The following is a 72,089-nucleotide window of genomic DNA, read 5'->3' on the forward strand; positions in this document are numbered from 1 at the left end:
AAAGTTATCTTTATCTCATTGCTGCCCTCTAGTGTTTGTCACATTGTTTGCAGCCCAGATCTGGTAGTGTCAAATTGTCGGCCTGCAGGCCAGATGCATCATAGCTGCACCCACCCTGTTGCCGGCAATGGCAAAAAAGTCACAATATGTCACATGACCTTGCGAGTTTGACACCCTGCCCTAATCTGAAGGACTCCAAGTGGAAGAAGAGTGCCAGAGGTTCTCTTAGGTGCAACCACATTTACCCAGAATGAATATAGGAAGGACAGCGGCATAAAAGATGACAACATCCCCGCCATGCTTTTTATCCGATTCACACGTTGTGCTAACCATGGCTAATGAACCAGGTACAGGTTGTCCTCAACTTACAACAATGCACTTAGTGACTGTTCGAAGTTACAACGGGAGCGAAAAAAGTGACTTTTGACCATTTTTCACACTTACAATCGTAGCAGCACCCCAATGGTCACATGATCAAAATTCAGACTCATGGCAACTAACCCACGCTTATGACAGTTGCCGTATCCCAGACTCATGGGATTCCCCTTTTGCCACCTTCTGACAAGCAACAGTCAAGGAGGCAGGCAGATTCATTTTAAACAACAGCCTTACCCAGGGGTCAGCAACCTGAAACAGTGAAAGAGCCACTCAGAACCGGTTCTCACAAAAGGAAAAACTGGGAGCCGCCAAAAATGTGTGCACATGCGCGTACATGCGCACATGCGCAGAACAGGGTTTCACTGAAGAGTGGAGCCAAGGCAAGATATGCACCTACCCTGCATATTTGAATTGATTGAACTTTTTCAGTCCCACTTTTTTGGGGGGGGGCACTGCACATGGCAGAGGACTGGGAGCCGCAGGCGTCTCCGGAGCCGTGGGTTGCAGACCTGTGGCCTTACCACTTGAACAACTGCAGCCGTTTGCTGAACAAGTGTGGCAAGAAAAGTCATAAAATAAGGTGAAGCTCCCTTAACGACTGTCTCGCTTAGCGACAGAAAGGTCGGGCTCAGTTGCGGTCATCAGTGGAAGGCCACCTGTGCACTCTACTCTAAGGGATGGGGTGGCTCAGTGGGTTAGGACACTGAGCTTGTCGATCAGGTCGACAGTTTGGCAGGTCGAATCCTGAGTGCCGCGTAGCAGAGTGAGCGCCTGTTACTCGTCCCAGCTTCTGCCAACCTAGCAGTTCGAAAGCACCTAAAAATGCAAGTAGAAAAATAGGGACCACTCCGGTGGGAAGGTAACAGCCTTCCGTGCGCCTTTGGCATCTAGTCATGCCAGCCACATGACCACGGAGACGTCCTTGGACAAGCGCTGGTGAGCAAGCGAGCAACGTCCACCGTGGTGGAAGCCCTTTCTATATACTAACTCTCCCCCCCCCCCCATGAAAACTTCAAATTTAGAACCCGGATCGCCTCCCCCCCCCCACAGCCTCGCCTTTAAAAAAACACAGGAGCAACATTGATATGACAAGGAAAGGACGCGCCTCCCCATAACGCGAGGCGGGTGCGGCGATTGGGCCTGGTTCCGCCTCGCCTCTTCCCGCCCTGAGGGCTGGCTGATGCAACGTGGCCACGCTTGCAAATAGCCCGCAAGCCAGGATTTGGGCTCCTCGTGCCACGGTAGAGCCGATACGTCGGGATGCAAAAGAACGGTAAGGAGGGCAGAATCAGGGCAAGGTGGGCAGAAGATCCGCGGGGCACGAGGGAGAAGAAGCGCCGGATCCCGTCGCTGGGATTCGAAAGCAGCGAAGGGCTGCAAAGATTAAAAGCGCTTTTCCTTTTCCAGCCCAGCCGGGTAGGCGCGCCAGTATCTCTTTATTGCCGATTTGCTTCCCCTGTTGGAGTTCGGTCTGCTACCTGTCGAAAATGGCTGATGAGAGCTGCAAAGAGAAGAAAACGAATAACGACCCAGGGGTGCCGAGGCAAAAGGCGTTCTGCATAGCTCCCGATTTAGGGGAAAAAAGGGGCGGAGGGGAGGGGGCTCTTATGGCGTAAAATGTCAGGCAGGAGAGGGATTGCAGTATGAACGTATTAAACGGTGTGTACCGTCTAGGCTTTTCGTTCGACTCGGGGTTAAAAGCGTGTTTTATTTATACAATTTCAATGCTAGCTTTCTGCCGACGGAACCCCTTGACACAGGCACTGAAATTCACTTGTTAGAATTCTTGATGGAATAATTAAATCCACAACATCCCATCTGTTTTGGTGCAGAGGTGATCCAGGATGTTAGGCTTTCTGAAGGAATGCTTAAGGAAGGCACTAGTTGCTATAACCTGTTTTGACACTTGCAGGTTTATTAGTATAGCGTTTGGAATTTGGGGGCTGCAAAATTTGCCAACTGCAAATGTTCTCCCCCACCCCCCCAACTTCTGAAGGCATACAGAATAAGAGATTGATCTGTCAAACAGTCTTGCCTAAGGTGAAGTGAACTGTTGGCTTTAGGTAGCAGATGGTGGGGAGATCCTTGGGGTTCACAAATTCCGGTGATCTTCGACTTGGGATCACAATTCAGCCAAAAACATCGGTTGCTAAGCAAGACAGTGAAGTGAGTTTTGCCCCATTTTATGACCTTTCTTGCCACAGTTGTTAAGTGAATCACTGCAGTTAAGTTAGTAACATGGTTAAGTAAAACTGGCTTCCCCGTCGACTTTGTTTGTCAAAAGGTCATCACATGTCTCAGGGACACCGCAACCGTCATAAATTTAAACCTTTTGCTAAGCATCCAAAGTTTGATCACACAGCAGTTGTGTGAAAAAGAGTCATAAGTCACATTTTTCAGTGCTGTTGTAACTTTGGTCACTAAATGGATGGTTGTAAGTCAAGGACTTACCTGAATGCATGTGAAGTTGAGGTGAGGTTTGCTCACCTGGACTGAAATGTCTGTTATTGCTGGTGATAAAGGTAGTGTACATGATGAAACCAGGATCAAGAAATGCTTTATCTTAAAATGAATTCTATCACTGTTCATCCATGAGAAAAAGCTTTGGGATTGGATTTTTTTTTAAAAAAAATCCTGGTTTTTTTAGTGACCACTTCAGTGCTTGGCCATCACTAAAATAGAACCTTAGTTAGCCTTCTCAAGTGACAACTCATATAAACACACACCCTGGGCATCCTCCACATCTACACCCCGGCCACCGCATCGCATTGGCTCTGTATTAGGAATTGTGCCTTGATATAGGAATTCTCAAATTATGGGTCAGAAATATTGTCTTTTTATTTTTGAACCCAATTAATTTTGTGCAGATAAAAGAAAAAAACTGCTCTAGGTTTTGCCCCTACCTCTGCAAGTTCTCAGTTGGCAGTTGTACTGTGAAGGTTCAAAACCCCTGTGATATATTAAAACTATTAAAATTTATTTTTAATTTCTCTCTCTCTCTCTCTCTCTCTCTCTCTCTCTCTGTTTGTGTGTGTGTGTATACTGGTATGTATATGTATATAGAGATATTTCCCGCCAGAACAATCATTGCAGCGGCTGGCTTTCAGAATTTGTGGGTGCTCCTTTAAGATTTTAAGAAGAGATTGGATAGACATTTGTCAGGAATGATAGAGTCTCCAGCTTGGGCAGCAGGTTGGACTAGGAAGACCTCCAAGGTTCCTTCCAGCTCTCTTATTTTGTATTCTACATATTAATAGGTTGGCCTGTAAATATATCCCATACATTATTATAGTACCTATGTGTAGCAGTGGAGCTATATTTGGAATTGGGTGCAAACAATGGTGCTTGGGTGGGAGAATCTAAGTTTGTCAGCCCTTATAAAGGGGATAAGGCTTTGATTGCAATGCCATGTTCACCACCTTGCAGTTTTCAATCATATGTCACAGATGCCCATAGTTTCAAGGATGTGCTGAACCAAGCATGGAAAGATTATCAACAGGTCAAACCAGATGTGTATTAATCTGTGAAAGAAATCTGTTAGTTAGTTTGCCCCACAAGGCAAACTTGTGGGGCTAAGTTTGGATTGTTCCTTCGATGGCAAAGGAATTAATTTACTGTACAGATTTTTCCCTGTCACAAAACTATTAACCACTTGTTTAATGCTAACAGCTGCCAAATATACTTCCTACCTAAAATATGCTATTGAAATGGGGGGAAAATCTGGAATAATTTGCTATGGACTTAGCCAGATGGAAATTTGTGTCTAAGGTTGCATTCTCATGATATAACAAATCTTGGTTAGCTTTAACCTTAGAAAAATGAGGTAAGAAATTGATTCAGTTAATCATAGGGACATGTGTTGTGCAAATACAGCCTGGGATATTAGTATGTGTGCTTGTGCATGTGTGAGGGAGAAACTCTGGGAAATAAATGTATGTGGCTAAAGGCAGAGATCAGTTTCCCATGGACTCAACAGTATTTAGACACAAGCAATTGTAGTGTGTGGTTTGGGGTTAAGGGTGGAGTAGTTTTTATTCCAAAGGAGTAACAGATGTGCCCATGATGGTGATAAGAATTTAGGAGGAATTTTTTCCATAGTAAAAAAGCAAAATAGTTTGGAGACACTTCCATTGACAGCCCTGGCAAAGGGCTCATTCCAGAGTATGCTGTAATAAAACTCAAGCCCAGTCAGGAATTCCCTTGGAGCATCTGTTTGAACAGCGTTATGGTTATACCACATTCTTATTCATGATGAACATCTGTCTCCTCTGGTGATGTAGTTAGACCCTGGATGTGAGCGCTCAGTGACTGCCTTTGCATAACATAAACAGGTTCCTTGGCTTAGTTTATAGGAGTTTTCAAACTAGGTTAGTTTACCATGAGAACTTGACGGAATTCCATGAGAAACTAAGGGTACAAATAGTTCACTCCAGGGCTGCCAATTTTCTATCACTACTAGAGCTTTGCCCCTTGATCAGGCTTTAGAAATTTTGGCCTTAACCAACAGGTGCTATGGCCTGAAAAAGTTTGAAAACCCTGATTTAATTGGTTGAAATCATATGGCACATTAAAACATAACTCAGCATATTGGTTGGGTTTGCACAACAGCCTGCCGATTGAATGTATTCTTGCCTTTTGTATAGGAGCTATGTGTAAGCATACAGTGCTACTTCCTCCTTGTCTTTCCCCATAACAACTCTGAGGAAGGTTGGGTTTATTCATTTATTTAGAAAAGTGACGGCTTTATGACTGCTAATCTTACGTAAATGCACATTCAGTCAATATAAAACAACACAGAGTTAAAAGGTAAAGGTTCCCCCGCGCATGCGTGCTAGTCATTTCCAACTCTAGGGGCCGGTGCTCATCTCCGTTTCAAAGCCGAAGAGCCAGCGCTTGTCCGAGGACGACTCCGTGGTCATGTGGCCGACATGACTAGACGCCAAAGGCGCACGGAACGCTGTTACCTTCCCACCGTAGTGGTCCCTATTTTTCTACTTGCACTTTTGCGTGCTTTCGAACTGCTAGGTTGGCAGAAGCTGGGACGAGTAACAGGCACTCACTCTGTTATGCGGCACTCGGGATTCGACCCGCCAAACTGCCGACCTTCTGAAGGACAAGCTCAGCGTCCTAACCCACTGAACCACCACGTCCCTGACAACACAGTTAGGTTAGGTTAAAAAAAACAAACTACTGGCTTGAAATGATTCAGTTACAAAATATCTGAAAGAAAGTAAAAATAACCCAGTTGCTATGCAGTGACTGAACAAAGTTTTTAGGTGCAAAATTTCCCCCGTGCCACATAACTGCATTTTTTTTGGAAACATTTCTGGGGTTTCATATATACAGTGTCCTTGTTTACATGTGTCACTAATTTATTTATTGTTGCCTACTCTGGACCACAAAAAGATTAATAACCACATTTTAGGTGTGTGTGGGGGAACCCTGCTTGTGAGATGAGTTCCTATGCAAGGCATTGAGTAAACGATAAAAAAATAAGTTGAATAAACTACATTTCAGTTAACCCTGGGAAATGTTGTTACTTGCGAAGTCGTGTCCGACCCATCGCAACCCTATGGACAACGTTCCTCCAGGCCTTCCTGTCCTCTACCATCTTCTGGAGTCCATTTAGGCTCATGCCTACTGCTTCAGTGACTCCATCCAGCCACCTCATTCTCTGTCGTCCCATTCTTCTCTTGCCCTCAACCTTTCCCAGCATTAGGCTGTTCTCCAGTGAGTCCTTCCTTCTCATTAGGTGGCCAAAGTATACCATATAAATACAGACCAAACTGTTTTCAATCCTGTCAGTATGCTGAGCATGCAGTTCCCTGTATTCTGTGAACTCCAGCTGTTGTGTTAATTCCATAAATTATGGTTTGTTACATGTGGGTTAGTATACTCCTTCAAGTCAGACTAATTTGCTAATGAGTCCATAAATGTGTCTGTGATTCCACAATATGGATTCTTCTTAGGCTTTCTTTTTCCTTCCCTAACTCCGATAATTTTGGATGGCTTTTCATCTATGTTCTGATCTAGTCCAGGGCTTTTCAACTTTTTCACCCATTGTGCCACTTTTAGGGTATGGCAACATCCGAGTACCACCAGTCGCTAGCAAGGTGTCAAAAACTTGATGACCAAAAAAAAAAAGGAAAAAAGTGATGAAGTCTGGTAGTCCTCGACTTACAACAGTTTGCTTAGTGACTGTTCGAAGTTACAATGGCACTGAAAAAAGTGCCCCCCAAGCCACAGCCGAGCAAGACACCTGCCTGCCCACCCAGCGGTGCTCTTCCTCCTGATCCTGACGCTTCCACTGAGCCCTGACAGCCCTGCAGCTCCAGCCATCTCTCACTCAGGTTTGTGCGGTGCTGCCTCTGGTTCAGCTCATTCCCCTTCCCCGCTACCACTTTTCGAGGATGGTCGTGTACCACCTGCCAGGTGCCAGTGTACCAGAGGTGGTACCCGTACCACTGGTTGAAAAGCCCTGACCTAGATGACTGAGAATCTCCATAGACACCTGGGTTGAGAAGGTAGTGCCTTTTTTAAGGTTGTGCTGCCTGATCTAGTCAACCTCTGCTTAGTTTTTCCAGGCTTATCCAAGTCCACCTACTGTGGCACAGACCAAGAGGTCTGGTCAAAGGTACTCAGTCAGTAGCAAACCTGAAGATAATTGCCTGTAAAGTTAAGTTGAGCTAACAGTTAGCTGGTAAAGGAAATAAACTTCAGATAGTACTCACGTTACAACCATTTGTTTAGTGACTGTTCAAAGTTACAGCCACACTGAAAAATGTGATTTATGGCCAGTCCTCACATTTGCAACTGTTGCAACATCTCCCGGTCACGTAATCAAAATTCAGGTGCTTAGTGACCGTCATGTATTTCCAATGTTTATATTACATTCCAGGGTTATGTGATCACCATCTGTGATCTTCCCAGATGGTTCCTGAGAAACTAAGTCAGTGGGAGAAGCTGAATTGCTTAATGATCAGGTGATTTACTTAACGTCTGCAGTGATTTGTTTAACATCCACAGCAAAAAAAAGGTTGTAAAATTAGGCGTAATCCACTTAACAGCCCACCTTGCTTAGCAATGGAATTTTTGGTCTAAGTTGTGGTTGAAAGTCGAGGATTATCTGCATGTTTCAAAAGGCTTTGCTAAGTTTCAGCCAAGGTGCCTGGACAATCTGTCACCTAATTCTAGAAAATTAGGAGTAGCTGATAAAACTTATGCCTTTTTAGTAAAATTTGTTAGTTGGAAAAGGGGCCATCAAAATCCTTCTACTTTTTGACATTATAGAGCAGGGGTCCCCAACCCCCAGTCCATAGAGCAGTACCGGGCTGCGGCATGCCAACAGTCAGTCCACACAAACAAGCAAAGCCCCATCCGTGGGATGCAGGCAGCACACAAAACCAAGCACACCCCGATCCATGGAAAAACCTTTCTCCACGGAAACGGTCCCTGGTGCCCCAAAAGTTGCGGACCTCTGTTACAGAGCAAAAGCTCCTGCAGCGTCTGCTGCTAAGCAATCTCTACACCAAATTAAATGGGGCTTCTTGCATTGTGCACCTAGAATTATAGTCTTAGTTGCCTAGTGACCACATCTGTGAAAGTAGGAGGAAAACAAAAGCGATTACGAGAAAGGCCAGTCAAAAATTAAAAGCACTTGAATTTAAAGTACCTTTTTTGTGCTTTTCATAATTGTCAAGTTTTTAATATTAACAATCATAAAATGAACTTGTATCTTTGGTTTTTAACTTGTCTGCCACCCAGAGTCATTTGATTGTGAGATGGGCAGCTATATAAATATGGTGAATAAATAAATTTAGAAGGGGAATAGGAGCAAGGGGAGAGCAATCTGAATTTCTAGTAGTCTCCTAATCTAAGAGAGAAGGTTTAAGTGGCAAATTGATGGCTTGTGTCACTTTCTTTTTAACGAGTTCTTCTAAAGTGACTGAGGGCTTCGGTGCCAAGGCTTGTAGGTCACACTGTAACATGATTTGAAACTGGGCACAAGAAGGTGGGTGGTACAGAGATTTTGGAACTGGCTGTGGAGACTAGGACTTTGTGCCATTTCAGATTAGAGACTGTCGACATACAGTTTGCTGCAGAAATATATGGGCTTCATTAGATTGAATTCCAAACTCTGGGGCTGGCTGCGTGTAGCACCTTGAACTAGGCTGCCAAGGCATTAACTGGTATTTCACCAAATACCAGTTAATACCACCTGCTACCTTTGCATTAAGACTTTCCTCTCCTACCCCGTCAATTTCCAGCATTCCATATCTGAGCTGCAAAAATCCAGATGACCATTAGATGGCAGCTAAGGGATAATTTTACTACCTCTACTGGTCATCTGAAATTTTGCAGTCCAGATACGATGTGCCCAACACGTGATCTAGGTCACTTTCCATTGCAGTCCCAGAGAAGAACTTTGAGCCAACAACTCCATTAACTGTTTGTTCATCCACATTTTTTTTCTTTGGAGAAAACAAGCACGGAAGTAAGTTCCAAGGCGCTGCGAGGACTACAGCCGCCAGTGGTGCATCCTCGATTGTGTCGTTTTTCTGTACATGACTGGATTTGCGTGAAAAAAACTCAGCCACAAGCTGGCTGACTGCATTTCGCCCTTGTACGTTGTGTGCACTTGACCCACGTGATCACTCTGTCGTTCACTATCAGGATAACAATAGGAAGGAAGGAAGGAAGGAAGGAAGGAAGGAAGGAAGGAAGGAAGGAAGGAAGGAAGGAAGGAAGGAAGACAGTTATTTGGAGCAACCAGGGGCCCACGTGTAATACCTGCCTGCCTTCTCTTTAAAGTAGTGGTACTCTGTTTAAAGTAGATGTGTGGATTTCAACTCCCAGAATATTCTAGCCAGCATTGCTAGCTGCCATATTCTGGGAGTTGAAATCCATATAACTTAAAACGGCTCAAGGTTGGGAAACATTGCTTTAAAGAGTTATCCGCACATTGTGGGGCAAAGACGCAGCTGCTTTAAAGGGTTGGGGAGAGGCATTGTATCTATGTGGTTGTCTGCCTTCTCAAACTGGAGCTCAGGGAAGGAGGAAGCCAGCCTACTGAGGGAAGCCCCATTTTCACGAGCAAAAAAAGTAAACAAAGAGAAGTGGTGGGCACACACAACACATTTGAGTTAAAAAAAAAGGAATAAACCATGTCACGATGATTGTGCAGAGCGAGACATTATGGATCACCATAAGAGAGATATAATTTTAACAAGGATATCCTTGGTATTGGTGCCTTCATACATAATCAATGTATCAATCTAAAATATTTGAGTGGAATCCAATTAAAGGTTTATCTGGCCAAGGTTTGTTTAAATTATATGAAATAATATCCACCAAATCTGGAATCTCTCCATTTATAAAAATCATTGGATATATTAAGCTTGGACTGTTGCGAAAAGGATATATATTCCTGAAAAAAGATTATATGCCAGACATTAAACATTACATAAAAGGTTATAGACAAAACTAGACATTATGATTTCACTGGGTCCAGATATAATTTACTGTCCAAAAATTGAATCATAATGATGAAATTAAAAAATGTGATTTGCATACCTCACCATACCTTTTTATTAATGTAATTTCATTATACTCTATTTATTTCGGGGAGATTGAGTTATTTCCTGCGAGCTAGTTTTTCTGCATACGCTGGAAACCTTGGCACTACTAAAGATACAAGGACCGCTGCATCCACTAATATGCAATTAAGTTATCTTACTCAATTGCTTCGGATGGTTGTTTATGCAGTGATATGCAGGTAATCCTTGAATTACAATCATTTGTTTAGTGACCATTCGAAGAAGTTACAACAGCATTGAAAAAAGTGACTTGTGACAGTGTTTCACACTTAAACAGCTATTGCAATATCCCTGTAATCACATGATCAAAATTTGGAGGCCTGGCACTTGCATATATAAATGACAATAGCAGTGGCCTGGGGTCATGTGATCACCTTTTGCGATTTTCTGACAAGCAGAGTCAATGGGGAAGCCAGATTCACTTAACAACGGTGTTACTAACTTAGCAACTGCTGTGATTCACTTAACAACTGTGGCAAGAAAGGTCGTAAAATTGGGCAATACTCACTTAACAACGGTCTTGCTTAGCAATGGAAATTTTCAGCAGTTATGGTCGAGGATTACCTATACTTTCTGTTATAATTCACCTGGAAGAAGACAGCCATTTGTAGGTAGTGGATTGTGTTTGAAGTGTTGGCCACAGTGCGTGGTTCTCTCACCAAAGGTCTACCGTGGAGGGTTGTTTTCTGTTACAAAATGGCTCCAAAACATCCATTTACTGAAAGCCAATGGGTGACCATCTCATCCATGCTGCCCCATTTCAGGCATGGTAGGTGCAAGAGAGGAAGGGCTGATGGTCGTTTTCCACATTTGTGCACATCACTATCTCATAGGCCAGAGGTCCCCAACCTTTTGGGCACCAGTGACCAGTTCCGTGGAGAGATGTACTGCTGGGGCTTTGCTTGTTTCTGCGGCCCGGTGCTGGTCCACGGACTCGGGGTTGGGGACCCCTGTCATAAGCTATACATGGCCTGAATAGTTCACGGTTTCAGACAGGTCCTATAATTGTTTAATTTCCAATGTCTTTTTCTCAAAAGTGGTGTTCTTCCTGGAATGAAATTGCTTTAAAACACTTTTGGTAGTCTATAGTTATGTTTTACTCCTTGGCATATTGTTTTTTTTATTGTTTACTAAGTATCTGAAAATTTTAATTAAGGTTAATAATATAATCAGAAAAGAATCAGGAAATGTATAGAAAAAGCAAGTTGTACATAAAAAAGTTTAGAAGCACAATGAAACTAACAAAATATTAAATTGAAATGACATTAATACTAAATATTTTGTTTTGAAAATTGGAATCGGTGTTAAAATAAATCAAATGACAATCAAATCATTGTACAATAATTTACAATAAATCCAGTATAAATGGATTTATAAATTACAACTCAAAGAAGAAAAATAATACGTTCTACAGTATGGAAAATTTTTAACAATTTAGCAAATCACCAAAATTAATGTTTAGAGATTAGATGTTATATTTTTATATTAGAAGGAACCCTGAAACTCAGTTAAATTCAATAACAAATTTGTTTTCTAAAGTTGCTTTGACATTGTTGCATAATTCCATAACTTAATTTGCCATTTTTCTATAGGAGAAACTATTCATGCTTTTAGTAAGAAAGGGTATTCTAGCATATGATCCCATATATAGTACTATACAAACTCAGTTCAGTATATATTGTAGGAACATAAGGTTTAATATTAATTTATAAAAAAATAGCAGACGGAAAGGAAAAATCCATCTTTAACTTCTATTTCATTCTATTATAATGTTGTGACTCAGGGCCAGCCTGTGGGTCCGACAGCCGGCTCTGATGTATCGGATGACTCTGAGGGGGAGGAGGGAAACGAACCGGCTGATGATGGTTTGGAGGAGGGAAACGAACCGGCTGATGATGGTTTGGAGGCTTTGCAGAGTCCTCAGCCGGGGACCTCTTCTCAGCTGCGTGAGCCCGAGAGTGCGGAGGAAGATGACCCACAGCTGGCCCTGTTCAAGGACGCCCGACGCAGGAGGCAGTCAAGCAGGAACAAACAAAGAAAGGCTGCAGGACTCCTCGGGAGGAGGCACAGGGAGACCACGCCCTGAGCTCTCTATAAAAGGAGTGTTTGGGGAGGGGCTGGTTGCTGAAAGCAACTTTTCCGCTTGAGAAGACAAGCTCTAGTGTTTTTGTTAACTGCGTAATTAAATCTTGGCAGAAGCCTTTTAGCCTTGGACGCTTTCCAGTCTCTTCTTTTCGAATAGGGGTTGCGAGGAGAGGGCTGGTTCAGAACATATAAATTCTTTTCCAGAATGGTGGAATTGCCTTACAACACTGTTACCAAATGTGGAAGAATGATCCAACATGACTATTGCATTTCTAGCTCTTTTTAGAAAAATAAGTGTAATGTTAATAATAAAGGTTCTAGAATCTAGATGGTATTTCCAGTGTGGGATATCAATTGTTCTGTTAAACTTCTGCATCCGTTTGAACATATAGTCTAAACTTGTTCATTTTCTGAATCATACTTCAACAGAAACTTGTTGATCTGAGTTTTGTGCGATAGATTTCATATTATATGTTTTTTTTAATTGGTCAAACCTTACTTTGGAATTCCTTTGGGAATATTTATACATATTAAAACCACTGAGTTGTCTCTTACCATTTTGAGAGAGAATCTCAGAGGACTTCATTTTTGTTTTATTAATAATTCTTGAAGTCTGTATAAATACACTCTCCATTGTTCAAGTATCTTTGTTCATCCTTCACAAAGTTAGATATTTAATATCAAAACAAGTAGTGATAAATCTGATTTTTTTCCGCATTCATCCCATACTTTTAGCATTCCACCTAATAATCCCTTATAGCTATATTCTTTTTTATTAGCATCAGATCAAACATATTTATAGAAACCATGGTCAGATTGTATCATTTTAAAATGATTGTTTCATTGAAATTGGAGAGAGTGTTGCTGTGTAGTTTTATGTCTCTTGTAAGGCTTTATTTTTTTAAAAATTTTAATTCCATTTATATCCCGCCCTTCTCCGAAGACTCAGGGCGGCTTACAAGCTTAGCAGTAGCCTTCATTCTATGTATATGCCTGCTTATTAGGGCTTTCACACACACCCCAAGCGGCATTATTACAAAGTCAGCTTAATTGCCCCCAACAATCTGGGTCCTCATTTTACCTACCTCGGAAGGATGGAAGGCTGAGTCAACCTTGAGCCTGGTGGGATGCGAACCTGCACTAATTGCAGGCAGCTGGTGTTACTTAAGGAGGCATTAGCCCACTGCTCCACCAAGGCTCTAGATGTTTTAATGGCAGGTATACAAATAAATGAATTTCTGGATGAGCACTATTAATTTAAATCTATTACCCTGTTTCAGAGGCCACTGCAGCACAAGGATTTAGTTTGTGAACTAAAAAAAAATCCAGAAGCTGCAAAAACCAAGGAAGTTGGACACACGGCTCTGAAGCACATTTACCCACTGCATTCTTGTGTGATCACATGAAAAGCCTGCTTCATAGGTAAGTTCACAGACCCTGTGTCCTCCTGAGTAAATGGGATTTAATTGGAACCAGGATTATCTTTGTAACCTTTTATAATAAGCAAAACAGAATCAAATGATCTATTAAGTAAACCCAGGATTGTTTGTTCTAACTGCTAGGGACTATTTTAGGCAAAGATAAATATTTCCACAGTCCTTTTAACAGTGCTCGTTTGAACTGGAAACCCTCAGAACTACAGTAAGCCTGAAATTTGGGCATTGCAACATACAAGATTATAGAGCTGTGATAGAGCACCTATGTTGCACACAAAGTTGCACACAGTTCCAATTCTTGACCTTTTTTTGACTGAAATGTCAGGAATCAAATATAGAAACTAATTAGAAATACCTCTGCACACGTTCATAGGTTGGCCTGCTTTTATTAAAAATAAAATACAGCTGAGGGGACTTCGACTAATATATCATCTAACATTCATCTACAGCAACTGCCGACCCACGGGCCGGTTGCATCATGCGGAGGCTTGCGCCCACCCCAGCTCCGGCAATGCAAAAAAAAGTCACGACATAGATCACGAGTGTTAAACTTGCTATGTGACATAGCAAGTTTAACACTCGTGATCTATGGTTTCCTCTCGTTCCAAATGTCTTCTCATTCCAGATGCTTTATCTGTTCTGATAAAGTTCAGAAGACAGGGTTGGAGTCTGGAGTGATCTGCAAAATACTATAAATTGAAATCTTTTCGGTTCAGCATCAAACTATGATTGTCTTCCCCAGTGCTTTTTTTGTAAAAGAAAAAGGTGCCGGAACTCACACATGTCATACAACCTGCCTTGCCTACCCTACAAGGTTCCATCCAAAAAAGGTGCCGGAACTCCATTCTGAGCGTTCTATGAGAAAAAAAGCCCTGGTCTTTCCCTAGGCTTATCTGTCAGAGAGGCAATTAAATGTACGCTGGACACTTTTGCTTAGGGAACCAACTGCCAAATCACGTGAAAGCTCTTTCGTAATTGAGCACCCACCCAAACACACCAGTCTTGCTTCATAATTTGATGTAAGATAACTGCCTCGAAGAGCCGTCATTTATGTAATTTGCAGAGATAAAGATAGAAAAGTCTCTCCTAATTTGCAGGAGATTAAGGTTAGCAAACAAAGCTGTGGAATATTTGCTGAGGACAACTGGCACTTATAGTCTTGTTCCAGGACTGCCCCTTGGTGGCTGGCACCCATTGCTGCCTTTCATATCTGATTTTGGCTTCCCTGAAGGTTAGATCAACCTCAGTTTGCTTATTGTGAGGAATAATTCAATTTTTGCATAGATGGTGGAACTGGAAAAAAAAGAGAGCAGAGAACAAAGGATCACCCCTGATACAAAGCCAGGCTTATTGTTGGAAGTAACTTTCCTCTCACACACACAAACGCACACAGAGATATGAACACATACACAATTTTGTTGTTGTTCAGTCAAGCATGTCTTGACTCTTCATGACCCCATGTAGATCGCATGCTAGGCTCCCTGCCCTCCACTATCTCCTGGGATTTTCCCAAATTCATATTCATTGCGTGGATGACACTATCTAACCATCTCATCCTCTGCCATCTTCTTCTCCTTCAGTCTTTCCCCATATCAGGGTCTTTTCAATGAGTCCTCTCTTTTCATTAGGTGGCCAAAGTAACTGAGCTTCAGTTTCAGTATCTGTCCTTCCAAAGAATAGTCAGGGATTGACTGATAATGCTTAACTAAATAATCCTGATTTGTAAGGCTTTAGGGACTAATCTCAGCACCATGACTTGGGCTCCGGAAAGCATTTGAAGTATTGGTATTGTAAGGTCTTGCCTCAGCTAGTCCTCCCAAGAAAGCAAAACTCTGGAGACAGGTATCATCTAAAAAGGAACTTTTATTAGGAGCTAGTGATAGCAAGGAAGCAAAGCAAGATCTAGTATTTTCCCACACGAAATGTTACATTAAAGCATCCCTAACAGACCGCACCCCAACGGCCAAATGCCCGGTTTGATTTCATCCAATCCTCAGGTGTGAAATTGTTATGGGGACCAGAGTGATAAGCGTAGTTCCCAGACACCACTCTCAGGGTTTAGATTTTTCCTTGGCCTCTTGATCTCCTCCCTTCAGGGCAGAGATAAGACAGATGGCCCAGGGCACATTCCTTCTCCCGTTGACACCTCCCAACAGCAGAACAACAAAGCATCCTCCTACCCCCTCTCGGCAGAATGGCAGATTCAAACACAGAAAGAAAAGCCCTATAATAAATGAGGGTCTGACAGGTATTGTATGGTCCTCTCTGGATATCCCATTTACCAATGGAGTAGTTGCATGCTGCACCGGCTGGAATTTCTCTGTCTTAAAAAGAACATCCCTGTAGACCATGTGACAACAGTTCAGTTATAAGATTATTAGGCCCAGGCCATGTGCATATTCCTTTAGCACAGGGGTCTTCAAACTTGGCAACTTTAAGATTTGTGGACTTCAATTCCCAGAATTCCTTTCAACTCCCAGCATGGCTGACTGAGGCATTCTGGAAGTTGAAGTCCACAAGTCTTAAAGTTGCCAAGTTTGAAGACCTTTGCTTTAGCAGGAATGACATTTCATTCAGATTAGGCTACCTTCTTTATTCTCAAGCCGAAGAATCATCTGTCCAGAGCATCCATGTGTTTCAGACAGTACCCAGATTAAAAATGTCCAACTTACAGACAGCAGTTGGAAGTAGTAGTATGTGTGTTCACTGCCTTGAATTATTTATAAAGTAATAAACACAGGATAAAAATCTAATAAACAAACTTGTACTTGGGAATGGATCGCCTATTTCTCAAAATGGTGGACAGCATTCTCCCTTCAAGTTGATGAACCACTGAAGGTGCACATTCATGAACTGCTGAAGCCATCCATTTTTAATATATAGTTTGCCAGTTCAAGGAAGGAGAACACCGTCTATTGTTTTTAGTAATAGTCCATTCTTAAATACGACATACATACAAATTTGAAAAAGACCTGGGGATGGATCTTGTTTTTAAACTGGAGAAATTCTGTACTGAAGATTCAGTTTCATTTTATTAGCCCTCATTCACTTCAGGCAATTGTGAGACACCTAGATAGCCCTTCCTGTTTTAGGGGAAAGTATGCTGAGGAAGTTGACTACCATTTGCACACTGATTACATCAGGTACCTGCATGACCATCTCTTATATAGGAGCAAAACTAGAACTGTAGCACTCTATAGTGCAACCACTGTAAGGATGTAGTAACTTTCCACTTTCACTGTAACTTACTTCCCACTCACAGAGCGCCTCCACTAATACTCCATGATCAGTAATGTCAAAAGATCTACATGAATCTGTGTAATAGCACTTTCTGAGGAAGGAAGCAACCAAACCATTTCAGTGCTCCATTAGATCTGAAACCAAACTACAAAAGGTATCATTTGAGTCCCTGCATCACAATGTATGTTTGACATTGTCTTGTTCAGGAACCTATGGCTCTGGTGCATCCATAAACACAACAGACAAAACGCCACGATCCCAAATCCCTAATCTCTACCCACACTGACACGAAACACCATCAGTTCTATTGGAGCAATACAAGAATCATCAGCCATGCTACCACCCGCCACACTCGCAAGTATATCGAAGCCTGGCATTCCACAAGCAATTCCATCAACAGACACATTGACCCACAACCAGCCTATGAACCCCTCAGAATCCAAATCAATCACACAGCCAACCAGAGACAGCACTGACCCTCAACCGATCCACGCAACCCTCCCCCAATCAGAACTTCATCTCCCAATGACCCTCACCCGATGTGACCTCCCCATCACAAGACCCACTACAAGACCTTCACTTGACACAACCCACACCTGACACATCACAAGACACTGACCTGATATGATCCTGACCTGACCTAACCTCACCATCACAAGTCCTACTGACCACATGAAGAACACCAACACTGACATTCCCTAAATTCTGCTGAGGATGTTTACCTAGCCTGGTAACTAAACATTCGGAAAACAACCTACAAGCTCGGGAGAACAAACCTCCACCCTCATCCTACACTCGAGCTACAGGTATTCTCCACTATCACAAAGACAACAGTTTCTGTTAAATTGTGATATATAATTTGAAAATAAAATGAGGATGATTTTTATCCTCAAATTGCTTTAAATGCTACTGTAATTACTTTTTAATTTTTGTATTCTGTTTTTTATTATGTATTGCCCTGTTCACCGCCCTGAGTCCTTCGGGAGAAGGGCGGTATACAAGTTAAATTATTAAATTATTAAATTAAATTAATTGCACAGTGACAGAGATATCAGTCTCATTTTCAGCAGAGAAATTAGAGGTTAGGAAGAACACAAAAGGGAATTCCCAGGAGTCGGGTTGGAGGTGATAGGCGGCATTTTAGAATAGGTGGGGATGTTTTAAGAATTTAAATTAGAATATGCAGAAGTGAGAAGAAGTGAGAAAGTTTTGTGTAGGATTATAAAGGAGAACAAGAAAGGAGTGAGAAGCAGCTATGTAAATCTCATTGTCAGATTGCTGATTATAAAAAAGGGGTTTGATGTCCCTTAATGATATTTACATAGCTGCTTCTTGTTTCTTTTGTATCGTCTTCTATACTGTAAAAGACTGAAGAGGAAATAGATTCAGATAATTTATTCTCGTTAAAGTTTTTAGTTCTTATAACCAAAAATTAAATAGATGCAGTGTTTCTGAAAGTTACCAGTCTGTAGAAAACTTTTAACTTTTATTCAGTGTGGTAAATCTAGATTTTCCCTCAAGATAAATCTGCTCCCTGTCGCCCCCTGCCCCCCAAATGGAGAATTTGCTCACTTCCCCCCCCACCCCCAAAATCCGGAGCTATTTCATGAGAACTAGCTTTTCTTTCCCAGCCACAAACCACCATTCTGTTTGTTTAGAGAGGGAGAAAAAAAAAGTTTCAAATTTACCAGGACATTTTGGAAAGCATCTAAATTATATGTGCTTATGTCAGTTTGAATAATTCTAGAAAACCACCATTAGGACAAGAAGAATGCACACTTTGAGGCTGCTTGAATCTCCCTGACCAAAATGGAAAAAATGGGGTTTGAAAAGCACGTTGTGCTGGGGAATGTTTGGCTCTAAAGAAGCATTTTTCTCTCTTGGTGGCAATGAATATTTATTAAGTTTCTGAACATGACACCAAAAGTAGTTCCAGAACAGGCAAGGACTTAATCTATCTCCCCTTCTGTTACTTTCCCTTCATTTTCAAGCAAAAATTGTTTCCTCCACCTCCCACTATTATTTCTCCTTCTCCTTCTCCCTCCTCCTCCTCCTCCTCCTTCTTCCTCTTCTTCTCCTTCTTTATCCTCCTGCTTCTTCTCTTCCCCCCCTCTCTCGCACACACACACCATAATTCAGAAATGTAGTGCTCCACAGAATTTACTTTGGTATATCAATTAAAATTGTGCATGGGTCCTATCCTCAAGGTTATCAGCCAAAAGTATAAACGCACAAAAGAAGGGAAGGGAGATCAGTTCGATATTGCCAAAACAAACTGGTAAATTCTTTACAGAACATTCTATCCTGATGAGGCCAGGTTGAATTTTTTCAAAGACTATCCTCTTCAGACGTAGTTGCTGAGGCAATTATTGGTGCCTTGTAACCCTTTCTCCAGTACTATTATCAGTGGTAGTTTTACCTTGGAACAGAAAGTTTTACTTTTGGATTCTGAAAGCAGGTTCCCTTTGTGACCAGTGACCAAGCTGGTTTTCCATTTGCTGTTGCCATTTACTGGGAAGAAAAAGGCCCAATTTCCATTCTTCATCCTGCAAATTACATCCACACTGAGCTGAGGAAATGATCCTTAAACGTCTAACCTGGTTGAACCTACATTTTGAATTAGATGTCAGTCCCTGGTTTGGAGGCACCGCTAGTTTGTCCAGGCAATAAAAAGTAATATATAGAACAATGGTTCTCAAATTTGGCAACTTTAAGATGTGTGGACTTCAACTCCCAGAATTCCCCAGCCAGTATGCTGGCTTGGAATTCTGGGAATTGAAGTCCACACATCTTAAAAATTGCCATGGTTAAGAAACACTGATACAAAGGGAGGAAGCATCTTGCAATTCTCTGAATTTGTGGAATGTTTCTGTTTTTCCAAATTGGGGTTTTAGAGCCAGGATTGTGCTCCTGAATTAATTTCAACAAATTGTTTTGGGTGGGTTGTCCATTCGTTTAACCTTTTTGTCACTGTTTGTTTTCTAGATTGGCTTCTTGAAGGACATCCTCCAGCATGTGTGTGTACATAAATCATATTATATGTGCAGTTCATTAAGCCAAATAAATAGTATTTTTCTCTCACTTAAAGTTCTGCTATTAATGAATGGTGTATACAGTGACCCAAAACACATTATGACTGAAGATAGATAAGTCCATTGAAATACCTGCTAAATGTATAATCAAAAACATCTTATATTGTGCTAATACTACACATACACACACATATAACACAAATTTTTGAGAGATATTTAGGACACGCTAATGCCTCTGTAGTTGCATGACAGTGTGAGAGCAAAAAGCTGTTTGTGTATACTAAATACCTGACGTGTGAGCGTACATTTCCTAGCAAACAAGGGACTTATTGTCAATGTGCAAAGATTCCATACATTTAGAACCGTATACTTAAACTTTTTCTAGTACTACACTTGAAAAGAGTTCTAGATCGGGGATCTGCTGTGTACACTTCTAATAAAGCAGAGACTAGTATTGAGGTGTGTGAATTTGCAAAGAGCATAAGTTCCAGATCACAGCGTGTGCCCGTGTACACATTGGTGTGTTTGGGTCTCATACTGTCTCCCTTGATGGAGAAATCCAAAGCAGACTTAGAAATAGCTGGAGACCCTGAGGGTGAATCCCATCAAGATCTTCTGTCTGAGGAATCTACTACTCGCCCTACCTGGGGATCAAAGGCTCAGTATATCCTTGCCCAGGTTGGCTTTTCTGTTGGACTCGGCAATGTCTGGCGTTTCCCCTACCTGTGTCATCAAAATGGTGGAGGTGAGTTGACTTGGGCAGTTCTGCCAAACTTGGGACTTGGATTCTACTGCAAGATTCTCCCCCTTTTTTCTAAGAAATTGTGGCTTCTTACATGTGACTCTGAAGTAGCAGCTTATAAAGCTGTTCTTTATCATTTGTGTATCTTTATCCTTTTACTACTGTATATGCACGTAATATCTAAAACTTACATACATAGTCCCCTGTAAATGGAAAAGGAATGATTTTCTGAATTAAAGTACACATTTGAGAAATAGCAAACAGATCCCTTTAGCAATTTGGCCGAAAGCACCAACCGAAGTGGTGCATTTATTCCAGAATACATTCTCTACCATTTAGATACTTATTTTTCTGGCAGGAGAATTGGAGACTCTGGATTTTCACAATTTTAGTTATCTAGTCTCCCATTATAGGCTTACAAGGCCACCACGCTGCTCACTTTCCAAACAGTACAGTATTGTGTGAAGTTGATCCTTTTGAGAGTGAAGAAAATTATCTCCCTCTCTAAAACATTTGGAAACAATATTTTTAAACATTCTCCTTTTGATGGTAACAACCAATCTATCACACACGTGATCCATTTCATCAGGTTTAAAATGGTTCAACACTTTAAGGCAGTGGTCTCCAATTTTTCAGGCTGGGCGGCCTGATGGGGTAGGGGGAGGGAATGGTTCTGTGTGAGCGGCAAGCACATGCATGCACAGCCCACTGCTCACACAGATGGAGCTTCATGCGCAAGTATTGCTTGCGCAACTCAGTTCTGAACAGGCCAGGGCCCGGTAGTGGGCTGCGGCCCAGGAATTGGGGACCCATTCTTTAAGGGGTATAAATGTCTGGTTAAATAATCTTGCCAGGTGCTTAAGAAAAAAAAGTTAGCACAGAAAGACAACAGAGACATAAATGCAAGAGACCTTCAGAATGTGATCCATAAGCTATATTCGTCTCTTAAGAGAAATGAAGGCCGGCAGCGTATTTAAAGGGGAAGATGATCCATTCTTTAGCAATGAAGGCCAAGATTTGGGGTTTGCTTAACCTGCTTATAGCCAGTTTGGTGTAGTGATTAAGACACTAACCTAGAAAGCAGGAGACCCTGAGTTCTAGTCCCACTTTAGGCACAAAGCCAGCTGGGTGACTTGGGTCATTCACTCTCGTGTCAACCCTGGGAAGAAATCAATGGCAAAAAAAAAATCCTGCCAGGAAAATTGCAGGGATTTGTCCAGGTGCTCACCGGGAGTCAAAAACTGACTTAAAAGGACACATACCGAAAAACCAAACTGGCACATTGTCTTTCCCCTTAGTTCAGCCTGATTCAGGAGACTGTCATTTGTGAAATAATTGCCATAGTGGCTGGAATCCTTAAAATATTGCCTTTTGCTGGACAGGTTCTTTTCTGCTGCTATACCTGCTCCTCCTCGTCGTCATTGGGATCCCTCTCTTCTTCCTGGAGCTGGCAGCTGGGCAGATTATCCGACAGGGCAGCATTGGTGTCTGGAAGCACATCAGCCCCCGCCTAGTAGGCATCGGCTTTGCAAGCTGTGTGGTGAGTGCCATGTCACTGTTCTTCTGAGTCTGATATTTGTTCATATGTCTTGAAAAAATGTGTGTGTGTGGGGGGGAGGAAACGCCCTTCAGAATAAACCCACCTGTCAGAAAAAAATATTAATTGGCTAATCTTTCCAGCAATCAAAAGGAACTTTTGATTCTTTTAACCCAGACATGTCAACCACAAGGACCAGGGGCCAGATCCAGCCTGCGAAGTGGTTTCATGCGGCCCGCGAAGCCATCCTGGAAACAGTGAGGGAACAGCCCCCACTGCCTTGGCCCTGGCCCAGAGACCCTCCTCCTGCCAGAGACCCTCAGATCTGTCCCACTCCTGCCCAGGCCCCCATAGGCACCCTTGATGCGAACGATGTAGAGCTGGCCATGCCCACCCAGTAGGCCATATACACTTTAGCCACGCCTACCCAGTAGGCCATGCCCACCCAGGCCACACCCACCCGGCCCCCTGAGGGCAACCGCAATGCTGATGTGGCCCTCAATGAAATTGAGTTTGACACCCCTGTTTTAACCTATTTATGAAATTTGTTTGCTGCCCATCTTGCCAGCCTACAGCCTATATGTCTTCCCTCAGCTATGACCCCGTTTTCTTTGTTACCTCCTGGGAGGAGACTTCGTAGCATGCGAAGCAGAACAACTAGATTCCCTAATAGCCTTATACCATATAGCCGGGGTGGCGAATCTATGGTACGCGTGCCACAGGTGGCACGCAGAGCCCTTTCTTTGGGCACGCGTCCTGGCGCCCCAGTCCTAGGCCTTCAGCTGGGTTTTATAAAACCTTTTCGCTTTAGGCCTCTGCCACCGTGTGCAAAAAACCCCAGTTTCAATCAATCAACTTCAACTTCTCGGGGGAAAAAAAAGATCTCGCAAAGTTAGAATTGATTGATTGAACTTTTTAGTCCCACCCACTCTGCCGTTACCACCGCAGCCATGCCCACCCAATGGGCCACGCCCACCCAATGGGCCACGCCCCCTGGCACCTTACAATACATAAGTGGGTTTTGGGTTGCAGTTTGGGCACTCTGTCTCTAAAAGGTTCGCCATCACTGCCATATAGTATTAATCTTGTTAACTCTTAAGACTCTTTTTTCTGCTAATGTATTCTAAATGTATTCTATATATGTGTGTGTGGGTGTATATATGTGTATGTATGACGGACAAGTCAAAGCAGAGAGTTGTGACAAAATGTGATCCATTGGAGAAGGAAATGGCAACCCACTCCAGTATCTTTGCCATGAAAACCACATGGACAGTACCAAAAGGCAAAACGATATGACGCTGGACGATGAGCCCCTCAGGTTGGAAGGTGTCCAATATGCTACTGGGGAAGAGCAGAGGGCTAGTACTAGTAGTGCCCGAAAGAATGAAGCGACTGGGCCAAAGCCGAAAGCACGCTCAGCTGTGGATGCATCATACATACATACATACATACATACATACATACATACATACTTTTGAGATCAGACTTCAGAATTTCATTTTTAAATGTGTGCCAGTGTGTTCATAGAAAAAAGTGACAATAAAGGTTATCTTATCTATTGGGCGGAAATGTTTACCCTCTGCCACCTACAAGCATACTCTTATGGTCTAAAAAAGAGACTACAAATAGTTCTCGACTTACAACCGGTTGCTTTGCAACAGTTCAAAATTACAGTGGCCACTCAACCTACTTCTGAAGTTGTAAAAGCCAGGAAGGCTCCCCGTGGTCATTTGAACACATTTTCAGTGTGCTCAGCAGTAAGCCTGCATTTAGAGCCATTTGCAGTGTCCCACGATCACACGACCACAATTTGCAAAGCTTTTTTTTTTTTTGCTGAAATCTGACGTTTATTTCCAGATTCTAACAAAAAACAACCCATAGCAAGCAATGGGTTTGCTTTGCGACCGCTGCGTCTTCAAATGTTTTCGGATAGTGATTGTTTGTAATGTGACAGAAGGGAAAGAACGTATGACTGGTGAATTCTTTTATTAAAAATATTTAATATGAATTAATGAAAACATAGATGAAATCAAACCTAATTTAGTTTTTAGTTTGGACGACTCCCTACAGTTTGGAGTGTAATCCTCAACCTGGAAAAGCTTAGAATGGCCACTCCCTCAGTCTGAAAAAAAAGTTGCATGGTCTCTGTTTTGGAGAAAAGGAACATTTCAGAAGGAGTTTACCATGTTCTAAACACATTTCTTTTCAAACGTTTTTGACATCATCTGTAGTTTGTCGGCAAATGGTTTCTCTTCTTCAAAGCAATTGTATCCATGTCCAGGGACAATATGGAACACTGATTCATTTTGCTTTCTTTTTAGGTGTGTTCTTTTGTTGCCCTATATTATAATGTCATTATGGCATGGAGTCTTTTCTACTTGGGTAATTCTTTCCAGTTTCCCCTTCCGTGGAGTAGTTGCCCAGGAGCAGAAAATGAAACAGGTGCAGGTAAGTCAGAACACAGGAAACAACAGGCATTTGTGGCTTTTCTTCGGTTTTGTGACCTCTCTGTATCACAGAATTATGCTGCTTTTAACAAGGATTCCTGCACACAGTTCCCAATCCTGAACTGTGTGGTGGAACAGTGGTTTAACCAGCTCTTTCCCTCCCAACGTATGGCAAGTTTCAACTTCTCCTAAGGCTCTTTAAAATACTAATATCAAAATATCAGGAGTTGGTTGAGTGGTAGATAAACCCCAACTATGGTTTGATCATTATAGGTTGACTGTAACTCAGATGTGTCATTGGCCAGATTTGGCCCTGAACAGCTAGTAATGCATTCCCACAAGATTGTAATTTTTTTTTACATTATTATGTGATTTACATACATTAATTATATTACATACTTTATATGCGGCCTAAGACAATTTCTCTTTATTCAGTGTGTGTAGCTAAAAAGGTTGGACACCATGCTTTAGCTCAAAGGGAAAGCATATGTTTTTGACACAAAATTTCTAGATAGGCCTGAGAAAAAACACTTTTGAATCACAGAGAGCTGCTATAAAAAAGAGACAGACTCCTGGTCTGGTATAAGGTAGCCATATACAGTATAATCTTGCTAATCTACTATGAAAGAATATAGGAATGGAAGATTGTAAATAAACCAGTAGACTGAGCTGGGACACAGCAGTCTTTTGAATTCTTAAAAGATAATCAGGTATTAAACTTCGTCTCTTTAAAAGTTTATTCACCCAATTGCATGAAATGTCATCTCCTGGATGAAAGAAGGAGTTAAATAAGAATAGTTTCTACACTATATATCCTCCTTTGTCTAAATAAATTAACAGTGATTCCCCAGAAGGACCGTGATACTTGGACTGCAAAAATCTAGGCAACCATTAGAATAATATTTCTCAATCATGGCAACTTTAAAATGAATGGACTTCAACTCTCAGAATATTCTCACCAACATGCTGGCCAACAGGGAATTCTGGGAAATGAAGTTCACACTTGGCACTAGTCTAGTGAGAAACTGCATTACAGTATTGAAGATGCAAGTGACACAGAACTACAATTGCTGCCATCTAGTGGTCATGCTGATCTTTGTCGTTCAGATACATACAGTAAACACATTGCTATGTTATTCAGCACTCTTTTCCATGAACGAAGCTCTTTCAACAATGTTTAGTCATGAGCAAGTCCTATTTAAAAAAGATCTCCTGCAGTGTTATTTATGGGTTCTCTTTTATTATTACTATTTCATTATTGCTAAGCTTTCCCTTCTTAAGGCAGCCAAACTATTACTCTGTAATAATAATATAGGCTACTGGCTTTCAACCTACAACTGCCGTACATTAAATAAATAAAATAAATTGTCTGTTTTGGGTACTTGGGAAGTGGGAGGAATTTAGTTTAATTGGGGGTTACTAGCTAGCTGCTGTCTGAAAAAGGAAGACTTTACAATATTCCATATAATATTTTCTCTGCTTTCTTTATAACAAACTATATTTCCTTTGAAATACATAAAAGCAGAAACTTTCACGCTTATAGGCATTAGAACAATTTATCATTAACACTTCTCAGTGATTCTGAAAAGCAGTAATAAGAGCAAACATTGGAAGAGAAATTTTGATTATAGTTGATTACTTTTGTGAAAACGTTCAACATATTTTATCTGTTCACCCTGGAAAGCTGACACAGCACTTGAATTGTTTAGGGAAAAAATTGCAAGAACTTGAGACACATTGGAAGCTACCTTAGGCCAAATGGGCAGTTGGCCCATCCAGTGTCTTACACCCAAATAGTATCAGTCTTTGCAGATTTCCAGAGAAGAATCTTTCCCAACCCTACTTACTGTCAAGAGATATATTACAATATGAAATTTAGACTTTCCGCATGCAGAAAGACACTCTATGCCTGCAGTTTGGGAAAATACATTTAAATGCATCAAACTATAGAACATTTCAAGAGAAAACAGTTAGTGCTGGAACTGAAGACTGGAGGATACAAGCCTCAAAGTGGAAAAAACACTCATGGTCTTTTCTGAAAATGCTTCTGCGTTAATATATTTGGTTGGCCAGAGTTAGTGAAAGAAAAAAAAATGGCTGTGTAAATAAACCTGCCCTTTGCTCATACTTGCTGTACTGTGCTAAACTCAGTTTTGTAATATTTTCTCTTCTAAAATAACATGGAACTGCCATGAAATGAGGAAAAAAACTCATCCATTTGGGTAAGAAGCATTCTGGAAATCAGTATATTTTAGATGCACTCGACAAACATAAATTTTATCCACAATATTCCAAAATAAATGTCCTGTTTTTGTTATTACAGCATCATCAGAAAAAGAAAAGCTGGTCATTTACCCTAACACGCACACGCACTCTTTTTTTTCTCTCTCTCTCTTTCTTTCTCTTCTTCCCTTTCTCTCCAGTCATGGAGTCCGAATGCATGGACAGTTCTTCCACTATCTATTTCTGGAATCGAAAGGCCTTGCACATTACCAACTCCATAGAGGAGAGTGGGGGTCTTGACCCAGCCCTTACCGGCTGCCTCTTTGCTGCTTGGATGCTGGTTTGTCTCGCCATGATCAAAGGCATTAAATCATCAGGCAAGGTGGGTTGCGTCCACTCTTCTGTCTTTACACAAAAACATTCCGTCAGAGACTTCATACAGGTCGTCCTCAATTTACAACCGTAATTCAGCCCAGAATTGTGACCATAAGCCATGCTGCTTATGTCCTTAACTGGGTCACCATGTGACCAGGCCTGATTTTACGATTTGATTTGTGACAGTTAAGTGTTCATTAAGTCAACGCAGTGGTCATGAAGTGAATCCATGGTTCACAATGGGTGCAAACTGGAAGTAAATGCTGGTTTCCAGCAAAAAAAGCTGCAAATCATGATTATATGATCTCGGGACCCTGCAAACTGCTGTAAAGTAGACCAGTTGCCGAGCATCCAATATATGACCACATGATTACCAGGGGGTGGGGGGGATCAGTGCTTCAAATCCAGGCTAGGTATCCTTGGGTAGGTCTGTTGTAATTTGAAATGGTCTCTAAATGATGGTGTAAGTCGAGGACAACCTGTAATTGACATCCCAGCCGTTACCTTGGATACAGTTGTCTTTTCCTCAGCCTAGCAGCCTCCAGATATGGTGGACCAAACTTTCATCTCCACAAGTTGATCTTTGGGCTGAGGAAATTTGCATATACTGTGGGATTTCAGGGACAATGGGAGTTGGGGAAGAGGAGGCAAAACAAGGGAAGCAAATAATTTGGATTATAGACTGAATGAGGGGAATTGTGCATTTTCAGCGTGGATTTTTAATGTTGTGCACTGCCCAGAGTCACTGTGTATTAAGTTGGGCAGCTATCTAAGTTTCATAAATACCGTATTTATCGGCGTATAACACGCACTTTTTCTTCCTGAAAATAGGGGGCAAATGATGTGTGCGTGTTATACGCCGATATAATGTTAATGACCCATAGTAAATACCGCACAGCAGCGCGAATTTAAGTTTTTTTCCTGAAATTTCCTTTTTAAAATGAGGTGCGTGTTATACGCCGGTGCGTGTTATACGCCGATAAATACGGTAAATACATTTGTGGGAAAGAAGCTACAGAAACATGAAAGGCAAATGTTCCCCTTGTGTACCAATAACGTCTGCCAGCATGATTCTCAGCACGCCTTGATTTTTTCTATTCATTTCCATCATATCTTCCCTCCATCCCAGGTTTTGTATTTCAGTTCGCTGTTCCCTTACGTGGTTCTCTTGTGCTTCCTTGTGCGTGCTTTGCTGCTAGAAGGGGCAGCTGATGGAATCAAGATCATGTTCACCCCTAAGGTAAGAGACTCCCGCTTTGGGCTCCATCCTGATTTTGAAGTATCGGTAGTCCTCAATTTACATTCATAATTGGGACCACCATTTCTGTGGTTTAGCAAAGTAGTTGTTAAGTGAGTCACACTTGATTTTATAACCTTTGTTGCCATGGCTGTTAAGCCAATCACTGCAGTTGTGATTGGCTTATGGTCCACGGCCCGGTACCAGGCTGTGGCCTGTTGGCCACTGGACTGCGGGAATAGCTGGCGAGCTCCCCCCCCACACTCGCCACTAGCAGGCGCTAGTGGCCCCATCTGCACATACGCGGAGGCGCTAGCAGCCTGTTTGCATGGGTGCCAGCAACCCATTTGCGTATGCTCCTCCCTTCCAGGCTGCCAAGCCGGAAAGGTTGGGGAGCTCTGTTTTAAGGGAATCACGGAATCCTTAAGTCAGTTGGGTTCGCCGTTGATATTGCTTGTCAGAGGTCAGCTGTGAAGGTTGCAAACGGCGATCAAATGACTTCTAGAACTGCTGTAAATACATACCGGTTGCAGCAGCAAGGACTAGTTGTAAGTCACTTTTTTCAGTGCCATTGCTATGCAGAAAAACAAAAGGAAGTCCAGAAAAAAATTAAAATTAATTGAATAAGAAAACATCCCCCAAGGGATTCAGCACCCATTCTAACCTAAGACCTCAGGACCGAGTCAGGGTTTAAAGGTTCACTTAAACAGTTCCAAGGTAAAGGTAAAGGTTCCCCCGCACATGCGTGCTAGTCGTTTCTGACTCTAGGGGCTGGTGCTCATCTCCATTTCAAAGCCGAAGAGCCAGCACTTGTCCAAGGATGTCTCCGTGGTCATGTGGCCGGCATGACTAGACGCCAAAGGCGCACGGAACGCTGTTACCTTCCCACCATAGTGGTCCCTATTTTTCTACTTGCATTTTTACGTGCTTTCGAACTGCTAGGTTGGCAGAAGCTGGGACGAGTAACAGGCGCTCACTCTGTTACGCAGCACTCGGGATTCGACCCGCCAAACTGCCGACCTTCTGATCAACAAGCTCAGCATCCTAACCCACTGAGCTACCGTGTCCCTCATCAATTCCAAGGTGGTGGTCAAATAAACCTAGGTTGGGATGGTATTCTATAGCGCAGGTCTCATGTCAAGAGATGGATCCCATCAAATGACATTGTTTAACTGATGGGACTTGGAGTATGCTGGCTCTGTCAGGCTGTATGGAATGGGCAGAAACTATAAGAAATAGGTAATCCCTCAAAGATCCAGCCCCTATCCCTTATAGCAGTGTTTTTCAACCTTGGCACCTTGAAGATGCGTGGCCTTCAACTCTCGGAATTCCCCAGCCATCTGCCCTATAGGATTTTATAAATGATAACCAGCACCTTGAACTGCATTCAGAACTGCATTCAGAGGCCTACTGGCTTGCAGTGCACCTCACAAAGCAGAGGTATTACATGGACCTCTCCATAACTGTCCATGCTGCCACATTCTGGACTATCTGTAGCTTCCAAATAGTCTTCAAGGACAATCCTGTGTGGAATGCACTGCAGTAGTGCAAGCGTGAGGTGGCCAAAGCATCTTGAGCTTTTTACGCCTTTCAGCAAATGAGAAAAGATCTAGCAGGGCCAGAGGTGCAGAAACGTGAAATGATGCCTTCCGTCCCTTTCTCACAATTTCTTATCTTTCTCCATCCCCAAGCTGTCCATTTGGGGAGATATGCAGGTCTGGCGTCAAGCTGCCACTCAGGTATTCTTTGCCCTGGGTCTGGGCTTCGGCACCATCATTGCTTATTCCAGCTACAATCCTCAGCATAACAACTGCCACATTGATGGGTTGCTTGTGTCTGGCATCAATTTCCTTACCTCGGTGCTGGCCACACTGGTGGTTTTTGCCGTGCTGGGTTTCCGAGCCAATATGTTGGCACACGACTGTGTTGCAAGGTTAGTGTCCATCAAACTGTTGGTAAAAGGGCAACAAGTACGATCAAGAGCCCTGGTGGCGCAGTGGTTAGAATGCAGTATTGCAGGCTAATTCTGCTGACTGCCAGGAGTTCGATCCTGACCGGCTCAAGGTTGACTCAGCCTTCCATCCTTCCGAGGTCGGTAAAATGAGGACCCAGATTGTTGGGAGCAATAGGCTGACTCTGTAAACCGCTTAGAGAGGGCTGAAAAGCACTGTGAAGCGGTATATAAGTCTTAAGTGCTATGGCTATTGCCAGGGCTTTTTTTCTCATAGAACGCCCAGAACGAAGTTCCGGCACCTTTTTTGGATGGAACCTTGTAGGGTAGGCAAGGCGGGTTGTATGACATGTGTGAGTTCCGGCACCTTTTTCTTTTACAAAAAAAGCACTGGCTATTGCTATCATGAGATCAAACAGTAAGTCCTACAAGAAAGGATTAAGTGGGGATAAGATACCCCTTTTCAAGTACCGAAGGGGGATGTAACAGCAAAAGGTAGGTCCTAGGTTGGCTGGGCCACCTGGCTGCACCTGTACCAGTCTCGTTCTTTGCTCCAAGAAAAATCTGTCATCGGCATCTTTCAGCCATCCCTCCTCCTCGTGGCATCTACCTATCTTGCAGTTAAAATGACTCGACTGAATTTGTCCCCTTCGTGCTGCTTGTGAGGGAGGCAGGGCGCTTCACAGTTTGAGATGCCTGGATATTATTAGGTATTATTCCCAGTTATGCCTGGGAATAATTGGGTTGTTGTTGTTATTGTTGATATTATTATTATTATCGTCATCATCATTATTATGGTTCATTGCACAGTCAACCAGATGTTTAGACCATATTTGGCATTTTTATCCACCTATTGAAACTTCCCAAGGATTTGGGATAGGCTGATGGTGTTTGATGCTGTTAAAAAGGTATTGTTGCAGGATAGACCTGTAAGATCTAAGCTGTTTTGAGTAAAGCTGTTTTTTGCAATGGACTGGATTTTTTAAAATTCCAATGGTGTTCAAGCACTGCTCCAGATGTTTGGGGATTGCACCCGAGGTGCCTATCACTATTGGTACTATCTTTGCTTCCTTTTGCCACAGTCATTCTACTTTTATTTGCAGAACTTTGTATTTTATGATTTTTCCCCCCCAGTTCTTTCTGTTCCAGTTTCTGCCATGTCCACTCTTCAGACTTTTTTTGTCATTCTTATCAACAATTGTCACATCTGGAGTGTTTACCCAACCTTCTTTTCTGGTTGAGTTCAAAAGTCCCAGAGTACTTTAGCTTCTTCATTTTCTATTACATTGTCTATTTTGGGGTGTCCCCCCCCCAGGTCTTGTTTGCAGGCAAATGATATTTCTTGCAGATACTCCAATGCACTCTCATTGCTACTTTGTCATGCCATTGTTGGTAATCAGTCTGTGAAATCTTGCAGCAGCTAACTAGGTTGCTTACTGTTTCTTCAGCTTCTTTACAGAGGCAGCACTTCCTGTCTGTTGCTGTCTTCTCAATTCTGGTTTTGTATGCTTGTGTTCTTCAGGCTTGATCTTGTATAGCTAGAATTAGCCTCTCTGCCCAGTTCTTCAACTTTCCTGCTCTTAAGTCATTGCCAGGTCTTGTTATCTCCTTTGCCTGCTGTGTTTTTTGTCTACTGGCCATGCAATACTTTGCCGTTCAAAGTCTCTTTTCTATTCTTCATCTGGTCTTTCTTATAGGCCAGTTTGATCTTCGGTATTCATGGTGTACTAGCTGCAGTGTATCTTCTTCACTGTTCTTCAAATACTCTTGCCTTTTTCTCTTCTTCAGTTGTCTGGTGACAGTTGCTCCTAGCAAAGTAGTCAACATCACTGTGAGGATGAAGGGCACGATTCATTGTTATTGTTCTTCCTATCCAGAACTTTTAGTTCTGCTTGAGTCCAATCGATTATTACAGCTGTGTATCTGATGACTGGAGCTGCCCAGGTGTTGATTGCCTTGATGGTATTTTCTCCTCTGAATTTAAGATCTTCACTCTCATGATGTCTTCATGTCTAATCTTCTTCTTGACTCCAATGTGCTTGATGGTATCAGCTAACCAGATGTATTGATCTTCATCCAGATTCTTGGTGTTAATTCCATAGAGCTTCTTGATTCTTTCCTTTTTCACTATTTTTCCTTGCTGATGGTCAGAGTGACGCATTTGTTCAGTCCAAACTCCATTGCACCATCTTGACAGTATATGCAAACTGTTGAGCAGCAATTCTATATCAGATGGTGTTTTTCCATACAGCTTCAGATCATCCATGTAAAGGAGGTGAGATAGCCTGGCAGATTATTATTATTATGGTTAAAGGTAAAGGTAAAGGTTCCCCCGCACATGCGTGCTAGTCGTTTCCGACTCTAGGGGCTGGTACTCATCTCCGTTTCAAAGCCGAAGAGCCAGCGCTTGTCCGAGGACGTCTCCGTGGTCATGTGGCCGACATGACTAGACGCCAAAGGCGCCCGGAACGCTGTTACCTTCCCACCGTAGTGGTCCCTATTTTTCTACTTACATTTTTATGTGCTTTCGAACTGCTAGGTGGGCAGAAGCTGGGATGAGTAACAGGCGCTCACTCTGCTACGCGGCACTCGGGATTCGACCCGCCAAACTGCCGACCTTCTGATCAACAAGCTCAGTGTCCTAACCCACTGAGCCACCACGTCCCTTGTATTATTATGGTTACTTCTAACCATACTTTTTCATTCCTTATTGGACATTCCTTAATAGAGTCAGTGACTAGTCCATAAAACACATTAGTGTATGTTAATTGTTTATTGTATGTAAGCATATGGTCATAAAAATAGCACTTGGACCAGGGATCTTCAAACTTGACCCTTTTATGACTTTTATCACTTCTGGACTTCAATTCCCAGAATTCATCATCCAGCGTGCCTGGCTGAGGAATTCTGGGAGTTGAAGTCCACAAGTCATAAAAGGGCCAAGTTTGAAGACCCCTGACTTAGACTTATATACAGTACCGCTCCATAGTGCTTTACAGCCCTCTCTAAGCGGTTTTACAGAGTCAGCCTATTGCCCCCAACAATCTGGGTCCTCATTTTACCAACCTCGGAAGGACGGAAGGCTGAGTCAACCTTGAGCCAGTCAGGATCGAACTCCTGGCAGTCAGCAGTATTAGCCTGCAATACTGCATTCTAACCACTCCACTACCAATTCACTTGCAACAGTTTAAGCTCTACCTGGAATCCTCCAGATGTGTTGGACATCAAATTCCAGTATTGTTACCCAACCTATTCTTGAAATTCCAATGTTGCCTCCGAGCCTTGGTTGCCCAACCTTTGTCTAATCGTGTCTTCCAGGTCACTGAGTTCAGGTTTTTATGTTCTGTTTGGGAGTTCAGATGTTTTCTAATCTTTCTACATGTGCTATATGTCTTGTTTGGCAGAAATGCAAGACTTTTGACCGAGCTAGTGAAGAATGGTTCCCTTTCAGCTGTACTTCCTGCAAACCTGTCTGAATTTTCACCTGCTCAATACAGCAGGTGGTATCAGGATGAATGGAATGAAACAAAGAAGCAATTGCAGGAGTGGAAACTTGGTGACTGTCGTGTAGAAGATGAAATGAATAAGGTGAATGGATGGGCAAGGGCTGGATTCACAAATCCAGCTAACTATAGATCATTCAAGAGCAGGCCAAACCATTAACGAGGGTCTATAAAACCCAGTGGCTGTTTTCACCAAAGCCAAAATAGCAAGGTTATGGATTAGAATGATGTGTGTGGACCCAGTCAGGGGCTGAAATCCATCCCAAGAAGCAAACAGCTGCATTTGGGGTAAAAAGAAGTCAAGCTATTTTCGTTTTTTTTTTGCTTTAATTATTTTTTTTATTTAGTTGTTTTTTTTATTTTATTAAAAAGTTTTACAATACATTTTATCTTTAACAAACCAAAAAAAAGAAAAAAACCCCTCCCAACCCCCTCCCCTCCCACCCTCTTCCCCCTCCCCAACCGTCCCCAACCCCTCCCTCCCTTTCCCTTCCCCCCCCCACTTCCCAGAGCAAAATACAGGGTATAAAAATACAATCATAATCTAACTTACGCAAACAATCCTAAACTATTTAAACTATCGAACTTTAAGTCATATAGGTAAACTCCAAACATATATATATATATCATATCAATAATTATACAAATACAAAATAATACTTTCCAACCTAATACCAAAACACAGGGTATAAAAAGTACAAACAATCATAATCTAACTTACGCAAACAATCCCAAACTATTTAAACTATCAAACTTTAACTCATACAGGTAAATTCCAAACATACATATATATATCATGTCAGTGATTATTCAAATACAAAATAATACTTCAATCTAATACCCAATAAAAACAATCCCAAATAAACCAATTTATATCAATTGTCTAAAGTTATTCCTCATTCCAACTAAGCTTTAAATTCATATTATCCTAATGTATTATACAACTTAAAATACCATAGGTTACTTTCCAAACTTAAATTTTTTTATATAATCACATCATTCTTATATTCTATTACCTATTCCAATATTACCCATAAAAATATTACAAGTTAGCTTCAATAACAAAAAAAACAATTTATATCAATTTTATAAAACTATTCTTCTACCCAACTATGCTTCAACATACTAAAACCAGGTTTATACAACCTTCCCTTCTCCTAATGTATTATACAACTTAAAATACCATACATTACCTTCCAAGCTTAAAATTTTCCATCCAAATAACAAATCATAACCTACAGAATATCAATAAACACTACTACAAATCTTCCCAATTAACTTTTCATAATCATCTTAAAACTAAAACAACACAAAGTATTACATAATTATTTTATAAGGGTAAAAAATATATCCCCAAATATTTAGTCCTTCTAGCAATTCCAATTCCCATAATCCTTATTACATTGTTGTCTCTTACAATTACGTGACTAAGTCTTCAGGCTTGATTCATTCGTCCAGAAGCAGCACGCCTCTTCCCATTTCTGGCCTTCTCCAGTGGTAATGAAATTTGATCCACTCCTGTACCTTTCACATCTGTCTGCGTTAACCCTCCAGCAACTTGCGGGTTCTCTCTGGAACATTGAGACACTCTCTCACCTTTTTTCTTTGTAGATTCCAAAGATGGTATGGGGACTGCTTTTAAAACATTACTGTAGAAATCACGTGCCTGAATCACCGTGGTAAAGCAATACCTCGTACCTTCATATGTCACCACCATACCCACTGGTATTTGCCATCTAAACTTGATATCACGTCGTCTCAATTCTTGTGTCAAAAAAGCAAATTCCTTCCTTTTTCTTAAAACTTTTGCAGGGATCTCTTTTAAAATCAGAACTTTTTGCTCAGCAATTACAAAATCAATATTGTAGGAAGCCTGGATAACTTCATTTCTAATCATTCTCTTTGTAAAGTAAACCACCACATCTCTGCGTAGCTTTCTTTGTCTTGCGATCCACGAATTAACACGGAAGATTTTATCTATATCTTGCATTATTTCATCTGCTGGTCGCTCCAACACCCCTTCCAAAGCCTCAGAAACCATTTTCTTCAAATTTTCCTTAGGATTTTCTTTCAGACCTCTAATTCTTAAAGCAAATTCCATCTGATAATACTGTGTCGAAATCAAATCATAATCCATTTTCTCTATCACATTTTCAGTTTCTGTCATTTTGGCTTCCAGTCTAATATCATTTTGAACAAGATCTTCCACTCTGTTATCCAAAATCTCAATGCTTTTAACCATGCCTTGTATTGCAGATGTAATGTCTGCTCTCAATTGTGTTAATTTCTCTGTAAACTTCTCCAACTTTTTCTCCATTATCTCAACAAATTGCTGCATTTGCTTTCCCATAGTCTCTTGCAACAGATTCTGCAAATCTTTTGCTGTAAAAGCTGATACAGATTCAGATGTAGAGGACAATGAAGTTTTCACCGAAGACTGCTGCATCAAAGCAGGAACTTTAGAAGATATAGCCGCCATTTTCACCCACTATTGTTAGCTACGCACTTTCACTTACGGATTCAGCAAAGTCCATTGAGTTAAAGATCAACACCTCATCTTCACCAAAATCTCCTGCATCGCTCTGCCTGCGTCCTCGTTCTCAAAGGCTCTTCCTTGCTAGCAGGGATGGTTGCGAACGCCCTGTTCTGCTCCAAAAAACCCGGAGCAGAGACGCCTCGCAGTCCGGAGCATGCCCAGGCTTCGGGGGGGCTCAATCCTTCCGCCGCCAAAACTTTAAGTTCTGGCGGCCCCGGAGAGCTCTACCCCTACCTGGACGCTCACCCCCTCCTCTTCTCCCGAGGTGGGGGCTTCCGAGCCGCCGAACAGCTGATCGGCGCTGTTTTCGGCGGCTCTACGGAGCCATGAGGCTGACAGCCAAGAAATGGCTGCCTCCGGCGACGCCTTGCCATCCGGAAGTCAAAAGAAGTCAAGCTATTGAGCAGACGTGGCCCTGCATATATTATGACTTGCCAGTTAAAACATAACCTTTCGGCTTAGTGCAGTGTTTCTCAACCTTAGCAACTTTAAGATCTATGCACTTCAACTCCCAGAATTCCACAGACACCCTATTGCAGGGGTCTTCAAACTTGGCCCTTTTATGACTTGTGGACTTCAGTGCCCAGAATTCTGGGCGTTGAAGTCCACAAGACATAAAAGGACCAGGTTTGAAGACCCCTGCCCTATTGGCTATCTTCTGGATGTGTAAGTAGGGGAATGCTGGCTGGGGAAGTCTTAAAATTGAAGTCCTCACATCTGGAAGAGATCCAGATTGGTGAAGACTCTGGCAGTGGTTTGCTCTCCAAGCTTGTTTCAGTAGAGTTTCTGAGCGTTTAGTTACCGAACTAGGTAACATCATCAGCAGGATTTGGGGAACGGCTCTATTAAAAGTTTTCCATCTGCTTTAACATTTGACATTTGCTACAGCTCCTACTGTCAATGTTTTTTCTCTTTTTCTCCCTCAGGGCGTGGAAGGGACAGGCCTGGCCTTCATCACCTTCACAGAAGCTATGACTCTGTTTCCAACAGCCCCTTTCTGGTCTATGATGTTTTTTTTTATGCTGCTCAATTTAGGGCTAAGCACCATGTTAGGGAACATGCAAGGAATCATCACTCCTTTACTGGACAACTTCCACAGTCTCAACCGTCGCCGGATGCTGTTCACAGGTACCAGAAATGGGCAGTCTGTCTTTCTTCACCTGGGGCAAGACCAGAATTCATGGCCGCATTAATATATAATATATATATAATATACAGGTGAAACTCGAAAAATTAGAATATCGTGCAAAAGTTCATTTATTTCAGTAATGCAACTTAAAAGGGGAAGCTAATATATGAGATAGACTCATTACGTGCAAAGCAAGATAGTTCAAGCCCTGATTTGTCATAATTGTGATGATTATGGCGTACAGCTCATGAAAACCCCAAATCCACAATCTCAGAAAATTAGAATATTGCGAAAAGCTGCAATATTCTAGGCTCAAAGTGTCCCACTCTAATCAGCTAATTAAGCCATAACACCTGCAAAGGGTTCCTGAGCCTTTAAATGGTCTCTCAGTCTGGTTCAGTAGGAATCACAATCATGGGGAAGACTGCTGACCTGACAGTTGTGCAGAAAACCATCACTGACACCCTCCATAAGGAGGGAAAGCCTCAAAAGGTAATTGCAAAAGAAGTTGGATGTTCCCCAAGTGCTGTATCAAAGCACATTAATAGAAAGTTATGTGGAAGGGAAAAGTGTGGAAGAAAAAGGTGCACAAGCAGCAGGGATGACCGCAGCCTGGAGAGGATTGTCAGGAAAAGGCCATTCAAAAGAGTTGGGGACTCTCACAAGGAGTGGATTGAGGCTGGAGTCAGTGCATCAAGAGGCACCACACACAGACGGATCCTGGACATGGGCTTCAAATGTCGTATTCCTCTTGTCAAGCCGCTCCTGAACAACAAACAAGGTCAGAAGCGTCTTAGCTGGGCTAAAGAAAAACAGACCTGGTCTGTTGCTCAGTGGTCCAAAGTCCTCTTTTCTGATGAGAGCAACTTTTGCATCTCATTTGGAAACCAAGGACCCAGAGTCTGGAGGAAGAATGGAGAGGCACACACTGCAAGATGCTTGAAGTCCAGTGTGAAGTTTACACAGTCTGTGTTGATTTGGGGAGCCATGTCATCTGCTGGAGTTGGTCCACTGTGCTTCATTAAGTCCAGGGTCAACGCAGCCGTCTACCAGGAGATTTTGGAGCACTTCATGCTTCCTTCTGCAGACGAGCTTTATGGGGATGCTGACTTCATTTTCCAGCAGAACTTGGCACCTGCCCACACTGCCAAAAGCACCAAAACCTGGTTCAATGACCGTGGGATTACTGTGCTTGATTGGCCAGCAAACTCGCCTGACCTGAACCCCATAGAGAATCTATGGGGCATTGCCAAGAGAAAAATGAGAGACATGAGACCGAACAATGCAGAAGAGCTGAAGGCCGCTATTGAAGCATCCTGGTCTTCCATAACACCTCAGCAGTATCACAGGCTGATAGCTTCCATGCCACGCCGCATTGAGGCAGTAATTCCTGCAAAAGGGGCCCAAACCAAGTACTGAGTACATATGCATGCTTATACTTTTCAGAGGTCCGATATTGTTCTATGTACACTCCTTGTTTTATTGATTGCATGTAATATTCTAATTTTCTGAGATTGTGGATTTGGGGTTTTCATGAGCTGTACGCCATAATCATCACAATTATGACAAATCACGGCTTGAACTATCTTGCTTTGCATGTAATGAGTATCTCATATATTAGTTTCCCCTTTTAAGTTGCATTACTGAAATAAATGAATTTTTGCACGATATTCTAATTTTTCGAATTTCACCTGTATAATACAAGGGCTGGGATTTTAAATTGCCAGCGCTTTGGACTCTGCAGAATATGGGCCGCTAAACGGGATAGGATTTAAAATATTCTGCAAAATAAAGTGATAGGGCAGTGGTGGCAAACCTATGGCACACGTGCCAGAGGTGGCAGGCAGAGCCCTCTCTGTGGGCATGCGTGCCATCGCCCCAGCGCCGCCGCCCCCCCCGCGTCCCCCTCCTCACTAGCAGATCCCCTGGAGGAGAGTCACCCCTGGGCACGACCCACATGGAGCAGTGCAGCCGAGGACATGATAGCCAGGCAGCAGGGATAAGACTCTGCCCTCGGGCCCCGTCACGTGCAGATGATGCTGCGGGGCGCAGGCGAAGGGCGTGGCCGCCATGGCGCTGCAGGGCCCCCTGGGTGATCTGCGGCGCACCGTGGAGGCAGTAGGTGGCCCTGCAGCCGGGTGGGGTGGGGGGGCGGAGCGGGGGCACGCAGGGCGGTTTTGGGGCACTTGGTATCTAAAAGGTTCGCCATCCCTGTGATAGGATTTCAGATTCCAGGAAGAAGAGGCTGCATTTAAAATGGGATGCCAATGGTGTTGATTGTTGATGGGGCCACTTCAGATGGCCGGGTCAGAATTTGGTTGCTACTACTTCCCAACGTCAAGAGTGCAGAGGAGAATGAATGCATTTTAAAATCAATCTGGTGCTCTGCTCTGCAAGACACCATAGAAGGTTGGTGCATCCACGCCTACGCAGATCCCTGTTACTGAAGGAGCAAAAGATGACATGCAAATTCCACATCACAATGAAGCAAAAAACAAAGCCTTGTTCCTGTCAATGCTGCAAACATTGGATGTTTTTGCTTTGACAATATAAGAGGCGGCCTTTTCCTTTAAATTGTTTTGCTGTGAGAATTAGATGAAGCTGGAGGGAGGAGAATGCTACCCCGGTTGTTTTTAATAAGATAAGAAATGGCCCGTAATAGAACTGAAGCAATAGAACTGAAGCGAAGCTTTGCCTAACAAACTGATTGGAGAATGTGATTTATGACTGCTAATTTGGAGGTGGGAACTGTGCCAGATGTTAGGTGCTGAAGGGAAGGGAATTCAGATTTTGGCAACCATCCACGCTGTGCCGACGCTTTGTTCTCATTATTATAGGCTTTTTAGAATAAAACAATGCCTGAAGATTCTTTGAAGTGTTTCATTAGTTGGAACCATGACAGTTCCTTTTACAGCAAACGCTTCAAGTAGATTTCATATTAAATCCATGAAATTGGAATTTTCCCTTTAAAATATTTCAGGAAAAAGAACCATCAGTTGGGGCTTTTTTTCCATTGTTAACATACAGGTAATCCTCAGGTTATGATCATATTTGGGATCAGAATTTCTGTTGCTAAGCAAGGCACTCCTTGTGAGTCGTACCCAATTTTAGGATCTTTCCCCCCCCCCACACTATTTGTTAAGCAAATCACTGCAGTTCTTCAGTGAATCACACAGCTGTTAAGCAGATCTGACTTTGCTAGTCAGAAGGTGCGAGTAGGAAGGTTGCAAATGGTGATCCTGTGACCGTGGGACACCGCAGCCGTCATCAATGCATGCTGGTTGCCAAGTGCCCAAATTTGAATCATATGACTGTGGGGACGCTACCATGGTCGTAAGTAAAAGGAGGGCCGGTCATAAGGCACTTTTTTTCAAAGCTGTTGTAACTTCAAATAGTTGCTAAACAAATGTAAGTTAAGGATTGTCTGTACACAATTGCGGAGCTCCTAGTCTGGCCTCCAGTTCCATATGGACTGCTTCCATGTTTTGTGGGTCTTGGGCAAGAGATCTCAAAGGGTCTTCTCCATTCCAGCTTATAGCGCCAGCAGCTGTCCCACACCTGGGCCTAAACCAGGGGTAGGCAACCTCGGCTCTTTTATGACTCATGGACTTCAACTCCCAGAATTCCTGAGCCAGCATGGCTCAGCTTGGAAACCTCTCCCTTTCCCCTCAGCATGGCTGGCTCAGGAATTCTGGGAGTTGAAGTCCACCAGTCATAAAAGAGCCGAGGTTGCCTACCTGTGGCCTAAACAAACAAGCAACTGCATCTTCTCCCTAAATGTCAACCTCATCCAGGTCTCATAGCTCTTTTGGACAGCAGTTCTTCTGCCATCATGCTGTAACAGCAGAGAAACGGCTGCAGAAGAGTGCAGCAAAGTAACTGAGCTCGGCCAACTTGCATTTTGCTCACATCTCTGTTTGAAACAGGGACCCCGACGGAGATATACTGGCTGTAGATATCTGATAGGCCAACCTTTTGAGCACCAGGGACCAGTGCCACGGAGAAAAGTTTTTTCCACAGACCGGAGAGTGCGTGGTTTTGTGTGCTGCCTGCATCCCATGGATGGGGCTTTGCCTGTTTGTGCGGACCGGTTGCTGGCATGCCGCGGCCCAGTACTGGTCCACGGACCAGGGGTTGGGGACCCCTGTGATAGGCCATTAAAACAAGTGTTACATTCCTACATTACTCTGATCGAGATGGCACCTCCTATTTTTAAAAACGCTGCCACCTGTATCTTATGCTGCTCGTTGGCATCTAGAGGCCTCTGTTAGTCTTCTGATCAGGCCAAATAAAAATATCGATGGCATTTCTCATTGAGTGTATTGATCCAGAAGTTCTGACTGGTATCCATTCATGCCGCTGTGTTTTCTGTTTCTCTCCCTACAGTTGTGTGCTGTATTATTGGATTCCTGTTGGGCTTGGTTTTCGTTCAGGGATCAGGCAACTATTTTGTGACTATGTTTGACGACTATTCAGCCACTCTGCCCCTGCTTATTGTTGTAGCCAGCGAAGCTTTTGCCATAGCCTGGATCTATGGAGCGGACAGGTAATTCTCTTACTTTCCCTCCTAACTCTACCTGTTTCCAGTTTGTTTGTGTCTTGGGAAGTTGAAGAAAGGTAGGTAGGGTTTAATCGTAATTTTCGCGTAACCTTTGCGCAAACAGTCTTGTTCCCGCCATCCAGCTATCTACTACTTTTGCCTCCCATGTTTTTCTTCCTGCAGGTTCTTGGATGACATAGAAAACATGCTGGGCTGGCGGCCGTGGAAAATCTACAGCTACATGTGGCGCTTTGTGAGTCTGGCAGCAATGTTGTGCCTGTTGCTAGCGAGTTTGGTATACTTGCTCATGAAGCGCCCCACTTACACCGCCTGGAACAGAGAAAAGGTAAGAATTTTATCTACTCTCGTTTTTCACGCATTGCAGTTGGCCTGCTTGTCTTGTTTGAAAAGAAAACAAAAAAATGAAATCTAGGGACATGTGTACATGTGGCATCTAGGCATGTGTGCCCGCTGCTTGTACAAATGGAGCTGTGGGCATGCACGCACCTGTCATTTCCACGGACCGCTTCCAAACGGCCCATGGCCCGGTACTCAGTCGCGGCCCAGGGGTTGGGGACCCCTTGATTTAAAGTGTTGGTTCACACAATACGTTTAGCCTTAACCCTGGGTTAGAATTTTTTAAAATGCAAGTGTTCAGATTGTTAAGCCCAAACAAATGCATCGTATTATGGCTTACCTCTGGAGCAGCATGTGGAGAAGAGCTTTTTTTTCCACTGAATTCTCTTCCTGAGGCAACCCGTGAATGTATAGAAGAGGCCTGATGTAAAAGTGAGAAGCATCTAAAATTTCCTCTCTCCCTTTCCTTTCCAGGCAGAGGAGGAGCAGCTGGAATACCCACCATGGGCCTTGGGCCTTCTCATTAGCCTGATTGTTGTGGCTGCTCTACCCATTCCAGTCATGTTTCTTAGACAGCTCTTGCTGGAAAGGTTTTCCCAACACAGCCACAACTCTGGCCAGATACCTGTACCCACCGAAGAGGAAGACAGGGTGCAAGGAAAAGAAAGTCCGGCTGATCTTGAACTCAATTCCCCAGGCAATGGTTACTTTCTTGTGCCAGCAGAAGAAGGGCAGGAATAGAATGGGTGATGTACAGGTAGTCCTCAACTTACAAACACAGTGGAGCCCAGAATTTTGGTCATAAGTCATTGCGGTCATAAGCCGAGGCACCAGGTGACCGAACTTGCTATTGCTGTTTTACAACAGTCATAAAGTGTGTCAGCCACAATTATTAAGTGAATCAGGGAGTCATTACGCAAATCCAGCATTTCCAACAGGCATTTTTTGCCATTTTCTGCTGGAAAATGGCAAAAAATGCTGCAAATTGTGGTCATGTGACCACGGGACTCTCCAACCGGCTGTAAAAGCGAGCCAGTTGCCGAGCACCCAAAATGCAATCATGTGACCCTAGTAGGGTGCGGCGGTGCTCATCTCCGTTTCAAAGCCGAAGAGCCAGCGCTTGTCCGAGGACGTCTCCGTGGTCATGTGACCGGCATGACTAGATGCCAAAGGCGCACGGAACGCTGTTACCTTCCCACCGTAGTGGTCCCTATTTTTCTACTTGCATTTTTTACGTGCTTTCGAACTGCTAGGTTGGCACAAGCTGGGACGAGTAGCAGGCGCTCACTCTGTTATGCGTCACTCGGGATTCGACCCGCCAAACTGCCGACCTTCTGATCGACAAGCTCAGCGTCCTAACCCACTGAGCCACCGTGTCCCTAGCTTTTCTGAAGCCCCATCATAATTTTGAGCAGTGGTTAAGCAGCTATTTTGAAGTCCATCGTAACTCTGAATGGTTGTTAAGTGGCCAGTCGTTAAAACGAGAACTACCTGTATAAAATGTGCAATTCTCCACCCGATTGCTGCTGCATTTGCAGCCTTTGATAGCCTTAATAAGCAAAGAATATTTCTTTGGCCTCGCAGTTCTGTCCCTAGAACAAGAGGAAGGTTACTCGGGTCCAAAAGCAGAGACTCACAATAGTGACTTTAGAGGCCGACGCCAAGTCCAAGGCTTCTGGAGCTAAACCATCATGGCTCTTCCGCTGGAAGCTACAAGCTTCTTAATTTTCAACACTCATGCTTGTCCAAACCAATTCCACCCATAATAGTGGGGTGGAACCTGAGCGGCTATTGCAGGGGTAGGCCACCTTGGCCCTTTTATGACTCGTGGACTTCAACTCCCAGAATTCCTGAGCCAGCCATGCTGAGGGGAAAGAGAGGTTTCCAAGCGGAGCCATGCTGGCTCAGGAATTCTGGGAGTTGAAGTCCACGAGTCATAAAAGAGCTGAGGTTTGCCTACCCCTGGGCTATTGGTAGGAAGGGAATTCCAAGCAAAACAAAACCCAAGTATTTAATGCTAAGTGCTTATTTGTTACAGCCTGGTTACCCATTCCTAAGTGTATAGGATCTATATGATCACAGTGTACAGTATATTTTTTTAAGGTTAAGATGGGAGTGAGAGGGGGAAAATAATTTAAAATGGAAACTAGACTGCTTTAATGTTCTCACTTCAGCGGCGTGTTTCGCTAGTGCTTATTTTTAAACCAAGTAGGAAAAGCATGAGAAAAGGGTTTCCAGAATTCCTTTTTTAGCTCTTCTGTGGGTCATGTGACTAAGAGGAAACGGCTTAGATCAGCGGGCAACATTCCAAGCTACTGTCCAGATACCTCTCTCATAGAGATACATAGAGGGGATTTTTCTGACAATTTTTTTTTTAATCCTGGCCTGATCTGGATCGTTTCAGATTTGACCTTTCTTTTACGGACGACTTCTCCCACACTAAATTTGGTCCTATTCCGCTGATGAACAGACCGATAAAGCCCCCGAGTCCCTTTACGTAATTTCCTTGCAGCATTCCTTTGGGCTGGAATCAAAGAATCAAAAAAGTAAATGGCAACACGGTTGGTGCTTTTAAAAATTAACAGGGCACTAAACAGTTGTAACTTCAAACATTATTGCAGGATTGAGCTCGGATAAATTAACCTGCCCGACATATCGGGGACTGCATCTCATTTTTAAAAAAATACAAAAGGAAGACTGCGTTATTATTCCGTTCTTTTTTTAAAAAAAATATCTGCCCTTTGTTTGATAAGGAGAAAGGACAGAAAAGACATTTGGAAAATATAGCCCATCTTCCAGTTGGATAGTTTGTCATAAGAGCCTGCTTTTCCAATAAATGTGAATGAACGACACACAACGATTCCATATCATCTTGAAAGACACATGCTGGAGGACAGTAAAACTGTAAATGGAATGATAAAGGACCTGTGAATAAAATATATTTAAGTGGACTCTTTTCACTTTGGTGAGCCATCTTATAGTTTGAACAACTTTCAAAGAACCTTATTCTGTTCCCCATGAAGGCATCTTTATAACTGTTGGTCGGACAAACTCTTGACTGGAGAGCTACAGTTATTGGATTTCAAGGCACCACGTTCTGCAGTGAATTGTGGTGAAAGGAAATGAGGCCACCAAAAAACATGGTGGCTAAATACCATTAAAGTCAACATCAGCCAGAGCGCAGAACAACTGAAAGAAGCCATACAAGTTTGGAAAATGTAGAGACAGCTGGGAATTCCTGAGAATTGCCGGAGAGGATAGAGCAGATAGCATAGCATCCTCGTCGTGGTCATGCTCTGCAAAGAATGAATGAGATCCAGGAAGAAAAGGTGCATTTGACTCTGCTAGAGCATCTGTGTCTCACACTGTTGTGTGTTCCTCCCTATTCCCCCAAATCCATTTTAGACTAAGCTCCTGAAGAGCAAGGACCCACCCAGTGACATCTGATGGCACCATGTTCTTTCATGTTCCTTTCATCTAAGCCAGACATGTCAAACACAAGGCCCGGGGGCCAGATCCGGCCCGCGAAGCGGTTTCATGTGGCCCGCGAAGCCATCCTGGAAGCAGTGAGGGAACGGCCCCCACTGCCTTGGCCCTGGCCCAGAGACCCTCAGATCTGTCCCACTCCTGACCAGGCCCCATAGGCACCCTTGATGCCAACGATGTAGAGCTGGCCACGCCCACCCAGTAGGCCATACGCACTCTAGCTACGCCCACCCAATAGGCCACGCCCACCCTGGCCATACCCACCGGGCCCCCTGAGGGCAACCGCAGTGCTGATGCGGCCCTCAATGAAATTGAGTTTGACACCCCTGGCGTAAGCAGTGGTGGTGGTGCCGTTTGAAAACTAGTGATAACTAAAATACTGCTAGTGGTATGTTTATTCCTTGCATAACCCTAGGATCCCCTGGGAGGGTGGATCACAGTACCAACAAGAATGCGAACTGCAGTCTTACTTCAGTGAGAAATAAAGAGGAGGATGGACTTTTCCAGTACTTAGTCAGAGATTATAGCTCAAAGAGCTAAAAACTTTGGAGAAGTAGTCAATGGACTGCTTATTTTTATGATATTCTCTATGGGGAATTACTGGACTTTTTCAATAGTTCAATAAATGAACTGTATGTTGGCGTTTAAATTTTGTTTTGAGGCCTTCCCTAATGCAGGGCAGAACAAAGCAAGTAATTAAAACTCCACTGTTCTGGTGATGGGTGTCAGTTTCTTGCGAGGGAACGGAACCTGAGGTCTACAAATGAGCCTTAAAGAAGAAAGCAAACCTCTAATTGTTTCCCCTTTTCTCTTCAATAAAAGGTGTTTAGCACAAATAGTTGCATTGTATTAAATTCTAGGGTGGGAAACTGATTTCTGTCTTGGTTCATTTAAACTTCTTTATCATACGATAAAAGAACTACAGTGGCAATGAAGATAAGTTCTCAGGTTCAAATTAGGGAAGTTTTCCTTGCTCAAATTAGGGCACTTCAAAACATAGATACAGCTGTCACGATTTATTTCATTTTGATTGGGCAGCTTAAGGACATCTCAGTCACTCTTTGTGCTATAGCTAGGGCTGTATAAAAAAACAACATTCCAAAATGTGAAATAGGTGGTTTCAAGGGTTTTGGAATTCACCAATTCCTCATTCAAAATCAGATTTCATGAAATTTGTACCCCAAATGGTTCAAAATATAATATTTTCCGTATTGTGTCTGTTGCCTTGAAACTCAGTTGCCCAAGTTCAGCATGGAACTAACAAGAACTTGATCCCTGAATTTGAGAAAGACAGTTTTACCTTTGCAAAGGGCTTTCTTTGCCCATTTGAAAGTATGAATCACCAAAAATTCAAATCACCAAGTAATATTTTCAATCTCTCATTGCAGCAGACAGTGGTCCCATCGTATTTTAAGGTGGCCATAATTTTGCCTGTGCTGAAAAAAGTCCACAATTACAGACCTCAATGATTACTGTCCGGTTGCACTGACATCTATCATTATGTAATGCTTTGAGAAGCTGATAAATGACATTATTGTATCCAGGTTCCCACCAGCATTTGGCCCACTTCAGTTTGCCTACTGACCAAATCGCTCTACAGAGGATGCTATTTCTTCTGTTCTCCATCTGAGCTTGGAGCAGTTAGAGGAAAGAAATACTCATGTGCGTTTGTTGTTTGTCGAATTCAGTTCAGCATTCAACACAATCACTCCTCAGCATCTAGTAGATAAACCGGGCCCTTTAGCCTTAAACATTCTTTTGTGCAACTGGATTCTTGATTTTCTTACTAACAGGCCCCAGTATGTGCGAGCTGGAACAAACATTTCTAACACCATTTTCTTGAGCACAGGTTCTCCTCAGGGCTGCATCCTAAGTCCGCTGCTGCACACCCTGTTGATCCATGACTGTTGTGCTAGGTTTGCCACCAACCCTACTGTGAAATTTGCAGATGATACAACAGTAGTGGGCCTTACTCAAGATGACAGTGAGGGTGCTTACCGCAAGGAGTTTGAGGGTTTGGTGAACTGGTGTACGGAAAACAGTCTAGTTTTAAACATTGGAAAAAACTGAAGAGATCATTGTCGATTTCAGAAAAGGCAGGCACAGCCACACTCCTCTGTGCATTAACGATTCACCTGTGGAGATGGTTACCGGCATCAAATTCCTGGGTGTGCAGTTAATAAATAGGCTGGCTTGGTCGCTAAACAGCAAGACACTAGTGAGCAGCGCCTGCATTTTCTGTGTCGCATGAGAAAAGCATGTTTCTCTTTCTACAGTGGGACGATCGAGAGCATCCTGTCATACAGCATCACAGTCTGGTTTGGAAGCATCACTGCTTCAGACAGGAAGGCGGTGCAGAGAGTGGTGAGGATGGCCGAAAAGATTATTGGCAGTTCCCTCTCTTCCATCCAGGACATAGCACATAAACGTTGTTTGATCAGGGTCCGCAAGATTGTCTGGGACACGACACATCCTCTTCACAATGTATTTTCTTTGTTACCTTCTGGGAGGAGGGGGCTCCGTGGTATCTGAAGCAGAACATCCAGATTCAGTCACAGTTATGTTCCATACAGTATTAACCTGAACTCTAAAGCTTCCTCCTTCCATTATGTATTCAACATGGACAGTGATAAATATTTATATGTTACTTACAGTAATGGCCAAAATTGTGGAAATCTTTTGGGAAAAATGTATTTTTGAGGTTTGATGGCTAATAACACCACTTTTTTTGGAGTAGTACCATAAAATTATATATCAGTGGAAAGATAATTTAGTCAAGAATGTAATGCAACAAAGTTTGTTTAATTATCTGTACTGTATTCTATGAAACGTTATAGCCAAATAACCAGAAAAAGGAAGCACAACTTGCTTAGGTTGATATCAGGTGGCTTTCCTTCATCTGATTGTAGCCAATCAGGTGTCATCTTGTTTTGGCAATGAGATCACAGTAGGATTCAGTTATTGATGTCATGTATTGAAGCTGAGAGGAGGACATTTGTCAGTGTGTTATTTGATCGCTATCAAGTTGGTTGGGGTTTTTTTCTTTCATTTAGTGAGCTTGTAAAACATAATAAAATTAAAGTAATGGTGCAAAGAGTTGACTGGTTGCCCGGAAAGCGATGTAAAATAGTATTATTAAGTGAACAAGGCTACAGTTATAAAGAAATTAGAAGAAAAAATGGTGGAAACTTAACCAAAGATGGTATTTCTACTGTACACTTTTTCCAAAAGGTTTCCACAATTTTGGCCACTGCTGTATATGTAAGGATGTAGGTCTATACATATGTTGTATATAGTATGTTTAAATGTGTGTTATGTATGCGTACACTTTGAGAACAAGCAGCTAAATTTCATTTTTAATGTGTGCCATTGTGCCCACAGTAAAAAATGACAATAAAGGTATCTATCATCTTATCTATCTATCATCTATCTATCTATCTATCTATCTATCTATCTATCTATCTATCTATCTATCTATCTATATCTAATTCAGGCAAAGCAAAAAGCATTTATTAAAGGATGGTCAAGTCTTTTTATGGGGTACAGAAACAAATGACAAGTGCATTTTACATAAGTGACACTTTAGAGCAGGGGTCCCCAACCTGAGGGCTGCGGCTCACTAACGGGCCGTGGCTTATTTCCAACCGGGCCACGTGAGTGGTGGGCGCTGGTGCTCACAGCCCTACTCACACACAAATGAAGATGTGTGCGTGTGTACCTGCCGCTCACACAGAACCATCCCCTGTCCCCCGCGCTGAGCCACGAACCTTTAGAAAGCAAGTGATCAAACAATAAAAAACCTTTATACTTAAAAGTTTCAAGAAAAGTAAAATCCAGCTGGATTTATGGGTTACTCTTTCTCAGCTGGATTTCTATTTTTCTTAAAACTATTCTGTGAGACTTGAAGAGAAAACATCAATTCTAGACAAACAGATACCAAAAGTGGCAAATGTATGGGTGTCAGGACCCACCCCAAACCACGTCTTAGGAAGACAAAAACTCTTGGAGTCAGTTCTAGTCCAAAAGGAATCTTTACTAGGACATGCTTGGTTGTGGGAATACAAGACAGGACTTGGTATTGTTTTACAAATTGAAATTTTATAAAGGGTACGCAGTTCAACCCCCCTTCCCTCAACCTCATTTGGTCAGCCCCCATCCTTCTACTTCATGTCAACCCTTTCGTGGGGGGGGGGGAAAGGAACTTTGAATCTTTGGTTATTGCCTTCTTCCTCTCCCCCTCCCTTTTGATCCCCCTAGTTCAAAAGGTTTCCTTGGTCTTTGAAATAACCTAAGGCAGGCTGAATCCACATATGCTCCTCCTTCCTCGGGAGATGGCAGAATCTGTAGGGGGGGGAATAATGTTTTAAACATACATTTATGAATGTGATATAAATGAATTCTGACAATGGGTTTCATTTCTCTTAGCTGAGTTTGTATCATTCTTAAAACTAGCAAGTGTATTCAGGAACTTTCAGAATAAGTTGTTTAACATCGAAAACACAGGATTGTTGAATATCAAATGGCTTGGCTAAGAAGAGGGAAAAATGTTTTCCTGAAATGAACCAAAAAAAAAGGTCTAAACTGCCATGTTAAAAGTACTAGTATCACCTTTAAAAATGCTAATGCTGAAGCCTAAAATGTCAGGTAACTAACACATGATTTGAGTTCCACGTAGCTAAATTTACATCTCTTTGAGTATTTGAAAATGGTCAACATAAAATGGCAGTGCCTTACAGGAGCTGATTTGACTGCATTTTCTGATCTTTTTTTTTTTAAAAAAAGACCAGCTGCCTATTCCAGTTGTGTAAACTCCTAATGCTGTATGCATGGAGGAAGAACGAAAACTGCATTTGATTTAATGTAATTGAAATTAAAACGTAGTTGATAGGTACTGATAGAAGAAAATAGTTGTAGCTCAGGGTTGAACTTGTTCTCTGAGCTTGGTGGTTTTCTTGTAGATATTTCATTACCAAACTAGGTGACATCATCAACACTATAAGAGAGTGGGGTTTGCATTGGTGTTGTTATACCTAGTACAGTAATGAAACATCTTCAAGCAACCACCGAGCTCAGAAAGCACCACGAACCCCATAGTAGTTGATATGCCTCCATATGTTAGAATGTTTACTATCAATTTAAAATTACACAATTTTAATATTTGGAGAACTCTGCAAACTATTAAGAATCATTTAAAGCCCTAGAACAGGGGTGTCAAACTCAATTTCATTGAGGGCCGCATCAGCATTGCGGTTGCCCTCAAGGGGCCGGATGGATATGGCCTGGGTGGGCGTGGCCTACTGGGTGGGCGTGGCTAGAGTGCGTATGGCCTACTGGGTGGGCGTGGCCAGCTCTACATCGTTCGCATCAAGGGTGCCTATGAGGGCCTGGGCAGGAGTGGGACAGATCTGAGGGTCTCTGGCAGAAGGAGGGTCTCTGGGCCAGGGCCAAGGCAGTGGGGGCCATTCCCTCACTGTCTCCAGGATGGCTTCGCGGGCCACATGAAACCACTTTGCAGGCCGCATCCGGCCCCCGGGCCTTGTGTTTGACATGTCTGCCCTAGAACCTTAGGTTGTATATCTTGGATAACACGGGATGTCCTAGTTACAAAGTATTCAACTTTAGGGTACCTAAAACTGAAAAAAGAATCTTTGGCTTTATTTGATCCGGTGCTTTATTATTTATTTATTTCTTTAACTTTTGAGTATCTATTACTTCGTTCTGATGGAGAAAAGTTATCTACGTGGTCGCTAAGGGCACATAATAGCACTTGATGGCACATAATAGCAATAGCACTTAGACTTACATACCTCTTTGCAGTGCATTACAGCCCTCTCTAAGCGGTTTACAGAATCAAATCTATTTTTTTTCCAAACGCTAAATAACTCAAGCAATTTGGCTGTCATTGCCATTTGTTTCTTTCTTATTAAATTCATATGCAACCCATTTCATTGTCCTCTGGGACTGCTTAGGATAGAATAAAAGCATAAGTATAAAAAAAACACTTAAAGCATTAAGATTAAAATTAGCAAGAGTTAAGTACAAGATTAGAAGGCGAATTTATGTTTTAAAAATAATCAATGTAGGGTAAAACAAAGTTTCCCATTCCTGCATTTGAAATTATACCCAGTTTTTTAATTATGTTTTATGATTGAATTATCCCCAGTTTCACTAAGGCTTCTCCCTGCCTTTTTTTTTTGTTCGTCGAAGAATTCTTAAAACTCAGCACTTCACGCAACCATTAAGCTACTAGTCCACTCTATTTCGACGGGGTTTTACAGTAGCGTGCGAACCAAATTCCACGCGATTAGCTTTTTAGCGATCTTAGCGCAAGCCTGCACGTTTACGCAGAAGCAAATCCCAATTGAAGTTCATTTTGCTGCCCCCTACTGGCGGTGCCGGGGGAACCAAAGTCTGTCTTCGAACTGGGCGGGGTCACCTTGCCTCCTCCGCATCACACGATCCCTTACTTCGCATCGCACGATCGCTTTAACTTTCGCCCCTTCCTTGAGAGAGAGAGAGAAAGAGAGAGAGAAAAGAGCGACGGTAGCGGGGTCACGTGACCCACGAAGCCCCGCCCCCGAGAGGGGAAATTCTGCCCTTATATATGCCTTGGCTACAAAACAAGTTCTGCGCATGAGCCGACGGAAGTTTGCGCGGTTACATTCTCCCCACCACCACCACCACCACCCCGCCCCCCACATTCCCTCCGGCTCTTTCAAGCCGGGCAACCAAGAAAAAGAGGATGTCGTGGCTTCAGCCCGCCTCCCTCTCTCGGCTGCCCGCTGCTTCGTCGTCACGTGACCGGCAATGACCCTCTCCCATTCTCCGCGCTGCTTTTTTTTTTCCCTTTCCTTTCCTCCCTCCCGCCCCCCTCTCTCACTTTTTTTCCCCGCCTGTTTCCCCCCCCCTTTTGCCGGCCGCTGGATCACGTGACTCTATAAAAGCGGGTTGCCGCCTGGAGTCGGGGCACAGCTGAGTAGAGGGGAGCGATGGCGGCGGCAGCGGCGGGTCCCGGGAGAGAGCGGGAGCTCCCGCCTCGCAAGGAGGGTGAGCGTGGCCGGGGCTCGGGGAGCAAGGGAAGGCGGGGCGCGGCAGCCGGGCCAGCGAGCGAGCCAGCCAGCCGGTTTGTCGGAGGCTGAACGCCAAGGCACGCGCGAGCTGCCTCTCCGAAGACGAGGGCATGCCCGGGCATGAAGATTTCCATGGCTCCCTTCGCCCTTTTTTTAGCCTGAGCGCCTTGATGCTGCTCCTCTCCAACCTAGCGCCTTCCCGACTCCCGACAGCCGCCGTCCCCACCCAGCCGGGTCCATTTGCCTCTGCTGGCTGAGGGTTGTAGACTTGCCGGGCTGAGGAAGGGCAGGGCCGTGGGGCATGTTTTGTTTTTTTTGTCCGTGCGACAACCCTGCCAGGTAGGTTCAAGTGGCGGGCGAAACAAAACAAAAACCAAAAAAAAAAACCCCACCACTCGGCTGCCTTTTTTAGCTTCTGTTGCTCTTCCTCCTGGAGAATCTTGGGGTCTGCTTTTCATTTATGGAGGCTTTTATCCTTGGAAGCAGTGCTTTTTTTGTAAAAGAAAAAGGTGCCTACCCTACAAGGTTCCATCCAAAAAAGGTGCTGGAACTCCGTTCTGAGCCTTCTATGAGAAAAAAAAAGCCCTGCTTGGAAGTGATGCCTTGCCTCGGGGTGACTAAATCAGTTCAGGATTTTTGAAACGACAATAGGGGTGTGTGTGTGAATCTTATCGTTGGCAGGAGAGTTTTATTTAGCGCTCCAAAGATGCCCAGCGGGATTCCGATGAGGATCATCTGTTCATTGATGATTTAGATTTCTAAAGCCGCCCGACTCCAGAGCAACTCTTGATTCAAATTAAAAACAAAACCACCGTACAGTCCCCCCACCCCACCCCACCCCGTGGAGGATGACAAGGATGAAGAACTAGGAATAGATTGTACATCAGTCTATTGTATGCAACGAAATTTCATTTTGATGTATGCCGATTGGTGTACATTCAAAGTGACAATAAAGTTATCATCATCAGGGACAAATCCAGATTATTGCAAGACAGGGGAAAAAAGCCCCTTTCGGACCTCTGAGTGGGAGTGGGCAATGCCAAGGCAGATGTCAGGTGCTGCAACCCAGTTGGAAATGTTTGAAAAAGGTTCCTCGCATAGTCTTTTTCTTGTCAAGATTGTTGTAGTCACTCTATTCCGAGTGGCTGGTGCGCAAAGGAATAGAATAAGTTCCCGAAAATCAAAGCCACGACAAAAGATTGAGAAACGTGAGATGGCGATGGGATGCCAGCATCGAATTAGAAACTGAAAATCTAGTATAAGGGCAGTGTCTTCAGGAAGTGAATTAAAATGTCACAAAATCAGCAGGGAAACTTTGGAATTCTTAACAAATGGAATGAGGGGAAGCAAAACAAATTGTACTGTAACGAAGCTGTGGAGTCAGGGGTTTCTAGATGAGGATTTTATAGTGCTCAGCTTCCTGTTTCTTAAATGGAATATGCAAATGCTCCAAATGTATTCCAACTGTAATACATCCATTTTTTAAAACTGTTATTTGCGTCCCTCCCTCCCTCTCTCTCTCACACACACACACAGACATCCAGTAATAAAGAAAAAGATGGAGTAGCTGTGCAATGCTTTTTTAATAGTAATGGGACTTTGCTCTTGATAAGACTCTTGTCTCATAATCATAAGTTACATACATCCACATTCAGTTTTGCTTTTCACACAGATCTTTTGGAGTGAAGATTTAATATGTTTAAAGGATGATAGATTTGATTTAAATCGCTAGTTGGGTTCTGTTAGTCATTACTTTCTTGTACTTTGACATAGAAATACATTTTTCAGCACTCTTTGATTCAGTTTCTGAAAAATGGAATTTCTATGGCATTTGATACACATCTTATCTGGAGATTCAAAAATTAGTCTCAAGTGATTCTGTATGGTGTGCTGTCTCAATAGGATTTAATTCCTACATTTTCTCTAGCAGAACTCAGAAATTTATTTTAAGAAACTCTGTACGCCCACCACTCCTTTCTCCCGTCCAAGTCTCTTCCATTTCTTCTCCTTCCATCTTTGTCTTCTCAGTTTTACAAAGAGATAAGAACTTAATGGTGTGTCTGGTCAAAGTGCCCTAACAACTGCAAGATCAATCAATTGGTTACCATTAACCAATATGCCCATAAAATAGAATTCAAAGTTCAAATGAATACATTGATGTGTTTGAATTAGATAAGATCTAAGATAAGATCTCAATAACATTTTAAAATGTGATTTAAATAAGTTCCTCACTTTTTTAAAGAAAAACAATTTTATGCATCTTGATTGCCTATTAACATGGTTTGGTAATATACTTTGGTAGTTCTGTTTAGATCTTATAGTCTAATACTTGAACTATATTTGTTTATTCCCACCTACATTTCCAAATTTGAAAAAACGAGAAAAAATATTCTCCATTTTTAGGCAAAAATATCCTTTTGGTAGGCAGAAATCAAAACTAGCAAAATGAAATTATTTAACAATATTGAAGTTTATCTGAGCTACTAAATTTTAGAAATGTATCTAATAATTTGCCACTGTACTTTTTGACAATAAAATTCATTTCTTCAACAAAACTAATATATGAATTGGATTTGTTTTTCCCTAGCCATTATGATGCGTGTTGTAGTTCTTGCTATTGCCGTATGTGGCCCTTTGTGTATTTTTTGTGTATTCTGTTTATTTTTATTATAACCTTTATTGGATTTGTTACTGGTTTGTTTTTATTGAGTTGTAATACTGTTAGCCACCCAGAATCTCTGTTGAGAGATGGGCAGCCATACTAAATAAATGAATGGTCCTTGCTACAGATATTAGTGCTAATGTGTATGAAGCACCTAGTTATTTTTTTTTTTAAATGGCCATGCTTAATCAGGTTAAATAGCAATATTTCTAATTCATCATTTTTTGGCCACAACAGAAATCTAAAATTTCTTAGAAGCCAGAGGGAATGTTCCCTGGAAAATTCTTTGAATTAAAGTCCACACATCTTAAAAGTTATCAAGGCTGAGAAACATTGGGTTAGATTATTATTCAGGGGAATGCTGCCTCTGAAAATAGTTCTGTTTGGCTGTCTAGTTGATCACTGTCTCTAGAAACAATGTAAATCTGTCTCATTACTTTTATCAAAATCAAGTTGGTGATCATTACGTAAAGGACAAGTCCCCGCTTGTTAGCAACTTATAATCTAAATTTAGATCAGGAAGGTTGAAAAAGGCACAAGGTATAAATGTGAGGAAAACAGGAAGACATAACTTGGGGCATGTTGTATGTGGATCCAGGCGCTAGAGATGGTATTGAAATTTCAGGAAAATACAGTTTTATTCTGGTGTGAAAACAAACGTTTTTAATTGGCACATTCTCGAGTGAATGAGAGACAAGGATGTATTTATTCTGTTAGGCAAAGATTTTAGATCACATTCTTTGCTGATCATGAGAAAGATGTGACAGAATAGAAAACATGGGAGGTAGGAATTTGTATGTGCAAAGATTCTCCAGAATACAGGCAAATGTTAAGGGGAAAAATGGCTAAGTACTGAACTTTTTGCGAACTAAATCTACTTTAGCCATGCCGAGCATAGTTTAAAAGCAGGTTTCGGTTTCACATTGCTCTAACATCAGGTGAACCAAAGGTATTTTCTCTTATAAAATAATAACAAATATGTGTACAGGTAGGCCTCAACTTACAACTGGCTGCTTAGTGACTATTCCAAATTACGACAGACCTTCCCAGGGTTACTTACATCTGTTTGCAGTGTTCTGTAATCACAAGACTACAATTTAATACATTTTTTTGCCAGAAACCAGCATTTACTTTCAATTTTCCACCCATTGAGGAGAACAGATTCACTTAACTATGACAATTCACTTAATGACTGCTGCAAAAAAAAGGTTGTAAAATTGGGCATGGTCACCAGGTGACCCATTTTAACTAACAACCAGCAATGATTTGCAGCCATAATTCCAGGCTGAATTACAGTCATAAGTCAAGGACTACCTGCATAAGCTCGGTAAGAAACCGTAAGTCAAACTATTTTTATGTTATGGCTGTAAGGCAGCTTTGCCATCTTCAGGTCCCTTGTATACAATTGGATCCCAGTTTCAATGGTGCTGCTGGCGGCTATGATTCTTGGGAATTGTGCTTTTGACATCTGTGTGAGCCAGGTAGAAGAATGTTGAAGTTAGAGATACATTATTTCTGGCTGGATGGTTTCCTTATTAGTTCTATGGAGACAACAAAAATAATGAACTGATACTTGAAGCAATCACATGAAATGACAGCTAAATAGGCGGCTAGGTAAATAATTAGTCATGATAAGACCGTCTTGAAATGAGTGGCACAGTCAAGGAAATGGAAAAAAAAAGGAAATGGGTTTATTTGCTAGAACTGGTGAAGGAAGAACTTGCTGAGAGCTTTTCTTTCTCTTTTATTGACATTTGCAACGGGTAACTTCTAAACTGAGGGAAAGGGGTTTCCTGGTTAAAAGGGTTACAAAGTGAGTCAACCATGTAAGAGAGTGCAAACACTCACCTGCTGCTGTGTAAGTTTGCTTCTTAGTTTCTGTTCATCATTGTTGTAGTTTCAATTCATCAGTCATCAAGTTCCAACCCCTCGGACACTGCAAGGCTCCCTACACTATCTCTAGTGGATGAAAACCTCCACGAAAGGTGAAGAAACCACTCTATGCAATGCACAACCTGCTCCATTGACCAGCAGCTCTGACTCTCAGGTTCTTCCTAATGTCTAATTTGCATCAACATCCCGGACGTTTCATCCCATTTGCTTTTTTTTACCCTTCGGAGCAAGGAAAAATAGTCTTTAACCCTCTACAAGCAGGGGTGTCAAAACTGCCGTCCCGCGGGCCGGATGCATCATAACGAAACTGCACCCACCCCATTGCCGGCAATGGCAAAAAAAAAAAGTTGCGATATGTCGCAACACGTCACGTTGCGGGTTTGACATCCCTGCTCTACAGTGTGACAACCCTTCATATATTTAAAGATAGCTATCATGCCGCTCCTCCACTTTTCCTTCTCCAACCTAAACATACCTAGTTCTTTAAACCATTCCTCACAGGATTTGTTTTCAAGTCCTTTCACCATCTGGGTAGTTCTTCCCTAGCCCTGCTCCTGTTTTTACCAAGTGCAGGCCTCAGCGCAATGCTCTGAGGCCTGACCAGGGCGGAGTAGAAAAGAACAATTACAGTAAAACCTCGGAACAACTGTACTGATGTGTACACGTGCCTCATTTTATTGTGCGGCTTTTATTAGAGAATGTCATACAGAAACACACGTCGTGAAAACACAGGAAAATCATTCATACAATACTGTATCATACAAAACCCTACATTTACGCATGTATTGTCTTCTCATGGTTTGATCGTTCATTCCGGGCGGGGGGGGGGAGTCAATTTTAGTCTGTTCCTTATTTTTTTTATGAAGGTAAGCGGAGATAGCACTCTCAATGCTGACTATATCACTCAGCATACCTGGGCATTTTTCCATGGCAAATGATTTTAACTGCATTATCAAATGACTGACATCCTCTTCTTTTGGAATATCTGCAATTTCTGTGCCCTCCTCACTCAATTCACCTAACTTAGGGTTAGGGTTAGAATTTTGCTTCCGCAAATGGACCAGCGTTTTAGCCATGACCCCACAGCATAAGCTCGGCTTGGTAGTGCAATTCGAATGTTTTGATTGTGCCTTGGTCGAGAGATTAAATTTTTGATGTAGTATTTGGAGGTAAAAATTTCAGTTTCACCTTTGCAAGATGTTTCACTTGGGGATGGCTAGGACAATTGTCCACTACAAGGAGAATGGACCGTTTCTTCTTCATTTCTCGGTCAATACCTCTTATCCACTTCTCAAATAGGGCACCAGTCATCCATGCAGATTTGTTAGATTTCCCGGTGACGGGAAGATTTTTGGGCTGCAGGCTCTTGAATGAGTGTGGCTTTGCAATTTACCAATCACCAAAGGTTTTAACTTCTCTCCGGTTCAAGCTAGCGTACACCAGAACTGTGAAACATTCTTTAGAAAGTTTTCCACTCTTACATTTGTCACCCCTCATAACTAGGCTTCTGTAAAGGCATCGCCTTGAAAAAGAGTCCATGCTCGTCAGCGTTAAAAGATTTCATCATCTTTTACTGCTGAATCAAAGTCAAAAATATTGTATTCTTTGATATTCGTCTTGAAAGAAATTCATTGCTACCAATTCTGCCTTTCACTTTTTCTTGCCCTTGATGCAGACTGGACTCAACTGGTCAAGTTATAGAGAGTAAATGAACACTGTGCGTCAAGGTCCAGATGGTCAAGATACAACTTACAGAGATGGTCAATAGAGAGAGGTTGGCTTTCTATTGTGTACATATAGTGTATATCCGGTCCACAAAAATTAGGTCACCTTAGGGAAGTGGTCAGTGTAAGGAGTGCTTAACTATGGAGGTTTTACTGTACTTCCTGTGATCTGGACACTACGCTCCTCTTGATGGTCTTCAGCAGATTCTTTTCAGCTACATTACACTATTGGAAGGGACGCGGTGGCTCAGTGGGTTAGGACGCTGAGCTTGTCGATCAGAAGGACGGCAGTTTGGCGGGTCGAATCCCGAGTGCCGCGTAACAGAGTGAGCGCCTGTTACTTGTCCCAGCTTCTACCAACCTAGCCGTTCGAAAGCACGTAAAAATGCAAGTAGAAAAATAGGGACCACTCCGGTGGGAAGGTAACAGCGTTCCGTGCGCCTTTGGCGTCTAGTCATGCCGGCCACATGACCACAGAGACGTCCTTGGACAAGCGCTGGCTCTTCGGCTTTGAAACGGAGATGAGCACCGGCCCCTAGAGTCAGAAACGACTAGCACGCATGTGCGGGGGAACCTTTACCTTTTTACACTATTGGAATAGGTTGAACTTGTGATTCAAGAGGACATCTGAGTATTTCTTCTTGAGCCAGATTTACCGTGTCCTGTACATACTTCTTTCGTCTTCCTTATCTAGTTGGAATGCTCTTAACGTTTCTCCCTACAGACAGTCCACGGTTTACCACAGTTCGTTTAGTGACCATCCAAAGTTACAAGGGCACTGAAAAAAAGTGGTCTATGACCATTTCTCATACTTAACGATCATTGCCGCATCCCCATGGTCATGTGGTCAAAATTCAGACGCTTGGCAGCTGCCTCATATTTATGACAGTTGGTAGTGTCCCAGTGTCGTGTGATCCTCTTTTGCGACCTTCTGACAAGCAAAGTCAGTTGGGGAAGCCGGATTCATTTAACAACCGTGTCACTAACTTAACAACTGCAGTGATTCACTTAATAACTCTGGTCGTAAAATGGGGCAAAACTCGCTTAACAACTGTCTCACTTAGCAACAGAAATTTGGGGCTCAAATGTGCTCGTAAGTTGAAAATTACCTGTACTTATTTTTAATCTTACTTGTTCCTGCCTGCTATTCTAGCCAAAGTCTTTGGATTTTTTCCCGTCCACCCTAATATTAGCTACCCCTCCTAGCTTTGTTTTGGCTTACCGTGTTAAACAATTCAAGCTGTTGCCATTTATTAGGCTTGTCATAACAAAACATGTAAACTATGCCACTTGTAATAATGGCACATGCCCCAAAAGGCAGCATTTCATAGTGCTATTGTGCCAGTCAATTAATTTCCGCCATTCACTGAGCAAGATGTGACGGCAGACCGTCATAGAAATTAAATGAGTATTAGAGAATGAAAACTCTTCATATCCTGAGTGTGGGATCCCAGTGCAGGTACTCCTCGACGTACGACCACAGTTGAGCCCAGAGCTTCCATTACTAAGTAAACGCAGTTGCTAAGTGAGTTGTGTTATGAGCTGTTTGCCCTGGTTGTTAAGCGAAACGCTATAGTTGTTACGTGAGTTATGTAGTCATTAAGCGAATATGGCTTCCCCCATTGACTTTGCTGGTCAGAAGTTGCCTAGGAAGGTAGCAGATGACCATCCCAGGACACCGCAACCATCGTAAATGCATAGCGGTGGCCAAGTCCCTGAAGTTTGATCACCTGACTGTGAGGTTTGCGGCAACGGTGAGAAGTGCGAGAACTGATCACGAGTCAGTTTTTTCAGTGCCATTGTAACTTTGAAACAAACAGCTATAAATCGAGGACTACCTGTAGTTCAATGGTGTGAAGCAGGATGTTGGACTGGGCGGAGCTTGTTACTGTTTTTGATCCTGGAGACCTGCCTTCACATTCTCATGCTGCTTTTTTTTACCTTTCAGGCACAAGTTCAGATCAAATCCTTCAGACGGGAACCATTCTTCTCAAAAGGTGAGTACTGTATTTTCAGCAAATATCTCGACCAGGGTTTCTCAACCTTGATGTGTGGAATTCTGGTTGTTGAACTCAACACATCTTCAAGTTGCAAAGGTTGAGACGCACTACAGGTGGTCCTTGACTTTCCACAGTTCATTTAATGACCGCTTGAAGTTACAATGGCAGTGAAAAAAGCGACTTACGGCTGTTTTTCACACTTGCAACTGTTGCACTTAGCAAATGTGGCGAGAAAAGTCATAACATGGGGCAAAACTCACCAAACTTCTCACTTAACAACATAGATTTTGGAGTCAATTCTGGTCGTAAGTTGAGGACTACCTGGACTGTAGAGCAGAATTCCCCAATCTTTCCGGGTTGGTGGCCCAAAGGAGGGGGGGGGAAAGAGGATGGTTTTGTGGGAAGGGCAGGTGTGCACACAAGCACCCATTGCTCACGCAAGGGAGACATGAGCACCTGCGACACACAAGTGGGGCCATGAGCACCCGCAACACTCATGCGAGGCGCTGTGGGCGCCCGCAACACTCATGCGAGGGGCTGTGAGCACTTGCGACACTCACGCAAGTGGGGCTGTGGACGCTTGCGCAAATGGGCCACGAGTGCCCACAATGCTCATGGCGACACGAGCACATTCTCATGGAGCCGCAAACGCCTGCGATGCTTGCAGCGACGATCATGCGAGTGGGGCGGTGCGTGCATGCACGCACGCATGAATCGGCCAGCCACTCACACAGCCCAGTAGCCAACTGGCCACGATCCGGTAGCGGGCTGCAGCCCACAGGTTGGAGACCGACCCCTGCTCTAGAGGCACATATTTCCCCTCTTGGAGGGACTAGCAATAAAGCTGTGACTTTGAGCTGCTGATTCTTCTGCAAAGACCTGCAAGGACAAAGCTGGTTGAGATCTCAGGCTGAAAATGTTTGTATGATTTATTTTATTACATTTGGACCCTGTTTCAGCTTTATCAGGGACCGAGTCCAGTGCTGCGGAGATTCGGAACGCATTGAGGTGACGATGGCAGAGCTGGACGATTCAGAGGCTCAGGCTTGTAATCCCAACACCAAGTCACTAAGCGAGTGCCTGCGCCGGATTGGAGATGAGCTGGATGGAAACACAGAGCTGCAGAGGTACGTTTTGGCGGCAGCGACTGCGGTGCCACCACTGCCGCCATTATTTCTTCAAAAGATCTAAATCAGGGGTCTTCAAACTTGGCCCTCTTATGACTTGTGGACTTCAACTCCCAGAATTCCTCAGCCAGAGTGCCTGGCTGAGGAATTCTGAGAGTTGAAGTCCACAAGTTATCAAAGGGCCAAGTTTGAAGACCCCTGATCTAAATTGTTATTTGCAGTCCCATTATTCAAGAACACTTCTGAACGTTAACAGTTGGGGGAGGGGGGAGAGAACTCTAGGTAGACCTTGACTTAAATGCAGTGGAGCCCAGAATTTCCATCATATGCCATGACGGTCATAAGTTGAGGCACCCATCAGACCTGACCTAATTTTATGATATATTTATATTGTCATAGTTATAAAGCGAGCCCATTGTCCTTAATGGGGGCGGATTTTGTCAGAAGCTGGAAGTAAACGCCAGTTTCCAGCGAAAAACACACCACACAGGGTACTTCATGGTCATGTAACCTTGGAAGCTACAGATGACCATAAATGTGGGCCAGTTACCAGGCACCCAAAATGTAATCACATGACTGCTGGAGGCTGGTGCTGCCATTGGAACTTTGAAATCCAGGTCATAAGTACCTTTTGACGGGCATGGTAGTTTTGAACAGTTGCTAAAATCCCCGGAGTTCAAATATATATCAGCTATTCGTCTTCTGCCTGACAGAAGTAAGCTTTGCATTCATATAGTTATTGCTTTTCTGTCTTCTGTTAATCCCTTTGACACCTCTGTGTAATCTTGAATTGATTAAATCAATCAATTAGTTTTATTTATATTTAAGTAGTGCAGTGTGCAGAGCATTGTACAATAAAAATTAAATTAAAGCCTATATAATTGGCTAGATTAGTTGATCAAATGCCATTTAAATTGTTACAGAAGACTGTAGTCTAACAAATCCTATACAGAGTACAGATACACTTGGACAATTTTTAAAATAATTATATGAATAATTTTTGGTAGGAGCCCCCAAGCCAAAACTAATGCCACGTGAATTGCTCTGGATTGAGTGTTGCAAGGCAGGGGTACCAGGACTAGGAATATTATGCATTTATTTGATATTACCAGTTTGATGCTAATTGAGCCTGGGAGTCTCTTTGAGGAAATTTGACTTAATTGGATAATGCAATTTTTAATCTACCTGGTTCTTCACACACAAAGGTTTTATCAGCAGGGAATTGTAGTCCCAGCACCTTTAGGAAGGTGTCTGGATGGCAAAAGCGAGAGGGCAAAAGAGAGCCAGTTTGATCTACTGGTTAAGGCAACAGGGTAGAAAGTGGGAGACGGTGAGTTCAAGAACCGCTTTAGCCATTAATCCAGAATTATTTTTGTTAAGCATAATTGTAGGAAATTATGAGAAACAGTTTAGATATCTAGTTTTACATGTATCAACTGCAGCGAGAATTGTATTCGCTCAAAATTGGAAAAATGAAGATTTACCAATGGAGGAAGAGTTAATTTTAAAAAATTAGATTGTGCAGAAATGAATAGATTGGCATTGAAAATGAAAGAGAGAGAAGAGTCAGTATATTTTAGAACATGGGATAACTTTTATCAATGGCTAGAAAAACAAGGTAGAGAGAAAGGAATTTAACATGTATTAATAAGTTAAATATCCCAGTTCCAATGTATGGCTGTGAAAGTTGGACCATAAGAAAGGCTGAGCACCAAAGAATTGAGGCCTTTGAACTATGGTGCTGGAGAAGACTCCTGCGAGTCCCTTGGACTGCAAGGCGATCAAACCGGTCAGGCCTAGAGGAGATCAACCCTGACTGTTCTTTAGAAGGCCAGATCCTGAAGTTGAAACTCAAATACTTTGGCCACCTAATGAGAAGGAAGGACTCACTGGAGAAGAGCCTAATTGAGGGCAAGAGAAGAAAGGGACAACAGAGAATGAGGTGGATGGATGGAGTCCCTGAAGCAATAGGTGTGAGCCTAAATGGACTCCAGAAGATGGTAGAGGACAGGAAGGCCTGGAGGAACGTTGTCCATGGGGTCGCAATGGGTCGGACACAACTTTGCAACTAACAACATACATACATACATACAAACATACATACATACATACAGAGGCATCGTGGGTGAAGGAGGTGGATGTCCATGCACCTTGTTTGGTTCAGGCGACTGAGGACTAGGGTGCATGAACACAAGCTCGCTATTAGAAGACAAGAACAACATTCACAGGTGTGGGCACACATGGCTACACATAACCACGTCTTTAATCTAACGGACCGAGGCAATTGCCAGTGACAACTCTAAAGGCGGCCGCTTGTTTAAGGAAGCTTGATTTTCAAACCACTCCTCTCAACCGGCACATAGACCTCCCCCTTGCATACCAGGCACTAAGGAATTGGGAAGAGGAACGACGTGCGCGATATGAAGACAAACAGCGCAAGCATTCACAGAGCGCCTCATTGTATCAAAATCAAGATTGCACCAACACACAACCACCCTGCAATGTAGAACACAGGGAAGAAGAGCAACAACCATTTAGGACCTCTGGTATGAGAACATGGGCAATGACTAGAGCTATGGCTACAACACATGGAACTATCAGCAATTCACTCTTGACAACAGATACCCAGAGACAACTACATCCCCCAAAAACGGATGCGCGACAACTCAAAGAAATACGGCCGACCTCAACAAACAGACCGGTGACGCGTTCCATGAGCGGAGTGCAGACACCAACAGTATAAACGCGATCTCCCCACCCCAGCGTTTCCATCCTGACGACGACGTTGGCAGCTAGCCAATGAAAGCTTGATCTTTTAGCAATAAAAACTGTTTTAGTTTTTCTTATTTCATCCCAGTGTTCGCTTAGTTTGTTAATTTTAACATGCCTGGGATTTGCATTTTTAATCTTATCAAGGAATACATGCATACATACATACATACATACATATAAATAAATAAATAAATTTGGATTGCTAACAAAGAATTAAAGGGAGACTGGTATGGCTATTTCAAGTTGCTTTGCTCTCATCAGCCAGCCACACCCTTCTGAGATTGGAACCTGGGCTGTTTGCACGTTAGGCAGCTGTGTTGACCTCTAGGCCATGGGCTCTTTCTCACTTTGTCAGCTGTATCAGGGAGGGAAGAGACCAGGGGAGGAGAAATGTCTTGAGTATTATTTTTTTTGATACACCCTGTCGACCCAAATATGGGGAGAAATATCTTTTGCCTGTATCAGCCCAAACTAGGGCCATCCACAGGCCATCCATTGTCGCTACTGTGACAATCATTTTTTTATTAAATTTGGATTGCTAACAAAGAATTAAAGGGAGACTGGTATAGCTATTTCAAGCTGCTTTGCTCTCATATATATTTATGTGTGTATGTATGTATGTATGTATGTATATATATGTATATATATATAGGCCCAACCCACCTCACAGGGTTGTTGTTGTAGAAGAAGGTGTGTTGGATATGTTCGCTGCCTGGAGTTATTTGCGAAAATAATGAAGGCAGGATCCAAATGAATGAATGAATGAATAAAAAGCTTCCTATTTCTGTTCAACTTGACAACCCTCTCACTTTCTGCTTCCAGGTCTGGTGAATTTCCTACAAATGACTTCGAAGAGCTTAGTTTTACAGAGGCCAAAATTTAATTCTGCTTGGGTCATTTTTAAAAAAAAAAAACCGCGCTGTATTAGGCTCACGGAGCTTCTCCCAATATTCAACTGAGACTATCTAACTTAGGCTGTTTTTTGCTGCACCCTACAGGATGATAGAACAGGTTCAGATGTACCCCCCCAAGGAAGTTTTCTTTCGAGTGGCTGCTGAGATGTTCTCGGATGGTGCTTTTAACTGGGGCCGTGTGGTGGCATTGTTTTATTTTGCATGCAAGTTGATCCTAAAGGTAAGTATGTCATTTCTAGTCATCCCGTTTTTTGAGACACCTTTCCCAGTTGCTGTCCATTCTTGGCTTCCTTTTTCATGGACTTACTTGGCAGTTTTGTCATTTTTCAATAGGTAGTGTGCAGTAAATTACCAGAGCTCCTAAGGACTGTTATCAGCTGGACTATGGAATATATCCAGGAACATGTCCTGTCCTGGATCCAAGCCCAAGGAGGATGGGTGAGTTTACTTATTAGACTTTTTTATGCCAGCTTTATAGGGACGCGGTGGCTCAGTGGGTTAGGACACTGAGCTTTTGTCGATCAGAAGGTCGGCAGTTTGGTGGGTCGAATCCCGAGTGCCGCGTAACAGAGTGAGCACCTTTTACTCGTCCCAGCTTCTGCCAACCTAGCAGTTCGAAAGCGCGTAAAAAAATGCAAGTAGAAAAATAGGGACCACTATGGTGGGAAGGTAACAGCGTTCCATGCGCCTTTGGCGTCTCGTCATGCCGGCCACATGACCACGGAGACGTCCTCGGAGAAGCGCTGGCTCTTCGGCTTTGAAACCGAGATGAGCACCGGCCCCTAGAGTCGGAAACGACTAGCACGCAAGTGCGGGGGAACCTTTACCTTTACCTTATGCCAGCTTTAGTACTTTATAAGTAACTCAAGGCGGCAAACGTGCATAATCCTTCCTCCTCCTATTTTCCCCACAACCATCTTTTTGAGATGGGTTGGGCTGAGAGAAAGTGATTGCACAAATTCACCCAGTCAGATTTCATGCCTAAAACAGGACTACAACTCACAGTCTCCTGGGCTGTGAGTCACCCAGCCAGCTTTCATGCCTAAGGTGGGACTAGAACTCACAGACTCCTGGTTTCTAGGCCAGCACCTTAACCACTACATCAAGCTGGCTGTCAGAATCCATTTATATCACATTTCATAATTGTATAGGTAGAACAACGTGCTATTTCTGAGGATTCTGCCATCTCTCCGAGGGGGGGGGAGAGGATGGTTACTAAAGCGATTTTCAAACAACAGGGGATGTCTTAACTGGGGAAGGGAGGGGGACGGACAGGTCTGGATTGTATCTTCATTTACAACTAAAAAGGAAAGCAATAACCATAAAACCAAGGAGAGTTCCCTTTCCCATGGAAGGCCCTGACACCTAGCAACTGACAACAGCCTGACCAAATGGATGAGGGGAGGGGCTGAAATGGGAATGGTTTATATAGGATTGAAATGTAACTTTTGTCAGATTCCGTCTTGTATTCCCACAATCGATTCCATCCTAGTAAACATTTTCCTTTTGGACTAAACTTGCATCCAAGAGTTCTTATTTCCTAAGATGTGGATTGAGGTGGGTCCTGACAGTAGACGGAATCTGCTTTAAGAGTCAACCTGGAAGGGAAAACCTTACTGGGGGACTTTGCAACAAATACAATGTCTGGCGACGAAGCAAGAGAGGAGGGAAGCCCCATGGAGGGGGAGTCTTCCCCCCAAATGGAATCCCAGAGACAATGGGAAGCTGAAGCAGCATATTCCCCCGGGGAAGAAGCGGTGGAGCAGTACGACCGAAAACCCCGGTGGTCGATGGGCGTTGGAAGGAAAAGTGAGTGGGAAAAGGCTTCGGGAGAAACGACCCTGAGGCGTAGTAACCACCAACCGGAATGGAGGCAAGAGATGGAGAGTTCCCTGCACGCCAGCGAGGAGGAGCGGATCCTGGAAAAGGCCATTGATCTGATGAAAGCAACCCTGAGTTCACTGAGGGAGGAGAGAGCTGAAAATCGCAACCGAGGCAGCGCCTGGGGACGCAACTGGAAAGGTAACGGAGGGGATCCAACACCTGAAACCCCGGGGCCATCCAATGGAACAGGAATTGCTGCCTCAGCAGTACCCACCCCCCTAGAACCACAGATGGGGACCAGGATGAGGAGCGATACCGGCCACGGCGCAGACAACGCTCCAGCCAAAGACTCCCGCCCCTGGAAGTCAAATTCAAGGGGGAGCCATCACGACTGGGATTTTTCCTAACCCAAGTCCTCAGCTACATGGAAGAGTACGGACGGGACATCCCCAGTGACAAAACACGCATCCGAATTGTGCAATCTGCCCTGGACGGGACGGCTGCAGACTGGGTGGTGAACTTGCATGACTCCAACGCCCCAGAACTCAACGACTTCAACCGATTCATGTCATCTTTGAGGCGACGGTTCGAGGATCCTTTGGCTGACCGTAAGGCCCGGGAGAGAATCAAAACGGTGAGGCAGGGCAGGCGAGCAGTGGCTGATTATACCCAAGAATTCCGAGCCATTGCCAGCAAGCTGAACTGGCCAGAAGACATCCTCCTTAGCCACTTCAAAGACGGTCTGAACTACGACCTGTATGATGCTTGCCTGCCTCGAGGAGACCCACCCCACCTCGATGACTGGTACATCCTGGCGGAGGAAGTGGAAATAGACCTACTGAAGAGACACCGCAGAGGAAAACCATGGGGCCGCCTGCCACCTGAGCAAACACGCGAGGGGGAAAAACCACCAGCCACAGCCAAAAAATCAACAAGTTGCTTCAACTGCGGGAGAGAGGGCCACCGTGCTGCAGAATGTCGTTCAAAAGCCCCCCCACGAAAACCAGAGGCATCATCCTCCAAGAAGCCGGGGAAGCCCCAAGGCAACACAAAAGAATCTTCCATGAAGGGGACAGAGGCTGTAGAGTCCACAATTCCTGCCAGGAACTCGGACTGGACTCCGGCCTGCACCGCAGGGACGGTGGACAACTCGGAAGACAGCTCAGAGGGAGAACCATTGGTAAGTGGACCCCTTCCACCCATACTTAAGACAGTGACTATATTAGCTTCCCCTATGCCTGAAGCAGCCAAAATAAAAGCTCTGATAGACTCTGGGTGCATCCGCTGCCTTATCAGCCCAACGCTGGTGGAGAGATTGAGCATCCCAGTGAGGAGGCTAAAACAACCAATCTCTTTTAGTCAATTAGATGGGACAATAGCAGGGGGAGGACCAGCCACCCTAGCCACTTTACCAATCCACCTATCACTGGGGCCCCATGAGGAGGACATAACGTTTATAGTGGCCCCAGGCATGGAATGCCCAATGATCCTAGGACTGGAATGGCTGAAGAAATGGAACCCCGGGATAAACTGGAGGACAGCAGAACTCAATTTCCCAAAGGGGGGGCAGAAGAACTTAGACTCCAAAAGCACCCCCCCAACCCAGAGGGAGGAGACAGCAGCAGTGGGGAAAGAGAAGGGATTACCAGAGATACCGGAGGAATACAGGGACCTGGCTGAGGTTTTCAGTGAGGAAAGAGCAGATGAGCTTCCCCCCCACCGCCCCACAGACTGCACCATAGAATTCAAACCTGGGGCAAAACTCCCAAAACCCAGGATGTATGCCATGAGCCCAAGGGAAATGGCAGAAATGGAGAGATTCATAAAGAAAAACTTAGAAAGAGGATTTATTGAGCCTGCCAAACCCAAAGTGGCCGCCCCGGTTCTGTTCAGGGAGAAGAAGGATGGGTCCTTTCGTTTGGTTGTGGACTATAGAAATTTGAACACAATTAGTGAATGTAATCTGTACCCCCTTCCCCTAATGAAGGATATGTTATCCCACCTATCGAAAGGAAAGATTTTTACCAAACTAGACCTGAGGGAAGCATACTACCGTATTAGGATTAAGGAAGGAGACGAATGGAAGACTGCATTCAACTGCCCAATGGGGTGCTATCAATTCAAAGTATTGCCATTTGGACTGCAAGGGGCCCCCGCAGTCTTTATGCAATTAATTAATGACGTACTGAGAGAGCACCTATATAAGGGGGTCCTGGTTTACCTAGATGACATCCTTATCTTCACAGAAACCAAAGAGGAACATATCAAACTAGTCAGAGCAGTCCTGAAGAAGTTGCGAGCTGCCCACTTATATGCTAAATTATCGAAGTGTGAATTCCATCAGGAAAAAATCGACTACCTGGGATATCGCATATCCCCAGAGGGCATCGAAATGGACCCTGAGAAGGTCAGGGCAGTACTAGAGTGGGCACCCCCCCGCACACGGAAGCAATTGCAAAGTTTCCTGGGGTTTGCAAACTTCTACCGCCAATTCATCCCCGCATTTGGCCAAATAGCCATGCCCCTCACAAATTTGTTGAAAACGAAGGGGGGGTCACCCGTGAAACCCAGCCAGCCTCTGAAATGGTCAATGGAATGTCAAGCAGCATTTGAGAGGCTAAAGAGACTTTTTTCTGCTGAACCTGCCCTAAAACACCCAGATCCCGACAAACCTTTTGTCATACAGGCAGATGCGAGTGATGTAGCGGTAGGAGCCGTACTATTACAAGAAAATGATGGGGGGACATTGCAACCATGCGCATACACATCCAGAAAACTCACAGAAACAGAACAACGCTGGCCAATATGGGAAAAAGAGGCATTCTCGTTGAGGTGGGCATTACTAACATGGCGCCAATTTTTAGAAGGAAATAAAATACCTTTCCAGGTCTGGACAGACCACAAAAATTTGGAAGCACTAAAAACGTCCAGGAAGCTCACTCCTAAGCAAGCCCGCTGGTCCCAACATTTTCACCGATTCAATTTCACTCTCAAACACTTACCGGGGGGAAAGAACTTCCTGGCAGATGCATTATCCCGCATGCCCCAATATAACAGCACAAGAGTTACTGACTTTAAACCACTTGTACCGGAACAACAACTGGCAGCACCAGTCACCACCAGGGCACAAGAAAAAATGAAGCCGAAGGTAGATAGCCAAACTGGAATAGAATTCAGGAAATCTTTGGAAAGTGATGAATGGTTCCAGAAAAATAAACATGTGTGCACAATTAAAGATGGACTGCCGTGGGTGGGGGAGAAGCTATATATACCTGCCACACAGAGAATCAATTTCATGCAACTGTGCCATGATACAAAATCAGCAGGACACTTTGGCTTTGTAAAAACCTTACACTTAACTAAAAGGCAATTTTGGTGGCCATCTATGAAAAAGGACATAGAAAGCTATGTGGGTAGCTGTCAAATTTGCGCGATGGCCAAAAGACTGCAAGGGAAACCGCCAGGTCTGTTACAACCGGTGGCAAACCCCTCAGCCCCATGGAAAGAAATAGCCATGGATTTTATCGTAGAACTGCCAGAAAGTAATAGAAACACCGTAGTCTGGACTGTCACAGATCTGTTCTCTAAGCAAGTACATTTCATACCTTGCCAAAAAATCCCGACTGCAAAAGCATTAGCAAAACTTTTTGTACAGCATATTTACAGATTGCACGGGGTACCACAACGCATCATATCTGACAGAGGGGTGCAATTTACGTCGGCATTTTGGAAAGAATTTTTATCCCTCTTAGGAACCACCCAAGGACTGTCATCTAGTCACCATCCTCAGACAGACGGAGCTTCTGAAAGACTTAATAATATACTTGAACAATATCTGAGATGCTATATTAATTTTCAGCAGTCCGACTGGACGGACCTACTGCCTTTTGCAGAAGTAGCATATAATAATGCAGTCCACTCAAGCACAGGTTACACTCCTTTTCAAGTAGCTACAGGCCAGAGTTTCAACCCAATACCAGAACTAACCCTCAAAAGAACCGGTTATCCCTGATCTGAAGGAATGGATTGCTCAATTACAAAATACATGGCCAATCATTAGGAAAGCGTTGGAAGATGCCAGAAAAGCATACAAGACACAGGCAGACAAAAAAAGAACCGATCCCACACCATTTAGGGTAGGAGAGATGGTATATTTATCCACAAAATACCTGAAATCACTCCAACCCTGTAAAAAACTAGGACCAAAATATATTGGACCCTTTCCAATTAAAAGAATCATAAACCCAGTAACAGTTGAATTAGAACTACCCAA

General features: G+C 43.2%; 2 protein-coding genes across 2 annotated transcripts in view; both read left to right on the top strand.

Annotated features, from left to right (window-relative positions):
- The first annotated feature begins 1,549 nt into the window (after positions 1-1,549).
- Positions 1,550-44,203, top strand: LOC308676097 (sodium-dependent neutral amino acid transporter B(0)AT2-like). The gene is made up of 13 exons (XM_081341821.1): positions 1,550-1,651; positions 13,340-13,481; positions 19,721-20,512; positions 21,892-22,049; positions 24,368-24,494; positions 26,917-27,098; positions 28,221-28,331; positions 30,020-30,261; positions 33,684-33,867; positions 37,245-37,446; positions 41,834-41,993; positions 42,171-42,333; positions 42,819-44,203. The coding sequence occupies exons 3-13, from the start codon at positions 20,317-20,319 to the stop codon at positions 43,083-43,085; spliced, it is 1,992 nt and encodes a 663-aa protein (XP_081197947.1). The 5' UTR covers positions 1,550-1,651; positions 13,340-13,481; positions 19,721-20,316; the 3' UTR covers positions 43,086-44,203.
- An 8,445-nt stretch (positions 44,204-52,648) lies between these two features.
- The window catches only part of LOC308676105 (apoptosis regulator BAX-like), a 23,456-nt gene continuing 4,015 nt past the window's right edge, over positions 52,649-72,089 (top strand). The window contains exons 1-5 of the mRNA XM_081341833.1: positions 52,649-52,877; positions 61,128-61,176; positions 62,139-62,306; positions 66,077-66,212; positions 66,326-66,430. Coding sequence (XP_081197959.1) covers positions 52,820-52,877; positions 61,128-61,176; positions 62,139-62,306; positions 66,077-66,212; positions 66,326-66,430 — 516 coding nt within the window. The 5' untranslated portion in view covers positions 52,649-52,819. The remainder of the gene's footprint in view (positions 52,878-61,127; positions 61,177-62,138; positions 62,307-66,076; positions 66,213-66,325; positions 66,431-72,089) is intronic.

The sequence above is a fragment of the Vipera berus genome (assembly GCF_964194415.1).
Source record: "Vipera berus genome assembly, chromosome: W".
NCBI classification, from domain to species: Eukaryota; Metazoa; Chordata; class Lepidosauria; order Squamata; family Viperidae; genus Vipera; species Vipera berus.

Coding starts and splice junctions, on each gene's coding strand:
- LOC308676097 (XM_081341821.1), top strand. CDS start 20,317: ATGGAGAAATCCAAAGCAGACTTAGAAATAGCTGGAGACCCTGAGGGT. Junction 28,332..30,019: donor AGATCATGTTCACCCCTAAG/GTAAGAGACTCC, acceptor TCCATCCCCAAG/CTGTCCATTTGGGGAGATAT. Junction 41,994..42,170: donor TGGATCTATGGAGCGGACAG/GTAATTCTCTTA, acceptor TTCTTCCTGCAG/GTTCTTGGATGACATAGAAA.